A 64,201-nucleotide genomic window follows, 5' to 3' on the forward strand; every position below is an offset into this window, starting at 1 on the left:
GATAGACGAAAGGTGATGGATGAAAGTGATGACAACAAGAACCACAAACAACTTCCGAATCAACAAAATCCTTCACTTCGGAGCACAAGTACAAAGAGTAGGGAACTCGAAGAGCCCAAGACAAAGCATCAAATGCAGGTGATGACAGCTAAAGCATTGTGCAGCCTTGTCAAGGGCAACCTCTCTATTTGTCGTGGTGTTACAGAGTCGAGAGCTTTGATGTGGTTCGTGGTGCTCTTGGATATTGGAACAGAGGATCTTCAATATCATTCAGCTATGGCACTGATGGAGATCACAGCTGTAGCAGAGGAAGATACGGAATTGAGAAGATCCACATTCAAGCGTAGTTCTCCTGTTTTTAAGGCTTTCATAGACCGACTTATGAAGATTATTGAAAACCCAAAATCCAACATTCTCATCCCATCCATCAAAGCTATTGGAAATTTGGCAAAGACATTAAGAATGACGGAGGCTAGAGTACTCGGTTTGTTGGTTCGACTTCTAAACGCAACAGAACCCGAAGAAGTTCGAAACGCGACGATAAGTTCTCTCACAAAGCTAACTTGCCCGGAAAACTTTCTTCACGTTGACTACTCCAAGGAAATCATTAGGGCCGGTGGAGTTAAGCTATTGGTTGAGCTTGTGCGTCATGATATGCAACTCTCAGCTTTACATCTCCTATGCTATCTTGCGTTAGATGTACCGAAAGATAATGCATTACGGGTGGCTAATGTGCTTGCAGTTCTAGAATGGGCTGCGAAGCAAGCTTCCATGAGTCAAGATAGATCATCAGACTCTCTATTGAAAAAGGCTAAAAATAGATTAGAGCTTTTGAGGTGATCTGATGGATGCAACCATTAATCAATCGGTATATGCAACTTCTTTGCAATTGATTTAACTGGCTTTGGTTTCATTGGATTTAAAACATGTCAAATCTTATTAAATTCAGTTCCAAGTTCATCGAAGAAAAAAAGTCAGTTCAATTTGATTTGTGCTGAATGCAAACCCAACCTGTTAGGTCCATTTGTTACAGAATTGCATGAACAAGCTGCATTCTATATCAATTATAAAAGCACAAAGCAATGCCACAACAGCACTCCAGCTGCAACTTGTAAGTAGGGGTAAGCAGACCGTCTGTTTAATTAAGAACCAACTAATTTAACCAAAACAAAATAGATTTGTTAAATTAGTATCGCCCCTATTCATAAGCTATTGATTCTTACATTGAAGAAAGGCTCTAAATGCAACTAAGGAAACTAACGACTGGCGGTAAAGCAGAATACAGCATCTTAAGCATTAAAAAACAGAGAGAAACAAAAATGAACATCTTTTACCATGAGAATCTGCACATATGACAATACACCCACCAGTCAGTGCTGAAATCTGATTTTGGAAGGTAAATGCAACTACCTTTGAGTTGCTCAAACCCAAATTCACATTTAGATTACCATCTTAAAACTATGTACACAGGGACAAATCATAAGAACTAAGGGGAAAAAACGGTAACTCAGACTAAAATGAGAAAAAATTATGAATTCGGGCCTTTCGTACACCACACAGTATCAGCCTCCATGCAGGACTTCTGAAGACATCACGCAACCAACCAGTGATTAAGCATAAAGCACACTCACAAGTCATATCTCCAAGTTAAAAGATTCCTAGCTGGAAATCTTCAGGTTCAACTAGTTTCCCTGTGAAATTTGGAAAATACCAGAATAAGCAAACAGAAAACATAAATCGACACAAGAGCCAAGAAGTTTGAAGTGCTTAGCAGCAATTGCTTACTACTGATTTGCAGTGGCGGAGCCAAGGGGCGAATTTGTTTTTTCAGTTTTTTTAAAACAAACAACAATATTCTTTGCCCAAAAGAATTGAAAAGAATAGTCAAACGACATGTTTAAAAAAAAATAACAGATGCAGGGGGCAGCATGCAATTGAGCTACCCGTAGACCTCTGGCCGCCGTAGGTGGGAAGGCTGCCCACCCCAGCACCCCATCCCTCAGCTTCTGCTGCTGTGGTGAGTGATTTCAACTGATATTCAGAGCCAATGTATGTTTGCTCAATAAATCAGATAATCAGGACATATATCAGAAATTTAAAACAATGAAACATTTCTTCATTGAATGTGCATTAAAGAACTATTTCTAGCTAAAAATATGAAACTACAATGCATTCGCTTTTGCTCTCAATATAATAATCTTTTTCTTTAAATTTGTCAATAATGCCCATGAAAAATAACACTAATAGAAATTGTAGCCAGACTTTCTTTTAGATCCATATGAGATGTCATGTATAACAAATTAACAATTGTTACTAGGCACAATCACTTTTAAAATTCAAACCATTGCATCTTTCATCAATTACGACCAAACCTTTAAATTTTTACAATTATGTCCAATTTGAAAGATTATTTTTGCAATAGTGTTCAAAGTTTTGAAAATTTACCTTTTAAATCAAAACCTTTGTATCTTTTATCAATTACGACCAAATTTTAAAAATGTTGTCTAACTTCTAAAAGATATATGCATTAGTCGAAGTTCAAATTATCTTTCAGTTAGATTTTAGAAGCTCGCATCATGACATGCAATGCAAACACACAGTAGAAAGAATCATCAACCTGGCTATGATGATGATTCTAACAAACAGTGGAGAGTCTATGATAACTGTTCAATCTTTTTATCATTATCACTGAACAAAAAATAATCAGTGACATGTTTGAAAGCACATAATGATGTGGGTTAACACACACAAAGACACCAAAAAAAAACTATTTTCGAAACTTTATTAAAACAAACAGGAAATGAGGATTGCCAGCATATGGGTTCATGAACTTGAAATGAAGGAAGAAATATCAAATAGCTGGTGAACGAATGAATCCAAATTGAGAAACAAAGGGTGTCCAAACACCAAGTGAAGATATCAAAAGTAATACAATAATCATTGCACGTGACACAACACATTACTGAATCCGAGCATACTAGTCGCAAACTCTTTGCCCCACAGCAAAATTAAGTAAGCTGTTAAGATTAGATGAGATAAATACTTCCAAGCGAACAGCCTAAAACTAAGTGCCTCGAACTTAAAACTTCCATTTTTCTACCTCTAAAGGCATACCGTTTTCAATCAAATAGATACTCTACTAAAACCGCTAGACTGGATTAATTGTCTTCAAGTGGAAAGGTATTAGAAAGCTAAATGTTTCTCATGATAATTAAAGGATCGGAAATGTTACTGTCTCAACGCAAACCCATAAAGCATTTACAGGCATGTGTATACATATTTTTTCATTAAGATGGTAACTGTGATACTTTGAACTGAATACTTTTAGAAAAACATGGAAGTTAACAATAATTTATTAGAAGCATCAACAAGCCTTAAAAAGAATAACAGAGCTTTAGAGGCACATAAGCATCGTCATATTTATTAAAGGAAAATTATTTGCTGACCTGGTTAAAGACTAGGAATCATTCACGCTGCAGCCATCAAATTTTGTTTGGCATCAAGAACTTAGTTTTCTTTTCTGCAGGCTTTAAAATTTGAAAGGAGCACATCAGATTTTCATCTACACTCATCAAAGCACCAGCATTATCAAATTCACCACAATAATTGGGAGCTGAAAAAATAGTTACAAGTTGCCTCTCAGCAAAGAATTCGTATCCATCCTCCACAACCTAGATGAAATGACAAATAATTTAAGAGCTTAAGAATTTCCAAAAAGAGTATGATGGTGATAAAACATGATATATGAAGCTGAGCTAAGCTAACGAACCTGATGTGCACGGCAGACAAGATCCAAATCATGCTTTGTCAAGAACTCTGACACTTTATCAGGACCAAAAGTATATGAAACTCCTCGGTCATTCATTCCCCATCCCTTAACATCTCTACCAGGATCAGACCACAGTAAATCACACAATAAACCGGTGTCTGGAATGGCAGTTGGACGAGGTAAACTCCTAATTTCATCCAAATTTGTCAAATCAGGGGAAAGACCTCCATGCATGCATAATATTTTGTCATCAATGAGAGCAGCAACCGGAAGGCAGTTAAAACAGTCGGTAAAGGATTTCCACAGCCTGACATTAAACCGCCGTTTACATTCATCATAAAATCCATATATCCGATTTATCGAAGCGCACTCATGGTTTCCTCTCAAAAGAAAAAAGTTCTCTGGATATTTGATTTTATAAGCTAGCAAAAGGCAAATAGTTTCCAAACTTTGCTTTCCACGATCAACATAATCCCCTAAAAATAAGTAATTTGCTTCAGGGGGAAAACCTCCATATTCAAAAAGCCTTAATAAATCACTGTACTGTCCATGAATATCACCTGAAATACAACAAAAAATCTTTAACACCTATAAGATCAAAGTTACCAAGTCTATGCAATAGTTACCAAACTGGTTTAGGCAGATCAAAATTGGAGCAAAAACTAAATTACATAATCCTAATGTGCTCACTTTCATGTTGTAAAAATATAATAGAAGAACTAAAAAATCGCCTAGGCTATGCGACAGACGATTACCGTATTGAAATAAGCTCCAATGTCACTTACAATTACGGTATTCAAATAAGCTCCAATTTCACTTACTTCACCTAGTTTACCAACAATGGAACAGTAAAAAAAACATACTAGTCAATCAAGTTCCACAGAACAACCCAACTGAAAACACCAAATTCCAAACCCATCCCCTATTTCAATACACCAACATAAGATTCTACACAAATGCACCATAATAAAGTTAACAACTTTACAACAAAGAAACGAGACCCATAACACAAAAACAATAAGGGTATACGTATTTTTTCAATTTAATCATGAACTCCAAAACATGTTAAATTTATACAAAAACTTCCATTTTTTACCGAAATTGATACACAACGTCATAAAAAATGCTAACAAGTCACTCATTCATTGGTGTGATTTTACTGAGGTGGAAGTCATTTTTGGCTGTCACCTCAGCATATTCTGACCTCGTAAATCAATTTGGAAAAAATAGAAGTTATTAAATTGAAAAGACACGTATAGTTCATGAATTTATACAATATTACCCCAAACAACAATAATTACAAAAGCTTCCACCTTTATACAATGATAACCCCAATTCAACAAAATCATACAAAACCCTAAAAAACCCAGAAACAAAAATCAATTTATTTTACCACAAATCTTAATGGGAGCTTCAAGCTCCAACAAATTAGGTTGTTGCATGAAGATTTCTCTAGAAGAGACACATAATTGCTTGATCTCCGCCTCCGACAGCTGCACTTGCTTACCGGGCCGGGCTGATCGGACCTCCGTTAACCGTTTAATTATGTCATCTAGTATGGCAGGGTCCATTGAAGCCTGCCCTTGTGTTGCCATATGATGAAAAAATTCGACAAACCCTATGGTGTGGGGGTTGAGGAATTTGTTTAATGTGGGGATTTTCTCGGGAAAATTATGGGAAATGAGAAGGAAAATTTGTGTCTAATAATAATAAATATTTTATATAAATATATAAACAGTAGTAATGAAGTGTTATTCCGAATTTGGAAAGGAGATAGGCTGCAATATCTATGCGGCGGAGGTGTCTATAATCATGTAAAATTTTGGTTTTTGTTGAAAACGGTGTCGTATTTCCTAATTACTTAATTTTTTATTTTATTTTTATTTTTTGGATTTGGGACTTTTGGGTAAATTTTACATGTATAGTCCTTCATATTTTATCTATTTTTTTTATTAAAGTCATCTAATTTATTTTGTATTGAAAAAGACTTTGACATTCAAATATGTCAATTTAACGTATTTTCCGTCGAAAAATATTAATTCGTACGCTATGAATACAGAAAAGGACATATCTTGATGCTGGTTCAATATGACAACATCGAGCTATTATTTGATATCTTCTCATAACATTGTATATAGTAGGGCGAGACTTTTTTGTAATTTTTTTGTTTTATTTCTTTATAAACTGTTCGCAATATGACAAGATTTTTTATAAATTTTGTTTCAGTATTTATAGATACATAATATGTTACAGTAGTTTATATATATGTCGCATATTACACTCATTTTAATATCAAGAGTTTTGAGTTACAAAATAAAATAAACGCATTTTAGTGGGAAATCGATAAAATGGCAGAAAATGTGTGTAAAAATTACTCATCTTTTGAGTCGAAATATTAAAAAAGAATAATATATTTCTAATATATTTTACTTTGGGGAATATATAGGTCTCTTGTCATTTTTTTATATTGAAAACGCACCTAATATTTTAAAAATAATTCAATAACACCCTTAAAGAAAACCTTGTTAACATTTAATTTTGTCAATTAAAACATATTTATTTGCTTTTGTGAGATGGAATACTTTTTGCTTACATAGATTAATGGGTGACTCATCACATGCTAGGGTGGGACTCTAAACATTACCTTGTAAACCATGCATCTATTGTAAAAAAAATGTTCTACTTAAAAAATGGACAAATTAAAATGATATAAAAATAAAATAATTTACAAAGTCATCCCTGATTTTAGTCAAGGGGATTAGTTTAGTCCGATTTGGAAGTATTTGAAACTTCAGCGAAATAGCTAGGAAATTTCATTTGGACCAAAAGATTGTTGGCGTTTCTATTTTAATTTTAGTGTGTGTTTTGTCTATGATTTAATTGTAAATTAATGATAAATTATAAATTATTTTGTAATTTTAAAATAAAATTTTTTACGTTGATAATTTAAAGTACAAATATAAACTTTCTATAATTCATAATACAAAACAACTTTTTTGATAAAAAATACTGATGTAAGCGTTGAAATATATAATACCATGCCACAACAACAACAATTTATATTAAAAAATAATGAACAGTATTCTAAATCATTGAAAATTTATAGTTCATATTTAAATTGCAAAACCGGATTTTTTGTTAAAATTATCAAATACGCTAATGTTTATATTATATGTTGCAATAACGATTAATTTGACAATTTTGCACAAAAGGTCAATTAAGATTGTGACTCTAATTGTTTTAGAGATCCAAATCGCTTGCATCGCCAAAAACAATTTTATCTCCAACGATGAAAAAAACTATTCTTAATTTCGATTAGAATAGATCTAATAAAATTAAGATAGTAAGGTAGAAAATAACTTATAAATCTAGACTAAAATTGGCCAAGAAAAAAAATTTATTCAAAATTAAAGACAAAAACTATGGAAAAAGGCTAAAAAAAATGAATTTGAGAGATTGGGGAGGTAATTTTTGGCCAAAAATGGCCAAAAACCACCTCCCAAATGAACAAAAAGGTAAAACTTATTAGAGTTTGAGAGGTTTCTCAAAAGAGAGTGACGGCTAGGGTTACTTGTTTTACCCTTTTAGCATTCAGAAAAAAGCTTGACGTTCTCATAATTGAAATCAAGATTACGAAGCAGCTTATATAGTAGATCAACATAACTAACTCAAGGTAATAACAGAACAGATGCAGCTTGATTGAATTAGTTACCAGAATTAGTCACAAAATTAGTTTCATCATTTTCAGATGGAGCAACGGAGCGATCTTGTGCAACAAATTGAATTAGTTGAGCAACCGATTGAGCTCGATTAGTAGATTGACTCGCAGTCGAGGCGCAACTTGTTATTTTATTCGGCTTTAAATTGTCTAATAATTCGTTAGTTGCATTAGCTTCAATTTGTATATAATGCTTCAATTATTTTATGTCATTTCATTTGAAGGGATAAAAGAAGCCAAACTGTCTAAGTTTAAAGTGTTCATTTTAAAGCTATAAATTTAGATTTAATTGAACTTTTTTGTTAAGTTTATAGGGCAAAATTGTTGAATAATTTTGCTATTACAATATTTTGTTTAACTAGTCAATTAAGTTAAACGCTGGATAATAACTTGTCAAGCGTGAGTTCAATTACTCACACAAATACTCTCCCTCTTTAATTATATATATAAAAAAAAGTAGAAAAGTTATTAATGATTTTTTTAGGCTAGTTTTGCATTACGTACTATGCACGTGACTCGACAATTTATATATAACTATATCAATTTACTTTATTTATAATAAATATTAAATTAATTAGAGTTTTAGTTAGGAATAAATATAATATCTTAATTTATTAATAATTAATAATTAGTAATTTATTATAATAATTAAATTTATTATAATTATACAAATATATTTTATGTATAATTAATGTTATATCAGTTAGAATTTTTGTTGAATTAGAAAATATTATTATGAGTTGAATTAAGACTATTAATTATGCTATTAATTATAACAATGTGTTTTATACTATATAATTAATGTTAAAAAATAAAGAACAGTTCTTCATTCCTTATAATACTACTCCGTTAAAGAGTTGCGTCCGACTGTCTCAGAACTCAACAATCATCAAAGCTCACTGAGAAACCAATGTGTTTTATATGAGAAATTCTTAGGTAGACTCAGTTCACCACGTCATCCGTGGACTAAGCCAATCATATCATAACACTTCATCAAAATGAGGGTATTCTTGTAATATCATTATTTAAAAGTGTATGCAAATAACAAACGAAATTATAAGAATGCCCTCATTTTAATGAGGTGTTATGATATAATTAGTTTGGTCCACGAATGACGTGGTAGACTGAGTCTACATAAGAATTTCTCATTTTATATATGAGACTAATTAATTAATTATACCAATGTGTTTTATATATAATTAATGTTAAAAAAATACTATGAATTAGTGTTATCCAATTCATATTTGGAAGTGTTATTACAATCTCGTTAGTTTTATTGTTGCTTTCTTTAATACTATCTTTTTTTTTTCGGGAAATAGTAGATAGATTGATGAGTAAAGTTATACAAGAAGGCTTACAAAGTATTCAAAGTCTTATACAAACCGCCATTTAACTTTCAAAACTCTAAGCAACAAACAAGTAAGAAAAAGAAACAATAAGAATTCAAGCAACAAATAATCGAAAATGAAAGGAAAAACTAGTATTTGATCCGCTAAAACGTTGCCTCTATTTCTTGATTTGAGGCCCTCACTAGGGAGGAGCGGGACTTGATTTTTCTTCTTTCCGATTGAACCATGAAACCGCTCGATTCTTTATGTTCCTAGTTTACAAGCTTGCACTTCAACAAGAATCAACAAGATAGATCTAATATTTTCTTCTTTATCCACATCAAAACTTTTTGGATCATAAAAAGTTTGAATATAAGCACCAATAAACACCATAGATCTTTAAGATGACTCAAAAAATCCGACATGCAACAAGAAACATCATCCTAAAAATATTATTCAATCCTAAAAAACTCCAAAAAGAAAGATTTATGAACAAAATAGGTAGATAAGTAAGAAAATAAAGAAAAAAGAAATGGAGGAAGAAAGGCCGGAAAACCACCTCCTCAAATTTTATTTTATTCATCCAATAGTTGTCCATACACCAATTTTTTTCAACTAAACGATCTTTGTTCAAACTAGTTCTCCAACATCTATCATGCTTAAATATGGAATTTGATAAACAAAGCACATTTTTCAGTTATATGTAAAACCTGTCAACAAAACGAAACAAGTTAAAAGAATTAACTATAGCCTTTTGGGCTAGGTGGTCGGGTTCCGCCGGAAATTCTCTCGTCACCAAAAATAATAAAAAACTAGCAACATATATAGTGACAATTTTTTTGTCACTAAATTTAATCAATTAAGAACATATTTTGTTCGTAAATGTTTTTATTAACAACAAATTTAGAAACAAATAATACTATGTCACTACATCAAATAAACTAAGGAACCTGTATTCTTGTTGCTAAATATATTCTTTATTGGTAATAAATTCAGAGATGGAACATATATGTATGTTTTAATTCTTTATCCTTGTTGGTAGACGAATTAATTGTGACAGGCAACTCCGTCGCTAAGATAATCAAACCCGTCCTCCATTTTATAATATTAGCGCGCGACATACTAAATATTTTTAGACATGGAAAATGTTCGTCTCTAACAATTTAAACAATCCGTCCTTATAATAATCAGTGATAAACATCTTAGGGACAATATGATATCCGTCACTAAAACGACGTTTTCTAGTAATGAAATCATGTAAATTCTATTAAGTTCCTTTTACATGAATGTTGACACTGTTGTGTAAATGTGGCATCTCAATTAGGTCATAGAAGTTTGGCATCAATATTATGAGTGCCTTTTCCAAATTCTTGGTGAGAAAGGGACATGGCAATACCAATATTACAATAAATTAAGGATAAAATTACAAATTTGGTGTCTCAACTTTTTGAAAATATGTCTTTCAGTGTTTATTAAATTTTTTTTATCAATTAAGTGTCTTAATTACTAAATCCGGTATCGTTTAAGTTGTTTGCTCCGATTTACTGTGTCTAAAATCTGACGTGGACATTTTTAATGATGTCATCCTTCCACTTAATGTCCATGTAGGTTCCATGTAGGAACGACTTGAAATAAAAAACTCTAGGTTAAAAGAAACTAAATTGGGAAAAGAAACAAAACCTAATGTAAGAAAGATTACCGATTAAAGCTTTGTCACTTTGAAAGTGTTTTTCAAATCTTAATACTGAAATTGGTTTACTGCTATTGAAGGTATGCTTTTTATTTTTCTTACTCTTTCTCTCTCTCTTTTTATATTCTTTTATTTATATTGATGGACATGTGCTTGAATGTGTTGGATAAGTAAAAATATTTTATACAGTTTTGTCTTTGTTCTTCTTTTTTCTGAAAAATTCACACTTTAATGTAATATGTTAGGTATTTTAATCAATATTATGCATTATATATAAAGTGTTGACTGTTTTTTTTTTACCAGCATGAATGACCACATGGTTTATGTTTTTTATGGTGGATTTTTTGTGAAAGAGACGGGATTGGAAGCAAGACAGCTATATGTTGGTGGGGAAATACTAGATATAAAGGTAACAGATGTGGGCAAAATTACCTTAAATTACATAGAGGCAACTGCCAAAAAGCTTTTGTTACATAGAGAATTAGTAAAAATACACTATAAGTTACCTGAATCGAGTCTATCACATGGCTTAAGATTTTTATATGAGGGTTCATTTGGTGATTTTATTCATTCATTAAAGAGCAACAAGAGAATGGAAATTTTTATTGAGCATAAGATACCTACGGCTATGAATGATGATTCAACAAAAAGTGGAGCAACGAAAAGTCAAAGAAAAGATGATAATGATATATTTGATATTACATTAGATGATTGTGGTCCTATACTGACATGTCTAGTAAATGCAAACACAGAGAAAGAAATAAAGGATAGTGATAAGAATGAGAAAGAAAATGTTGGATTGGTGTTTGGGGTAACAAACACTCAGTCCTCTTTAATTGAAGAAATAAATGCCATTCTCGGTAGTTTGGGTAAGGGCAACTGTGAGGAAATTGAAGATGAGGTATTAGGAACAATTCCTGAAGAACTTCTTAGTGGAAAAAATATTTTTATTGAACAAGAGGAAGGAGAAAGAGTACCATATCATGTAGAAAATAATTGGGATGGTCAAAAAGCAACAGATCATGAAGTTGGCCAAGAAGAAGATGCAGAAAATATTGAAAACATTATGCTACAACATGTTGAAGATTTAAACGTGGGAAGTGAAGATGTAAATCTGGAAAATGGCGAAGATCCATATTTAATTGATTGTGAATGGCTATCCGATGATGATGAGGAGTTACAGGAAGCGAGGAATGCTGTAAAAGAATCAAATAGAAGAAAGATAAGAATTGGGGATGTTATGGTCAATGAACCTCCGAGACAAGCAAGTGCACTACCACCATTTCAGAGAGACGAAGAAGATGACACTAATGAAAATGAGTTAGATTCTGATGATGAATGGAGTGCAATGAGCACAGATGGTAGCGATTGTGACCATGCAGTAAGGAGAAAAAGTAGATTCCCCGTGTTTGACTCAAAAGCTGAAAAGATAAACATATGTTTAGGCATGATATTTAAAGGACCAGGAGAATTTAAAGAAGTTGTAACAAGATTTTCAATTCAAGAAAAAAGAGATTTGAAGTTAGTTAGGAACACATCTGATCAGGTTAGATTTAAATGTAAGGAAAAATTTTGCCCTTTTGTGTTGTATGCATCTAAAGAGAAGGCTAATAGTGCTTTTATGGTGAAGACATTTATGGAAGGACACACTTGTGGTATTACCTCAACCAATAGAAGAGTAACAGGTACATGGCTTGCTCACAATTATTTGAATAAGTATCATTGTATAGCTGCCATGAAAGTCACCGATCTTATTAAATTAGTGAAGACAGACCTAAAAGTGGATATCTCATTCACACAGATGAGAAGAGCAAAAGTGAAAACAATAAAGATAGTCGAGGGTGATGTGTTTGAAGAATTTGGTTTATTGTGGGATTATTTGGGTGAAATAGGGAGATCAAATTCAGAAAACACTGTAGCAATGGAAGTACATAGACCTATTCCAACCCAACTTCCAATTTTTGAAAGATTATACATATCTTTTGATTGTTTAAAGAAAGGTTTTCTAGGTGGATGTCGAAAAATATTTGGCTTAGATGGATGCTATTTAAGAGGACTTGTAAAGGGAGAAATTTTAGCTGCTGTTGGTAGAGACGGGAACAATCAAATGTTTCCTATCGCCTGGTCTGTTGTCACTAAAGAGAATTATGCTAATTGGGAGTGGTTCATCAAAATGCTGATAAAAGATTTAGATTTGAAAGATGGAGATGGCTGGACACTGGTAACTGATCAACAAAAGGTAATCTTGAGTAATTTTTAAAGTTAACTATATTTACCTCTATATAATGTTATTTATTGAATATTTTTCTCTTGATTTGGCAGGGTTTATTGGATGCAGTAGGCACTTTATTGCCAAAAGCAGAACACAGATGTTGTGCAAGGCATTTACATGCGAATTGGCGAAAGGAACATAAAGGAAAGCCACTACAAAAGCAATTTTGGATTTGTGCAAAGTCCAACAACATGCCTGATTTTGAACAAAACATGAAAGAGCTGAAAAAGTTAACTCCAAAAGGGTTCGAAGCCATTCTACGTACCCATCCAAGGCACTGGTGTAGAGCCTACTTTAACACTGAGGTAAAGTGTGATATTGTAGACAACAACTTGATTGAGAGCTTTAATGGCCAAATTGTAGATGCTAGGTCAAAAAATGTGTTGTCTATGTTAGAGGACATTAGAAAATTGGTGATGAATAGACTTCGAAAGAACCGAGATACTTGTGATAAATGGATATGTGATTTTGGACCTAGAATTAGAAAGAAACTTTATGAAAGTTGTTTGGGTAGCACTTCATGTCATTTGCTAGATAGTGGTAATAATGCATTTGAGATTGAGTACAAAGGTGATACATATGCTGTGGACCTTAGAAAACGTACATGTCCATGTAGAGGTTGGGATTTAACTGGTATTCCTTGTGTTCATGCTGTTTGTGCAATACAACACCAAGGTAAAAATCCTGAGGATTTTGTTCATAGCTACTTTGGGAAAGAAAGATACATGCAAGCATACTCATCCATGATGAGTCCCATGAATAGTAAGAAATTTTGGAAGAAAACAGGTAATGATCCTCCACAGCCACCGCCTGATCGGAGGATGCCAGGTAGACCAGCAAAGAAGAGGAGAATGGAAGAGCATGAACTAAGAAATGGACATAAGTTGTCAAGAAATGGGAGAATAATGACTTGCCAGCGATGCTATCAGGTTGGACACAATAGGACAACATGTAAGTATGTGAAAGAAAATAATTCATACCAAGCAAATCATCCTAACCTTCCTGAAAAAGTTGTGAATGAGTCACAACCAATTGAGTCTCAACAAGATCATTCACTTGAAAATTCTGTAAGTATTTTACATCTTTATTATAACATTGCATGTTTTGTTATTTCAGTTAATGTAACTGTACAATTGAATGCTTTCCATTTACTCATAACCTTAAGTGAATCTATGCTTGTTTAACTTTCAGGTAAGAAGTCATTCAACAACATTTGTAAATAATTTTGTTGCCTCACCACTTAGTAAGCATTCATATTCAAAAGCTTCGGAATCAGTTATGCAACCGAAGTTGATTCCGTATAGTAAAAAAAGGAAAGTGTGTTATGATGTTGCTGTTAAGGGCCAAAAACCCATATCTAATCTTCAGGTTAGGCATCCATGTGGATATGGTGTGCAAACAGATGAATACAATGTTATAACTGTAAATGTAAGTGGTTTAATTTTCCAATATGTGTAGTTAATTGTATTTGTATTCTTAAGGCTTGACTCAATATTTTTAAATAAATTTCAGCCAAGAACAACAGCAGAAAATGTGATAATTACAGGAAAAAGAAGGTCTGGAAAGGAGCCGGAACCAAGCTTCATGACAAGTAAGACAGGTGGATTTAAGAAATGGGGAAAGAAGTTTATAACTTCCAATCAGTTACAGGTATAATTAGATCTTTATTTTTTTTGCTTTATAGTGCTATTGCAAAGGGCTTATTCATACTGTTTACGTCTTATAGGGTGCGAAGGAAAGAGCAATAGGAAAGAAAAAAGATAAAGGTAAAGATAAATACATTTCAGAGGAGAGTACGGCACAACAAAAACAATCAAAAGAGAAGAATTGAGTCATCACAACCAGAAATGAATTGAAGATGCTATTTATCTCATATATTATTTTGAATTTGATGTAATTTTGATTTTATTAGCAATTAAGGTTAATGAACCTGGTTTTTCTATATTATGACAAAAGTGACAATATGTATTTGGATGCTTTGTTTCAATATCAGGTGACTATTGCTCCAATTTCAAGTTGCCATCTAAAAATTTGATTCAATCATACTATGTCCATATTTTGTTTCTTATGTTTATTACGAGTTAATGGCTAAAAATGGATCAACATGTAAAAAAACGTTCTCTCTTAGTTTGACATTTTTTTTTATGATTTTGCTTGGACATTTTATCATACAGTTCTTTATTTGTCTTTCATCCTCTCATTTTGGCATTTCAACGAACAGATAAACTGCAAGATTCATATCATTGATAATAAAAACAGAATACAACTTCAAAGTAACTCTCTGATTTCATACAAACTCCGTAATTCAATACGAATTTGGCAAAAACGAAATGATATTTTTAGATCACCATAACACTACAACCTCTAATCTTAATTTTTCATTTGAAGTACAACATCAAGATTAACACTCCAACAATTGTTCAAAAGAATTTCTTCTTTCTGCTGCACGTCCGACCGTAATTGTTCGCCTTCCTCACCCTTCACAACAACCCACATATAAGTTGTCTTGCTCTTGCACATATTGAAGAATCAACCCATGGAAAACCGTATATCCTCTCTGTAATCAATTGATAACCAAGGCAAATCTCACTTTTTCTCAGTTCACAAAGCAACAACATAATTTATTGTTTAGTTTTAATCTCTTAACTATTGTTTTGCACATATAAGGAATCATCTCCCTGAATTTGCAGATGTCCATGACGTTAATGATCACAATTTTGCTCTTCCATTACTCTTTTAATTTACTTCTTTTTCTCTACTTCTTTGGTTAACAATTCTACATGTTTCTTTTTGCTTTCTAATTTCTGTCCCTTGCAATCCCTAATTTGTTTTATTTAATAACAATATATAATCATTGCAATAAAGATGAGATTTTCACTTTAAGTTTAATGTTATTCCAACGTGGCGTCAACGTGTACAATATTAAAGGTGATGATGTCATTGAATTTGTCCAAATCAGCTTCATATCGGAGCAAAACACTCAAATGATAACGGACTTAGTGTTAAGACACTTAATTGATAAAAAAAATTGAATAAACACTGAACGACTTATTTTCAAATAGTTGAGACACCAAATTTGTAATTTTGTCATAAATTAAGTGTATTTGAGAATGTTTCATATTGCTGAAAGTGACGATTCATAATGGCTGCTGCAAAATTATAAGAATATAGGAGTGTGCATTCTGTTCAGACTCAATCAAACTATAGCTTTTACGGGTCAATCCGTTTATGACTCAGTAAAATAACATATTAAACACGTTACATCTGTCTAGACTTACTTATTGTATTAATTATTTAACTTATTACACGTGATTCATATATTTATAATTTAGCATTTTTGTTCTTAACCTTTAATTTTATTTGTTGTTAATTTGTTGTATGAAAATCTATGTATGTCTATGAGGTTTGTTGTTTATTTATATTTATTTTGTTTAAAAATGTGTTAAACATGTTATTAATAAGCGTCCTAAATAAAATTTTGTGTATATTTATCAGTAAGAGCGTTAAATAATTTTGTTATGTATATATAGCGGTTTATTGGTCCTTTTTCTTTTGATGAGTTATAAAAAAAAGCCAGAAAAAATGACAAACTCAATTATTCAGTAATTTATGCACACTTAATACTACGACTATGAGAAATGTGATACAAACAAATCACGGAAACAAAACACAACCCGGGCTTTTTAGAAAATCAAAACTAAAATGCGGAGAAATGCATTAAACAGTTCGATACGTTAGATAAACATGTCATGATTTGACATTTTTATACAACTAATTAAACATATCGGGTCGAGTTGGAAAATACGTCTAAATTCTATTTTTTTTGAGAAGAATATGTCTAAATCTAAAAGAGTATACGTTTATAACACAATGAGAAGAATTGACAGCCATAGTGTTGACCTTGTTGTTGAAGCTTATATATGCTGTTTTATTTAGATGCCCTATTTTTTTATATTGCTGCAGCCGAAATTCTCTGTTTTTCTTTCTCTCTTAGGAATAAGGTTAATGATCATTGTCTGCTAAGTATATATCTAAATCTTGCTTTGAAGATTTTATACCTTCTGACTCAAAAATTCAAAAATTGCAAATTAAGGCATCAGAATTACTTAATTGTAAAGAATTTTGACATTAATATATATTTGGTTATTTAATTCCACAGAAAGGAAAAGATTGAGCTTTGTTTATTGTGATATATCTAGCCACAATATAAGGAGTACATAATACTATTTTTGAAGTCTCATCTAATGATTTAAATTTTTATCGAAAATTGATCATTTGACATGATATTCGCATGAATAATAGAATTTCCATGATCAAAAGGTCTAAAGTTCAATCTTTGATAATTTTTATTTATTTAATTAAATCTATAAATAATGTACTTTGTTAATGTTTCATGCTCTGTATATATAGACATTTGTGTTTGAGCGTGTTAGAGATAATATTCTGATCAAAAATTCAAGTAACAATTTGAGTTTTTCGGTTAAATTATTGAAAAAGTACATTGTATATGTTGTTTTTATAAAAAAAAATCTTTATAAAAAAATTAAAAAATTAAAATCTCAGCAGCTGAACTTGGACTTAGTTATTTTTGAAAGTTGAATGTATAAAAGGTCTTCCACTAGCTCATCATCTTGTCATTTTCATGTTCAACTTACAAAGAGCAACATTATATATTCCCCATTTTGTTTTGTCAAATTCTTAACTTAATGAAAAGTTTTTTTAAGTTTAAAAGTAACAATTTTGTGCCCAATAATATCATTGTCAAAGGAAAACTTTTGCTTTAATTTTGGCAAAGTAAATAATATACACATCAATGACATCATCAATATGATTTGGTATGTACAAGTTGATTTTTTTGTCATATATTAAACAAAAGGCAAAAAAACATATTTAATATTTAAACTTTTGTATTATAATATACTTTTCAATTGTATAATAAAAAGCGTTGTTAATACGATTAAAATAATTATTTTATTTTCTTTTAAATTTATTATGTTCGATTTGATTTGATAAAGAAAAACTCAATGTCTTAAAAGTTAAAAATATAAAGAGTCCATGCATACAAGCCATAGTAAAGAGACTCCGATTTTGAAAGATATAATAATACTTAGATCCAAATATGCATTTTACTTTCGAAAAATAAAATTTATTTGAACTAAACAAATTGCATATGATATCATCAAAAGACAATTGATACCAATTATCTATTTCAACAATTAATCAATTTTTTTTGGGTTAATTTCATAAAAATCACGATTTTTGCACGAAGTTTCATTTTAATCACGATTTTTAAATATTATCATATAAAACATGACCTTTTATTTTTTTTCAAATCTATCACTAAATTATTTTTCGGTGTATTTTTGTTGACTTGGCAACCGGAATCCGACCAATTTGAAAAAAATAAAAAATAAAAATACACCGGAAAAATATGGACGTGATACATTTGAAAACAAATGAAATGTCAGAATTTTATATGGTAACTTTTGAAAGTCGTGATTAAAATAAAACTTCGTGTAAAGATCGTAATTTTTTTTATGGACTTAATCTTTTTTTTTTTTTACTTTCGAAGCTTAAGAAACAAATTTGGTTTAAATATTTGAATCAAATTTATGCTCTTTCTCTTTCCTTTATATTGTTTTATCATCTTTCAATTCAGCATGGCAAAAAAACATCTTTCTAAGCTTTTTAAGAACATGTATTGTGATATATCAATTGTCATCACTCATTAACTGAAAAAGCTTCTTCATGTTTTTATCCTAAATAACATCTTTATTTGTTCCATTCTAATTAAATTAAATAAAAAGTTAAAGACTAACTAGACAGAAAAATCTAACTTATTTTATGATTCTTTTTAATAAATTTCATTTATCCGACTATCTCTAAATTAAATGAGTCTAATCAGCTTTGATTCATTTATGTAGGGGTGTGAACGAAACAAATCAGACCGATAAGTAAACTAGACTAATCAATTTGGTTTATTTGTTGTATATATTTTTTAGAAAAATAATCTGGTTTAGTTTTTATTTTTAGAAATGTTAATACGTATATATAATATGTTTTAATAGGTTTAAATGGTTAAAATAATATTATTTATTCTAATTTAGTTAGGTTTAATTACTAAATTTAATCTGTCTTATTTTTTTCATATTTGATCAAATTTAAAATGAAATCAAACCAAATTAAATTTTTTCTTTTGTTTTAATTTTTTTTATTTTCTTCAAAAATTAATTGATTTTAATATTTTTTTTCCATCAAACTGAACTGGACCGGTGCATAATGATACATAAATAGCTACGATCTTTGGCTCATACAAATCAAGATCCACCAAAAACACAAAAACAAAAAACTTTTAGAATAGATCGATGTGCTATAGCTCAAATAATATAAACACTGAACACCAATCTACTAAATACGTGAGTTCAATTCCTCTAATTAGTGTTCTCCCTCCTCAATTATATATATAAAACCGACTTTTAGAATGACAATGGTTAATAATTAAAAGAAGGGTCTCATGCCTTAAAAATCCCGATCATTTAGCCCATTTTCAATCCTATTCTGACGTTAAAATTTGGTCAATTTTACTTTATTTCGCATTTTTTCGTTTCAATTATAACTTAAGTTTTCAATTTTTGACAGTTTCTTTAATCGAAGGATGAAATCATTCAATTAACCAAGTCTAAAGATAAAATTTTATTTTTTCTATTCAAAAAAATACAAATAGATCCTTCATCTCTAAAAACTAATAAAAACCAATAATCTAATTAAAACTAACTTAAATTTTTAATTAATTTAATTAAATCTAAATTAATTTAATACATATATAATTTATTTTTTAAATAAAAAAAGTCAAATCACCCGATCACCCCGAAACCGTCCAACTTTGATCCTAAACTCAAAACGAAACCCAATCCGTCTTCTCCATGGAATACAAATCAGTGGGTTCGAGGAAGACGAACTATGGAAGACGAACCTCTTCCTCAGGGAAGATGAACATGGTTCGTCTTTTTTTTGGAAGACGAACCCAGATCTGAGTTCGTCTTCTGTGGAGAAGGTGGGTCAGTTTTGAGTCGGATTTGGGGTCGGTTAGAAGCGTTTAAATGTCGAGAGAGTTTGATGTTATTTTTATTTAAAAAATTAAGGGTTAATGTCAAAAAAAATCATGAACTTTATATGTTTTTTCATTTTAACCACGCAGTTTAAATTTTCTCATTTTCATGCACGAACTACCACTTTTTCTCAAATCATACACGGTGCTGAGGTGGCACTCATTCATTGGTGTAAAATGACCTCCACCTCAGCGAATTACAATAATGGAGCCGTGACATCTCAGCACCGTGCATGAATTTGAGAAAAAGTGATAGTTCGTGCATGAAAATGAGAAAATTTAAACTACGTGATTAAAATGAGAAAACGTGTAAAGTTCGTGAATTTTTATGACATTAACCCAAAAATTAATTGTGACCTTACTATATTATATAAAATTAAAAATTTATTATTATTTGAATTTGAATTTGTGGAAAAGAATATTTTTTTGTGTTATTTATAACATTAAATGCTATTTTAAATATAAAAAGCTTTTTTAATTTTTTTTCTAAGCTTAAATGCACAAAAAATCACCAACTTTCGCATGTTTTTGGTATTTGACACGAACTTTTATTTTTGGCATATAAATACACGAACTATCAATTTTTTTACATATATGACTAAGTTTCCGTTTTTGGTGAAAAACGGCGCCGTTTTATGTCAAAAATGGTGTCCGTGTTATATATGCAAAAAATTGATAGTTTGTGCATATATATGTCAAAATTAAAAGTTCGTGTCAAATACCAAAAATACATAAAATTGGTAATTTTTGGAGCAATTAAGCCTTTTTTTGAAATAAAAAAAATCAATTTAATGTTTAAAGGTTCTATTAAAATGTGTAAATACAAAGTAGAGTAACATTTACCAGTTTTTTTGAATTTTTTCTAGGCTTAAATGCACAAAAAATCACCAAATTTCACGTGTCTTTGGTATTTGACACAAACTTTTATTTTTGGCATAATAAATACACGAACTATCATTTTTTTTCATATATAACCAAGTTTCCGTTTTAGGTGAAAAATGGTGCCGTTTTATGTCAAAAATTGTGTCCGTGTTATATATGTAAAAAATTGATAGTTGTGTATATATATGCCAAAATTAAAAGTTCGTGTCAAATACCAAAAGTACGCAAAAGTTGGTGATTTATGAAGCAATTAAACTTTTTTGTCGAAATAAAAAAAGATCAATTTAATGTTAAGGGTTCCATTAAAACATGAAAATACAAAGTAGAGGGCTAATAATCACCCACGGACCCTGACTTTAGGGGTACCTTACGATAAACCCCCTGATAAAAAAAAACGATCAGTAAACCCCCTATTCTTTGTGACGGCTGCACGTAAACCCCCTGAGCCCATTTCTCGCCGATATTTTGGCAAAATGATGACGTGGCACGATATATTCACTGACGGCTCTGCAAGTCACTCTGCATGCATGTCAGACATGTGTAAGAATGTGTAAGGCTGTGTAAGGTTGTGTCGGTTGACTTTTTTCAAAAAAAAAAAAAAAAAATCATTTTTACCGCTCGGTTAAAAATCACTTTCTCTCTCTAACATTTTTAACTTTTCCCTCTGTTCCCCCTCATTCTCTTTAATTGTCATATTTTCAAATATTTCATCCTGTCTTCGTCTTGTTCCTTTTTTTTCGTTCCTTACCCTAGGTCTACTACTCCTGCACTCTTATCGCCGTCCATCGTCTTCATCTTCTTCTCTTCCATCTTGTGTGTTATTTCGCCCCTATTCAGTTCTTCGTTTTTCTTCGTTTGCTTGTGGCCCTTTCTTGTCTAAATATTTTTCGAGGTCTCTGTTCTTTAACAGAAAATGGGATCCACAGAAATGAAAAAAATGGGAAAAGAAGACAGAAAAGGGAAGAAACGAAAAGGTATGTGTGTTTTTTTTCGCCGGAAGAAATTTTTTTTGAGTTGTGTTTGGTTCGTTGGTGATTGTTTTTGAATTTTATTGGTATTTTATTTCTTGTTCGTCATTGCCTGTTGTTTTGGTTTGGTTTTCACTGGTTCATTAATTAAAAATTGGTCTTTGTTTATTTGTTGGTTTGAGCAGCTTGTACTGAAGATTGTCTTTTTGAGGTCTTTGAAATTATTCTGAACTACAATGGACAGTTTGAAGACTTTGGTTATTTTAATGAGGATTTGGCTGTTAGAAAATTTCATATTGAGGATATAGGATTAAATAGTCTAGATAAGTGGTTACTTGAATTGAAGGTTGAGGGATTGTTAATGTATTATTGGAGGCGGGCTGGCATGTATACTGAAGAATTAATTCCCATGGAAAATGATGACCATGTCATGGACATGGCACTGGCTGGGACACAAGATGGTAGTGTTGATGTGTATGTTAGGAAGTTAAGTTGTGTTGACGTGTGCAACCTAAGGCCTGTATTTGGACACACATTATTTGAGTTGAAAGAACTTGAAGATGGGGATGATGCATTGGAGCAACAGGGTGTTGGTGAGGCTGAACCGGTGGGGGTGCTGCAGATTGAAGGTCCTGTGGAAGCAGTGGAGGTGCCGCAGATTGAAGGTCCCGGTGAACCAGTGGAGGTCCTGCATATTGAAGGTCAAGAAGAAGGTGAACCACTGGATTTGCTGCAAATTGAAGCAGTTGAAGAACCCTCGGAGGAGCAGCAGCAGATTGGTGGGTCAGACTGAAGGCCGAGACACTAGATTGACCTATTTTTGGGCCATATGAAACAACATTTGTAACCTTTTAGGTTAATATGTATGTTGCATTTTATATTATTAGTGACAATTTGGATTTTAGATCAAAATGAATGTTGATTACAAACTTGGAATGTATTGTTTGCTTATGTTATTGCTGTTTTGTTTTTAATATTGGTTGTTATTGTTATTGAAATTGAGTAAAGTTTGTAGTTATCGTCGTTCGGTTCGTTTGAAACGACCTACATGTTCCATGAAACTGATAATTACATATGGACCCTATACTTTTATTTTATAATCCGCCATGGACCCTCATGTATTCTTACTGATCATCTGTGGACCCTTCAATAAATACGCACTTTTGAAATTTATTAAAACAACATTAACCCCTATCAATAATGAAAATTAGTCAACCATAAAGATACAACATATATCAATCAACCATTATATAAACAAATTTCCAAAATAAAACAACTACGAATTACAACTATAATATTCATCAACGATACTACAATATTCATCAAGCAAAAAAATAAAACCTATACTAGAATATTCCAAATTACAACAGAAAACCAGAAAACATGTTGACTAAGGGCAGCGTTAAACATCATCTGCAGAACCAAGCTCCAACGATCGATATACCGAAATTTCCATCTTGATCAACCCGTCAGCAAAAAACTCTTGGTCGCTACTATCAAGAAGGAATCCTGTCAATGAACGGTAATACTTGTTGGTGTCTTGAAAATTCTTGGTAGAAGAATGAAACCTGTGCACTGACGATTCATCAAACTTCACTTCGATGTCATAAGGGCAGCTTCCGTTTGACAATGGGCCGAGACAAAACACTGTTATAATATTCCCATAAGAGCACTTCGTGTTGTTCAGAACAAACACAACGTCTGATTGTTCTTCTTGGAGAAGCAAACCCCTATCATGCATGTCCACAGAAACTGCAAATTTACGTCCAAAGTTAAATAGTGTGAGAATATCTTTATGCAACTCTTTGCAGTGAGCATAAATGGTTTCGGACGAGCCCTTCACATTGCACTCTGGAATCGGGCATGAACACTCTATAAAAGAGCAGTATTTCTCGTGATCTGTCTTCTCGTCGTAATTGAAGCTTTCTTGGCAACCATATACTCTGTTCTGGCAGTAAACCGTTAAAGACTCCACGACTGCTTCCATTATCCGACAGCGCATCGGTCCGATTGGCAAAGTGCAAGCATGACATTTACCCATCTTTACAGAGCAGGAGTTGCATGTTGCATGTCCATTCTGACACTGAAGAAAAGGAAAAGTTAGAAAATTAAGAATAACCTAAAGTGAATAAATATATAAATGATGTGGGGTCAAACCTGAATAATGGGAGGGCGTAGAGGTTCACAGCATACGGCACAGTCCATGAGTTCAAGATCAAACGAACGGACTCTATTTTCAGGCATTGCTGCGTTGTTTTGAAGATGAAGGCGAAAGTGGATCACTTTAAGTATGAATGATAAGTGTCTTTGTGTGTGTTAGTAAGTAAGCATGATTACATATTTAAAGAAGTTGGATAGATGTCTTTTCATATTCTTCACTTAAGCGGTGTGTTGTTTCCCAAGTGAGTGGATGTCATTAATGACGATTTTGGTTAATGAAAGGGTATATTGGTTTCTTAAACAACATTAATGCTGATAAGACAAGTCAGTATGTATAATTAGCGATATTGGGCTGTAAAACATCATTAATAATTACTCTAGCATATTTAATTAATTGCTCTATCATAATTAAAAAAACACTGTCTGAAATTAAAAATTATTTAATTAATATATGTAGCATTACAACCCATAATAATAATGAAGCAACATCATTTAATAATTATTCAATTTTTCCTCATGCAATGCAAGCCTACACTGCATCCTGCAACTGCACAAGCAGCACAAAAACCAAACTTCATGTTCCTGGTTGACCTCTCCAAGTCTGCACACTTGACCTCCATGTCCTTGATCTGGCCCTTCAGTATGTCTATCTCCATAAAAAGTAGACCGCTTTCCTCAAACAAGATTCCATTTTCATCGCGATACATCTCAATGGACTCCTTCAATCCCTGATTTTCGTCTATGTACATTTCATGGGACTCCTTCAATCCCTGGAACTCGTCCTTTTTAGCAGCAAGCAAACTTTTGGCCTCCTCCAGTTCAACAGTCATGACATGGAGGTCAAGTTTCAAGTTTCGGACCACCGACATTTGGTAAGTCATGTCATTCTCTAGCCAGGCAAAAAAATTACACTGATTCTGGACAAATTTAGTTCGAAAAAATAAAAGGCGAAGTAAGGTCAAAAAATTAATGTAAATTACTTACAGTTTGAATTTTTTTTGTAAAGCACATGAATTACTTACAGTTCGCTTTGAACAAGCGTAAAATCTTCGAGTGGGGTTCCTATCCGTTGAAGAAATCTGTAGGCGACATGGGATTCCGCAATCGCAAACCACTTGTGCAGCTACTCCTTCCATTTTTGGTTGTAATTTTTGAGTTGAGTTGCAAGCGTTAAACACTGGATGAGTGGGGCTGGATGAGTTGTAGGCGGATATTTATGGGCCACACTGTGGGCCAAGGATGATTGGGTTGTTTTTCATAGGGGCTAGGTCTGTTATAATAATGAAATATTAGGGTCCATGCTTGATCATATAAGAAAACAAAAGGGTCCATGATTGATTATTTCTAATACATGGAGGGCCGTAGGATATTATACTTTCACTCAAGCGTATGACAATAAAAGACAACCATAATCTGGCACAATTAAAGACAATCATAAACGAACTTCATTTACACAAATAAAAACCATTCAGAATAACATTTCCAACCATTTACATTTGCACATACACCACCGTACGCTTCTAAACACAACAAAGTTGGGGCATCTAGTAAAATATATCCATGTGTTGCCCAAAACAAAAAACGTTCCTTAACAAAAAGCACATGGTACAAAATATACATCCATCTGTTTTGTTGCACTACTTGTTCGTTGTTCGTTTCCTCAAACAGTCCCTGTATCGCGAAGGGACTTCTCGACCAGCAGGCCTCTTTCCTTTTCTCTTAGCAGCTCGAGCAGCTTGTGTAGAAGTGTCATGACTGGGTTCCCCTGCACCTTGCTGTTCAACCGAGGCTTGTTCTGTTGCAGAATAGGCTCCACTTAGGTGTACGCCAGACTCTCCTGTTGGGGCCTGCTCTCCAGTTCCAAACTCCCCACCTGGAACCTCCCCTGCATCTGGTGCTTCTCCCCCTGTTTCATCCCCTGCAGCTCTTGCTTCTGGCTGAGTGTCACCCCCACATGCAGCTTGGTCATTGTCCTTTTTGCACGTCCGTTTGTTGTGGCCAAATCGGTTACATTCACTGCATTTAACCTTCTGAAGCCCCTTACGTCCTAACTTTGCCCTCTTTGCATGGGCCTCCTGTACAGTCTGTTCATGTTGCTGCTCTAGCTCTTCCGCTTCCTTTCGTCTTACCGTCGATTTTCTACCCCGCTTCTTTGTTTGCACAGGCGAGGGAGGAACTATGATATGGAATGGATTTGGATCGGTTTCCCACATATCAGCCCCATTCAAAGGGTTGATAACATAGCTGTACACTTTTTGGTAGGTGGCTTTTGTGTAGCAGTCGTCCACATAGTTCTCTGGGACCTCATTGTTCTCATAAATACAGGGGCATGCGTGAACGCATGGAATCCCAGTGAGGTCCCAACGCCTACATGTGCAAGTCCTTTCATCCAAATTTACCACGAACTGACCTCCGGGACCTATAACTTGCACTTGAGGACTGCCGGCAGGGTGTGCGGTGTAATTCCAACCCTCTTCAATTATCTTGTCCAGTTTTTTCCTAATTTTAGGGCACAACCGCGAATTAATCTTGCTCCCAAAAATCTGTTTGTCATGGATCCGCTTCATCAGCTGAGTCCTAATCATTTCAAACATCGTCAAGATAGGTCTCGTCCTCGAAGTCAGTACATATTTATTGAAGGCCTCCGCTAAATTGTTCAGCAATATGTCACACTTGACTTGCGGCCTGAAATGTGCCCTGGACCAATGCTCCCTAGATCTCTCCTCAATCCAGTTGTAGCCCGCCGTATGAGTATTCTCCAAAACTTTCATGGCAGCATTCAATTTGGATGTGTAGGTTGCAATCCCAATGTTCCATATAAGCGGCTTTAAATGTTGCAAGTGGAAGGTGGTTCTGAAATTTGCCCACAGATGCCTCCAGCAATACCTGTGCTCTGAATGTGGAAAAAGCGCGTCCAGTGCATGTATGAGGCCCTGTAGAAGCACAAGTTAAAGACATTAACAAATGATCAACTGTGGACCCTAACGTTTAACAGATGATCAACTGTGGACCCTAACGTTTACTAAATGATCAACTATGGACCTTACTGATAAAAATGCACAACTATGGAAAGCAATTACCAGCTTATATAATGAATGTTCTGTTATGGAAAGCAATTACCTTCTGTTTGTCTGACATGAAGGTTGTCCTGTTGCCCAGATGCAAATCAGCCTTCAATAGCTCCAAAAACCACGTCCAGTTTTCAGTATTCTCAACCTTCACCCATGCCATAGCCAGAGGATACATGCAATCATTGGGGTCAATCCCAGTTGCAGATAGCAACTGACCCCCATACTTCCCCTTCAACCAGCAACCGTCCAGACAAACGATCTGCCTCAGCCCATTCCGGAAGGCATTCTTCATTCCAGCCAAGCACATGTACATACCCGCAAACTTTCCTCGAGGCTCTTTAAAATCCACTGTGCTCCCCGGATTGGTTCGAAGGACCTCCCTTCGGTAGTCATACAACTTAGCATACTGCCCATCCTCATCCCCCTCCAATTTTCTTACAGCCCTGAGTCGTGCTCTTCGTGCCGTCTGCACACTGATCTTCTGCTTCAGCTCCTGTGCAATCTTAGCAACAAACTGCTCAGGGTTGTAATCTGGATTGGCCCTAAACTCCTCCAAGAAACTCTCAGCCAGATAGGCACTGGTCATGTGGAAATTCGATCTTCTCTTCGGGCAAGTGTGTACCAAGTTCAGGGTCTTCACTAGGAATGTTTCATCATCCGGATCTGACATGTTTTGCTTGGATGCAAATATTTCAAACCGACACTTAGGTACATTGTCACTCTTGTCAAAGCACTTAGCCCTGACACGGGTCTTCTCGTTGACAGGAAAATGCAGTTGATACCTGTGTTTGATGCCCCACTGCCTACATGTTTTCTTGAATTGCTCTCTGTTCACAAATTGCAATCCATTCTTGAAGGTTGGATTTTCCATCTCTTTCTCCTCGTTGAACATCCTGAACTTCACCCGACCGTCACCGTCAGACTCGGAAGCCGTGTTGTTATCATCTGAAGCAATGTAGTCCGAGTCTATCTCCTCCTCCTGCTCGTCAGCTTCTGGATGTATAGTTCTATCAACGCCCCCCGGGCGAAATTCTGCCTGACTCTCTCCCCTTGGTCTCCCACCAGATCTCTGTGAAGATCCAACATCTACATCATCCTCATGTTGGGCATCTGGTCCCTCTTCAAAATATTGGCCCGTCGATCTAAGCTCCGTTATCAAATCGTCATCGTCGTCCCATATGTCGTAGTCTGGGTCGACGATGTAATCTTCGACATTTAGCTCGACGTCGTCAAGAGTTGGCTTCTCACCCTCATTCTTCCCCCTTTGACCGGATTGTTCCTCTGCTTGAACCTCATTTTGGTCATCGTCATCAAACAGCCCCTCCATGCCCTCTAGCTCCTCAGCCATATGATCAAATAGACCCTGTGCCATCCTCTCTAGAGTTGAAGGGGGACAATCTGGCCCCCCTTCTGGCACCTCCCCCTCTTCAGTAACCTCTGCCAATCTGGCCTCAGACTCTTTCTCTGTCCCAACCACTTCTTCATGTTCATTTAAATTTAAACCCTCTGCCAGCCCCTCCTGCGCCTCATCCAGCCCCTCCTGAACCTCATCCAGCCCCTCCTGAACCTCATCCAGCCCCTCTTGCACCACATCAACAAACGGGTCAGGCTCCCAAGCATCTACAACTGCAGCCTGCACACCCTCTTCCAGCCCCGCTACTGCATCCTCCGGCTCCAATGCATCTATAACTGGTGCCTGCACATTGTTGTCGTGCCACTCAATCAACAAAACCCCCTCAATTTCTGGTAAAATCACAGGTGGCCCCTGATCTTGAACTGGTATATTCACCTCTACCCCTGGCCCAGCCTCCGGGTCCACAAGCTCCTCAATAACAACAGTACTAGGGGGAAGAGGAGGAGGCTCCAAGTCAAGCTTAATCTTTTCATGTAACTCTTTAATGTCCTTGACAGAATACTCCCTTACGTATACCTCAACAGACCCTGCCTTTAATCCTGTCACAGCCATTTCCCTGAAATCTTGTTCATGGTTTATCGCCTTTATCCCATCCCGGTATTCGATTCCCTTCGGACACCAATGGTAATCAACAATGGCTTTTCCGCCGTATAGCCTCCTACACCATGTGTCAAGGTTGGACATTTCAATCTCACCAATATGGTATATCCTACTTTGAACTTCCCCACCATAATAGGCCAAGTCACCAAGATCCCCATGGTGATGTAAATTAATCTGGAATAATTTGCCCCCTCCTGGTGAAACTGCAAAAAGAGAAAATAACCAATGCATTCATTTCTAAAGCAAACCAACAAACCGCACAATTGGATACACCCACCAACATAACAACGACAATAAATTCTCTATATCCTAAACAACCAACACAGCAACAATATTTAATTTTAAACAGGAACAGACCAACAATAAACTATTCATAAAACCAACACACCACAATAAAGTATTCACAAAGCCAACACAAAATCCAAATTTTCACCAAAAGCAAGCATATAAAGAAATATTATCACAAATGGACCCACAAAAATCATACTTCATTTTCAGCACACCAGTTCAACATAAGTGGTCCTAGAGGTTATGAGGTCAACATTTACACAAGTTTCGTACCTTCGACTACTTCTTGACTGCTTTCACTATCAGTATCATGGAGTTGTAAAGGGTTATCTCGACTATTTGACCCTTTTTCCCATCTCTTGTCTCTTTCACTTTGCCTTTCCCGCTCCCTTCGCTCTCGTTTTCTTTTCCCCATTTTTTCCCTTTACACCTGCCAACCACAAGCCTGTTAAAGTTATACATTACACGAACCAAATAACATAAACACAAACCCATTTTCAAAAATTCAAAAAAATTTCCATTTTCAAGAAATTATAAAATGTTACATACCCAGTTGCTAAGAAACGAAGAAAACCCAAGAAGACGATCAAGAAACCAAACCCTAACAGGAAACTAAGAAGGCGACGAAGAAACGATCAAGGCGAAGAAGAAACGAAGTAGGTACACGAAAAGAACAGAAAGGACGTTTTTTTGGGACAGAAATAAAATCAAATAAACTAAGGGAGAAGAAGAGGGAAAAGTTAAAAATGTTAGAGAGAGAAAGTGATTTTTAACCGAGCGGTAAAAATGATTTTTTTTTTTTTTTTTTTGAAAAAAGTCAACCGACACAACCTTACACAGCCTTACACATTCTTACACATGTCTGACATGCATGCAGAGTGACTTGCAGAGCCGTCAGTGAATATATCGTGCCACGTCATCATTTTGCCAAAATATCGGCGAGAAATGGGCTCAGGGGGTTTACGTGCAGCCGTCACAAAGAATAGGGGGTTTACTGATCGTTTTTTTTTATCAGGGGGTTTATCGTAAGGTATCCCTAAAGTCAGGGTCCGTGGGTGATTATTAGCCAAAGTAGAGTAACATTTACCAGTTTTCAACGTTAAAATTGAAAAGAGGCTAGAAGGGGGGTATTTTTTAAGATATTGGCCTTAAAAAAGAAGTATCATGTGCATTTCAAACACCCAATCAATTTACCCGGCAAAAGTTCTCATTCAAAAAACAGATGGTTAAAGAAAATTGTTCTCCAGCTCCGATCCAACACATAACTACTCAAAAGAAACCCGAAAATCGCTTTCTCTTTCGGTTCTACTAATAAATTTTGATTGATTCCGTTCTGCAACATCCCCACCGTCACTTCAAATATTCTCCGCCTCACCAAAAAAAGATTCCCCACATTTTCTCATATCTTAAAGCTTTCTTTTTTTCGTGCTTTTCTCAAGCCAAGAATCTCTCTTTTCTTCCTTTACTTTCAGATTCCTTCGTTCATTAATTAATGAACTCTCCCCTTTTTAATCACACAATGTTCCTCTTACGTTCCTCCCTTCTCTCCACATTTTCTCTCCTCGTCTCTCGCTGTTATTTTCGATTTCTTGAGCTCGTTTCGCTTGCGTTTTTACGTAAAAGATTCGTGTTTTCATGGCGCCTCCCGCTTCTTTTTCGCCGTCTTCAGGTGTCAGTTATATTTCTAATCCTTGTATTTATGGTAATCATCTTCCGGGTTTGGTTTTTTTTTAAAAGTTTAAAGGATGGGTTCTTGAATTTTTCAGTTTTTTTTTTTCTGTATGGGCAATGTTTTGATGTTAAGCAGGGGATTTTGTTTCTTCATACGCAGAGAGGAAATCTCGGCTTATGAAATGGCTTAGTAAGTTTTTTAAAAGTGGGCCGAGTGGCGGCGGCCGCGGTGGCGGGAGTAGCCGGCATCCACAGCTTCTTGGAGAGGAAAATATGGTTAGCTTGCGTGCTCCGGCGAGATCTTTGGTAAGCTGTGTCATTTCATATTAGTTTATGAAATTGTCAATAGTTGATAATTAATAGGATTATGATGTTTCTGTTCATAATCAAGCAGAGATACTTCATTCAATCAACCGTTTACCGTTTTAAAAACGTGTCGAAAACTTAGCGTTTCAACATAAAACTTCATTTTTAAATAAAACAAAACCTTAAAATTCAACCATTTCGTTGTGTCTGTGTTCAAGTGTTTTATTTTTTAGTGTCCGTGCAACTTATAGCAATCAATAGTGGTCATTTTAGTTAGAATTGATGTCTATTAATAGGTGATTTTTGTCCAATTATGCCACTGCATGGTGAAATAAGTTTGTTCACTTAGAATTTCTATTACTTGTATAAACATGATAAAAAAATTATTCCTTCTGATAATTATGATGAGCTAATTTGGTGGTAAATTTTGTTAATTAGCATTTAAATAGTTAAAAGAATTTCAAAAGCTAAATTTCAGATTCTTCTGCAACTTGTATAATTGAACGGCTAATCTGTGTCCAAACATTTGCTTTTGTAAGTACTTTTTTCAGCAATTTTTATTTTAAATTGTCAATTTTACCCTCTCTTTTGAAAGGGCGTGTTACTGTTGCATTATCAGGATAAAGCTTTTGCATATTAATTTAGTATATTTAGTGATTCTTTGCCAATAGTGATGCCTATTTACTCATGCCATACCTTAACTTTAATTCATGTGCAAGCCACTTGGCTTAATTTAGTCCCTCCTTTTTTTTCAGAATTTATGCACTTTAGATCAACCATTTATAAAGTTAGATCATGGTTGTCATCTCCACATGTTTTGAGGCTAAAATATTTGGTTTATAGCATCTTTTGATTGATTAGTGAAAGATTATTCCCTTTTTGTTTAAAAACTTGAAATTTAATTGGATTTTTGTATTAAATTTATGATATGCTTTGGATGAATGGATACTATTACTTATATGACAAGCAAACTCTTTTATGGCCATGTTATCAACTATTATCAGCTTTTGGATGTTTCATTGATATAGTACATGTTATTGGTATCTGCAGTAGCTGTTAAGTCAGTTCATTGTGCTTAAACAGTAAAAATTTAATTTACAGTACAAAATTGGATTATTAATGTTCCATAAATTAATTTAATCTTGTTTTAGTACATCGTTTTGTGGGTAATTTGGAATATTGGACACGGATACGGCGAAACAGTGTTGTGTTTTAAGGTTTTCTATATTAAAAATGAAATTTTGTGTCCCACACGCCAAGTTTTCTACACGTTTTTGAAAAAGAAACGTCGATTGAATGAAGTGTCTGTATGCAAATAAAGAGGAACAATCCTAGAAAGGATGAAGTCTAATTCATACAATTTCGTTATGTAACTTGTACAAATTGGTGATCTAGAGATGAAAAAAAAGAAAAAAAAAACATTAATTAGCTGAATTGTTTTTGTCAGGATGAGCATTCTAGACATGGTAAGGAGAAAGATGAATCTGATCATGCCATGGCACTTTCTCTGTCTGAAGATTGGAAAAGACCAGGTATTTCATCCTTGTCAAATTATTTATTTCTCATTGGATTTTGTAATTTTGTATTAAAACATTGATTCTTTTTCAGGATATAGATGGAGAACAAATCACGACGAAGAACTCGCTAAGGCGCTTCAGGATAACCTCAATTCATCAGGATATCCTCCTTATGCCCCTAATCAATCTACATATCCTCCTTATGCCCCTTCACAATATCACCACAGAGGTTACAGGTTAGATCTTGAATCGAAATCTTCGCCTTGTGGCGGATTTTAAATCTCATATGTTAAATTTGGCTTAAGTAAGTATTATGTTCATGAAAATTACTGTCTGCAATTCTAGAATTTGTGGTGGCTGCCATAGTGACATTGGTTATGGCAATTATTTGGGATGCATGGGACAGTTTTTTCATCCAGATTGCTTTCGTTGTTCGTCTTGTCGCTATCCGATTACTGAGAATGAGGTAGTTTTATATAAAAGTAAGCAAATGCAATTGATGATTCTGAAATTTTGGTTTGATTCTTAACAGGATGTTCTTGTTTCTGTTGATCTAAGTTTTCTTTGTCAGGTAAAGATCCATATCATAAGTCATGTTTCAAAGAGTTGACTCATCCCAAATGTGAAGTCTGCCATCAATATGTAAGAAAAAGAGAACCCGTTACATCATTTTGTTGCGTTTTCTAGTTTACACGCTTTCTGTTGTCAATTACGAAAAATGTTAGTTTCCAATTTGTATTGACAATTAAGTCATGTTGCATAAGAACTTCTCGAGTCAAAATTGTATTTTCATTTCCGGGAAAACTTTGAAACTCGAAAACTCTATAGTTAGACATTTCCTGTTTCAGCATTTCTGTTTTCGTGCTACATACTACAAGCAATCAGAAAAAGGATATTGGTTCATATCAGGATTCTGACATCTTCATTTCAGATCCCAACAAATGATGCCGGTTTGATAGAGTATAGATGCCATCCATTCTGGTCTCAGAAATACTGTCCATCACACGAACATGATCATACAGCTCGATGCTGCAGTTGTGAACGCTTGGAGGTACATATATTTACCTTAATTTTAGCACAATGGAATATCTAATTTTCTTTGGTACTGGTCATATTTACATTTTCTTCTTCTTTATTACCTTCCTGAAGTCCCGGAATACGAGATACTATTGTTTGGAAGACGGACGGAGCTTATGCTTAGAATGCATGGAATCTGCTATTACAGACACCGGTGACTGCCAACCACTTTACCATTCCATCAGAGATTATTATGAAGGGATGAATATGAAGCTGGATCAGCAAATTCCTATGCTTCTTGTCGAAAGACAAGCGCTTAACGAAGCTATTGTTGGGGAGAAAAATGTATTACATTCTCTCTTGCTAGATTTTTCCTTTTAGGCATTTGTGTGCTAAAACTGCTCTTATTGAGTTATGGTTCTTGTTCAGGGGTATCATCACATGCCTGAGACGCGGGGTTTATGCCTATCGGAAGAACAAACTGTTACTAGTGTATGATATCGGACAATTATACGAACTTAATAGTATTTCAAGTGAAGAACCAAATGATAACATACTCTGTGTTCTCTGTTTGATTATATGCAGATACAAAGGAGACCAAGGATTGGTGGAAATAGACTAGTTGGAATTAGAACCCAACCGCAAAAGCTGACTCGAAAAAGCTGTGAGGTTACTGCTATTCTCGTACTTTACGGTCTTCCAAGGTAACTACATTTACTCACAAATGTAACTTGTAAGTTAAAGATTCTGAAATATCATTTACTAATGAAATTAAGTAGTAATCATAATTTCATAAAGACAACAGGAAAAGGAAACAATCTTTAACAGTCTCAAAATATGTGTCTTAATTATGAAATTTAGGATCGAAAACTGGCTGGTTATGAGTAAACACAGTAGCTCATGTAGATATCTGAATCAGTTTCCAGTTGATATTCTATGGATTCCGTAATTTTAATTCAGTCAAACGCCATGGTACACTATTACTGAGGCCGAAAATTTATGTGCCTATAGCAACTTGTTGAACTTACGCCCCGTTTATGCAGACTACTAACCGGTGCTATTCTTGCTCATGAGTTGATGCACGGTTGGTTGCGTCTAAAAGGTAAAACATAAAAACATATACTCATTTGAGTGTTTCTCTGCAATGATATTCGATCAAACTACATTATCTTTGTCGTAAATTCAGGTTACCGAAATCTGAGTCCTGAAGTAGAAGAAGGTATATGCCAAGTACTCTCGTACATGTGGCTCGAATCAGAAGTAGTATTGCCATCGAAAAGCATGCCATCTACATCCGCAGCAGCAGCAGCATCCTCTTCCTCCTCTTCTTCATTGTCTTCAAAGAAAGGCGGAAAATCCAACGTGGAAAATAAATTGGGAGAGTTTTTCATGCATCAAATAGCCAATGATGCATCCCCTGCTTATGGAGGAGGCTTCAGGTCTGCAAATGCTGCTGTCAATAAGTACGGTTTACGTCGAACTTTGGATCATATCCGGCTTACAGGACACTTCCCTTTGTAATACTAACAAAGACTATTATTATTCGGATTTAAGTATCAATTTGCTCTTTGAACACTTATACGCAATGAGCAATTAATACAAATTTTAATTTTTTTTCATTACTTAGTTCTTTGGACTTGCTAATTTTTAAAAATTAGACAAAATGTATCAATTATGAGAGTAACTATCAGACTCTAAATGATTTTAGAGAAAATCACTCTAACACTCTAACACTCTTGACATTTACTATAGTTTATAGTTTTGTTCTTCAGTTTTTAGTTTTCGTTTATATTTTTGTCCTTTATCTTAGTATAAAAATAGCTTTGCATAAATAAAAACAAAAATACATCTTAAAATCTTAATATTTAAATATCAAATAAGAACAAAACAAACAAAAATTAAACTACAATCTTAACCTCCAATTCTAATAAAAAAAACAAAACAAAAAAACTCAACCAAAAAAAATCTAAACTCTTCCAAGTTTTTTCAATTTCTTCAAAACATATTTTAAAGCTTTTCTTTTATTTCCCTCAGCTTCTTCCTCAGCTTTCTTCTGCTTGGCAACTTCATCTCCCTTCTTCTCCACAGCTTCTACCAAACTCTTCAGAATACAATCCACGTCACTTCCCGGTACAATAACCGGCATCAAAAGCTCCGCCACCTCCGCCGGAGTTACATCAACTCGGTCAAGCAACTCACCAATCTTTCCAAACAACACATGCGAATCAATATTCAAATACTTCTGCGCCAGAATCTTGAAACCCTCGAGTTTACAATACGACATCTCTATATGATAATCCATTCTCCCCTGTCGGATCAGCGCCGGATCAAGTTTCTCTTTATGATTCGTCGTAAATATCACAATCCTTTCGCTTCCACTCGCCGACCAAAGTCCGTCAATGAAATTTAATAAACCTGACAGAGTCACCTTACTACCTTTCTTCTTCTCGTCAGAGTCAGACTCATCACCGCCGCCGCCTCCGCCGCTACTGCCAATCAAATCCTTCAACGGATCATTATTATTCTTATCTTTTACTCCGCTACTTCTTTGTCCCGTCAGATTAAGCGAACAGTCAATATCTTCAATAACAATGACAGACTTACTATTAATATCAATCAAAAGCTTCCTTAACTCAGTGTTATCTTTAACCGCCGTCAACTCAATATCATAAATATTATAATCCAAGTAATTAGCAATGGCAGCGATCAAACTCGATTTGCCGGTTCCCGGCGGTCCATACAGAAGATAACCACGCTTCCACGGCCGGCCAACTTTCGAAAAAAAATCTTTTTCTTTCGAAAAGGCTACGAGATCGTTCATGATCGTCGTCTTCTTTGTCGGATCCATCGCGATCGTCTCAAACGTCGCCGGATGTTCAAAAATCACGTGACTCCATAGATTATGCCTATAACCCCACCAATTATCACTCGGATTATTAGTGTAGAGCTTACGTTTCCGATTCTTGACCGTCGCCGCCTTTCCAACGGCGACCACATGGTTTAAGTACTGATCAAGAACTTGAACTCTATGCTTCGGGTGAAATTTGAGAAGATATTGCCGTTTAGAAGTAACGGAATTGTATAAAGATATGGATTTAGGGTTGGGTTTTATAGTAACGGACTTCCATTTAAGTTTAACGCCGTTAAAATAATCAAGAACAACTTCGTCATCATCCATGGAAAATAAAAAGGATTTACTCTTTTTAGTTAATTCACCTTTGAGTTGCTGAACTTGGTCGGTGGATCTCGAGCCTAGATACGATTGAATTGCGGCGAACGCATCGTTACGCATGAATCGAGCTTCATCGGGATACTCCTCGAATTTTACGCACATTGTCGGATTGAAGTAATTCTTCAATTTGTACCATATTGAATCAATGTAGTACTGAAAAATCGATGGAAATAATTGTTGGTACGTAGACCATAAACACATGAATAAAACACTTGATTTTAAATTCTCCATCGTCACTTTTGTGTGAAGAGTAGACAACTTTTGTTAATGAGACATAAGACTTTGCCCGTAGCTCTATATATATAGGAATTTGACGACCAAAACTGTTCAAGTAAAACATTAGGATTGTCCTAAAACTCATAGGATTAGGCTATAACTACTTGTTTTCTGTAGTTCTGATTTAATTTCTAAATCTTAATTGGAAATTGAATCCCTTCAAAATTTGGATTAGGCGGATTTTTTCCATACATAATATAGTATCGTGACTGTGGAATGAATTCATGTGAGTATGGGTTCATTAAGATCCGATCTAAGCAAGGAATTCTCAAATATATAAAAAATGGTTAATTTCATAAAAATCACGATTTTTACACGAAATTTTATTTTAATCACGACCTTTAAAAGTTGCCATATAAAATCACAATTTTTATTTTTTTAAAATCTATCATTTCAATACTAAATTCTTTACTAAATCATTAATAAAAGACCCAAATTATAAATTGACACCAAATATTATTATCTTTCAGTTAGAGTATGTAAAATTAGTAATTTTTAATTAGAAAAAATACACCAAATTTTACTTAAGTGATAGATTTGAAATAAAATGAAAGATCGTGCCTTTAAATGCTATCTTCTAAAGATCGTGATTAAAATAAAATTTCGTGTAAAATTTATGATTTTTACGGGATTAATCCTAAAAACACATTCTATCAAGATTTAGTATGTTGATTATTATCTATGGACTCGATTAGATATGCTTATTTGCTCGGGTTTAAGCAGGATGGGATCGGATCTAGCCGGATTTGATTCTTTTTAATTCAAGTTTAAGATGTCCGAGCTCGGTTCGAATCTCTTGTAAATTAATTATTCAAATCGATCAAGTCCGTGTATTATAATTAAACGGATTCAGACTGCACATTTTTAGACTGAAATATGAAAAATCAAACAATTATGAAAGTATATAACCGTTCATAAAATCAAATTTATGAGCTCGCTTTCTCAGCGGATCGTGAGATAAAATTAAAAGTTTGAATCTGACTCAAGTCGGACGAGCCTGGCTTGAAGGATGCTCAGTCCCATGATCAGGCTTAGACTCGAGATATAATGTTATTTTTACTGGATTACTAAACACCGTTCCTTTTTACTATGCACTGCCCCCACACATTATTTTTTTGCCCTTTTCTTTATAAAAAAATAAATCCTCTGAATTCATTCAAACCTATCAAACGAAAACCATATTATACAGTGTAAATGTTGGGTTCCGAGCGAGATAGATGTCGGGAACCGTCGGTAAGCATTCGATTTAAAGTTTTTTTATCGTATAAATTTTTTTTATTTTTTTAAAAAAAAAAAATCTGGGCTGACGTCCCCGGATCCCATCAGCCTGGAGGACGTCGACCTGGGACATCAGCCCGAAAATGGGACGTCAAAATGGGAAGACGTCCTTCTGGGACGTCTCTCTTCGGGGGAGACGTCCCATAAGGACGTCTCTCCATCTGGGCCAACGCCACCTGGGGGCGTCGGCCCAGATGATAGATGTCTTCACAGGGCATCTGTCATCTGGGCCGATGGCACCTGGGGGCGTAGGGCCCACTGGGAGAGTTTAATATCCCGTAAAATTTTAAAAATTTAAATTGCGAATTCCGATAACATTTTAGTAGTTTACGTAATTTAAAGTCGTTTTGTGATTATATTCGAAAACGTGTTAATTAAAGTCCGGATTTCGAAAAGGGTTAATTAAAGTCCGGTTTTCGAAAATATATATAAAAAGAAAAGAAAAAAAGAAAAACACATATTCATTGTCATACATGAAAAGAGAAATGAACGAAGGATCATTTTGCCCCCTGAAGTTGGAACAAAGTATCAAAAACGTCCAAATTAGCGAAACAGGATCACTTTTACCCTGAACTTGTCAATTTTGGTACAAAACCCCCCCTCCCCAATCTCAGTTTTGCGCGTGTAACTCAAACAATGGTTTTGACAAAACCACCAATCAAAAAGCTGATTTTTCCTAATTAATTGAGGGGGTAATCTGATCCATGTTTCCTAATTAAAATTCTCAAATTAAAAGAAAACCTAATTTCCCTAATTTCTCCAATCTTCAAATTGAATTCGTCAAACTCAGGAACCCTAATTTCCCTTCTTCTTCATGATGTCGAGTGGATCGAATTCCCAGGGTTCTTCAGCTAGATCTAGGAGACAATATCGCCCTCGACAGAGGCGTGCTAGCAGACCTGATTACAACTATCAGGGAAGAGCTCGTTACTGTAGATGTGGGTTTTCTGTTAAAGCTCCGGTTTGGGTTTCATGGACAAGAGAAAATCCTGGAAGAAGATTTTATGGCTGTAAAAAGGGTGCGTTTGGATGTGGTTTATTTGAGTGGTTTGATGAAGAACCGTTTACCAGTCGATCCAAGGATGTAATTAACGAATTGTTAGATGAGCTTGATGAAATGGGGATGGGTGAAGGGAATTTCAGCTACATTGAAGATCGGGAAGGTCAGAGGTATGCTGCTGAATTGGTTAAATTGGTTAGAGAAGAAGGGATGAAATACAAGAAAAGATTCTGGTGTGTTGCTGCCGGATTTGGTTTAGTGATCTGTGTGTTGATGCTTGTAATTTTTTTTGTTATTGCAGCTGTTATATGAATATGATGAAAATTGGCTTGTAACTTGTATCGATCTGAATGAAATTTCTTTTGCTTCTGGTCTGAATTTTTCTTTGTTCTGAAAATATGAGAGTCTGTGTGTATATGAACTTGAACATGAACATGAACATGAATTTGGAAGGATCAAAAACCCCCCCTGAACTTTGTTAATTAGGATCAAATACACCCTTCATAAAATTTTGTGATTTTGAACCATAAAAACAGAAGATAATAACTTAAAATAACCTATTTGTAATGGATCTAAACACCACATTGTCACAAACACTTGATTTTAACAAACAGTTGAATTTGACAAAATGGCACAAAACACTTGTATTTAACAAAATAACCAACTGAGGTTACAAAATATGTCCTTCATTCACACCACATTGTCATATAATGGCAGAATCTGCATACAAACTTTACAAAAAACACATAAAAACAGTTCTGAGACACTAAATTATAATATAAAATAAAGAATAATAGTTCATGGCTTCCAATTTGGTTTAGGAGCTGGCTGCTTGAAAGGGGTATTCACTCTCTTCTTTGGTTTTTGCTTCTGTGCTTGTTGTTGAGGTCCCATGTTGGGCATCCTTTGCATTGGAGGCACTTGTGAGCTACTTTGTACCCCTGAGTGGCCATCCTGTGACAGTTGAGATCCCATGAAAGTAGACTGCTGCAAATTGGAGAAAGGATTTGGTGCATTGACTGAGTTTGAATCAGTTTGGGAAAGTGACTGGCCAGATACTGTCCTTGAAAAAGCCTGGGGACCCACACTGCAAAATGTAGGAGGAGTAGGCCTTGAGAAGGCTGGGGTAGGGGCTGACTCAGCAGCTTGCCTTTTCTGCTGCATCTGTCCAATCCTCTTTTGAACCTCAGCTTCCAACTGGTTAGTTGAGACACTTTCATTTCCATTCCACTGAGGTCCAGTTGCTCTAAATCTCCCATAGAATGGTCTCCCCTCATTCTGGATTGTGGTTGGTTTATGGTGTATTTTCCTTTGTGCCTCACTTGGTACTGGATTCTGTGAGTTTGCCATCCTCTTCCCAAGCTCACCAGGCTGCATGCAAAGAACACCATATTTTTAAAAATGGAGCAACATAATGAAATACAACAACTATTTGCAGTTTTTAAAAACCTTACATTAAATGAGACTTGTCCAGTACTTGTATCGCGACATAGTCCTGCTCCGACAGAATTAGTCGGGTGTTTTTTTGCTTTTCCTTTCTTATTTGCCACAGGTGGTGCTTGCTGCTCAGGGTTTGGTGTAGGAGTTCCAATCTTAATGCCAGCAGCAGACTGCACTTGTTCCTGATAAAAAACATATTTGGATCAAAAACACCTCTGAACTTACTTAATTAGGATCAAACCCCCCCCTGAAGTAGTCATTTAAGTATCAAAAAACCCCTTGAACTTAGTTTTATAAGAAAAACAATTAGCAATAACATAAGAAGTAGAACTAACCATGTTAACTGAATCTTGTTCATCTTCATCCTCATCTTCAACAGGGACTTTACCCTTTCCCTTATCCATTGCAGGAACTGGAATGCCATTTTTCTTCTTACTACACCCTCTAGCATTGTGCCCTTTGCTATGGAAGTAGCTGCAAGACATAGCATACCCTGCCTTTGACATTTTGCCTGAGGGTTTGGGTTCCTCTCTGTCCTTTCTTCTAGCTCTTTTGGGTCTGCCAGCTGACTTGTATGCCACAGGTGGAATGAGAGGCTCTTTTCCAGTTCTGGGCCACATTGCCTTACCTTTCACTGGCTGCATCACATATGCATAACTAGCCAAGTATTTTTCCTTAGAGTACCAGGGGTCTATCCCAACCAACAAATCACCATATGGATCACTATGGTATAAGGCACATATGGCATGTGGACATGGGATTCCAGTCAAATCCCATGCCCTACAAGTACAACTCCTAGTTCTCATGTGGACAGTATGCCTATTCTCATTTTCTGACACTTCATAAGCATCATCCCCATTAAACTCTACATGACAGCCACATGCCCTATTCATGTTCTTTTCTAGCAACATCACACTACTAGGACTGACTCCAGTGAACCATTTCACACACTCCATTCTTTTCCTGTGAATCCTACTCATTGCATCTTTTTTAATCCACTCCAAAAGAGACAATACATGCATTTTCCTAGCATCTAACAAATCCCCATTGAATGACTCACACATATTGTTATCCACAGCATCACACTTAGAATGGAATGCAAAATATGCTTTGCACCATGTGTGTGGTGGATATATAAGGAGGTGTTCTACAGAGCCATTACCTAAAGCATCCATTTTCTCTAGCTGGTCATGGAAGTATTCTTCAAAGCTGCTCCTGGCACACATCCAAAACTGTTTTCTGAAGTCACCTCCTCTCCATCTTTTCTGCCACCTCATGAATATGTGTTGTGCACACCATCTGTGTTATGCCTCAGGTAAAGTATCCTTGATAGCTGGAAGCAGACCCTGAAACAAAGGAAAATAAAATGCAAATAAGGATCAAAAGCCCCCTCAAACTTTGCAAATAAGGATCAAAAGCCCCCTCAAACTTTGCAAAAAAGGATCAAAAGCCCCCCTAAACTTTACCAATACTTATAAAAAGACCCCTTAAGTACAAGACAGTAATAAAAAGCATAACAACAGGACACTAACCTTTTGCATATCAGTTATCAGTGTTAGATTGCTTCCATCTCCAAGATCAAGATCACTAACCAGGTGTTTCAAAAACCACACCCAAGTAGCTTTGCTTTCTGATTTCACCACTGCCCAAGCAATAGGGAATCTTTGATTGTTGCCATCCCTTCCAACTGCAGTAAGCAACTCCCCTTTGCAAACTGTCTTCAAAAAACAGCCATCAAGTCCAATCACAGGCCTGCATCCAGCCTTCCACCCTTTCTTCAAAGCATCAAAGCAAATATAGATAGCTCCAAACTGGTTTGTGTTACCATCAGTCAAGAGGTCAACTGTTGTTCCAGGGTTGGTTGCCAGTAGTTCTTCTCTGTAATCCCACAGCAAACCATACTCCTCCAGATAATCACCTTCTAACTCTTCTAGCAGAATTCTCTTCACCCTCTTGCATTTGATGTCAGTCACATCAATCTTCAACTCCCTCATTGCCCTTGCTTTTAACTCCTTGGACTTCAAGTGGCTGAAACTTGGCTTTGTAGTTTTCCCTAAGCTTGTTTCTTGCTTGGATCAGTTCTTCATCCCCCACATCTGAGAAATAATCCATCTCATTTGTATAGTCAAAATCCTCCTCACCACTGCTCAGCTGTTCCTCATCATCCACATTATGAGTGATTTCTCTTCTTTCACATAGATGTGCCCACTTTGAAACCTTCCTCTTCCCCTTGTCAGTAATTGCAGTCTTGCTCCTAGCTGCAGTCTTCTGCTTTTTCTTCCTCTTATTATTTTTTGGGGCTTCTGCAGGTTTCTGCATACCCTCATTTGGTGCTCCACTGCCTGTTGCAGCTCTCTGCAATCCTTCTTCACTCACCACCTCATTTGTAAAGTTCTCAAGCCACTCCATATCAAACATGTGGGCAGCTTCCCCAGCCATGTTATCTTCCCAAGTAGCCCAATCTTCTACTAAACCTTCAACTTGCTCCTCAGGTACTGGATCATTTAACCCTTCCTCAGCTACTGGGTCATTTAACACCCCCTCATCTACTAGATCATCTAACCCCCCCTCAGCTGCAGGTTCATTTAACCCCTCCTCCTCAAATTGATCATCTACTGGATCATTTAACCCCCCCTCAGCTGCAGGTTCATTTAACCCCTCCTCAAATTGATCATTTAACCCCTCATTTTCCCCCTCTACAATAGGATCATTTAACCCCTCCTTAACTGGATCATTTCCCCCCTCCTTAACTGGATCATTTCCCCCCTCCAAAACAGGATCAGTTCCACCCTCCAAAACAGGATCAGTTGCCCCCTCTATATCCAATCCCTCATCCCCTCTATCTGAACTGCCCTCATCCTTTCTCCATTCTAACAGCAACACCTTAGATTTAGTCTCACATAGAAACTTTGGTTGATCTATACTATGATCTAAAAACACAGCCAATGTTGCAGACCCCATCTCCTCACCCTGTCCTATCAAAGTCTTCACACATCTATCAAAATTTTCATCCAAAAGTGCTTTAACATCCTCATGCATTACACCTCCAGTTGGTAGCCAAAACATTTTAGGGATATGCCCATACCCTAAACTCCTAACTATGCCACACAACACACCATAAGTTATATCTTGAGCATCTTTAAAAGTCTGCCTATAATACTTTCCCCCACTATATCTTAATTCAGGATCACATATAAATATCCCTCCATGCTTAATTTTCAGACAAACCTCTATTTTGCAATCAAACATTTCCATCATTCTGCCATCAAAGAAATCATACCAAAACATTAAACCAAACAAAACTAACATACACACAGACAGCAACAACCCAACATTCAACCTTTTCTTAAAGTGGAAAACACACAGCATTTCAAAACCAGACAGAAAATCAAAAAAAAATTAACCTAAACATACAACAACATAGAAACAGCAAACATGCCAAAATCCAATAATCACATATCAGATAACATATTAAACACCAAAAACAGACAACTGATGAAACAACCCCATTACAACAAAAAATCATGGAAAAAAAAACCACCCATTAATAACAATGCAAGAGGGTATTCAAGTTCAGAAACTACATACCTACGAAATTCATCCGACACCATTTTTGCCGGTTCCACCAGAATGACGTGTGCTCAAAAAAATCCAATGCCTCCATGCTACTGACGATATCAAGACAGGATCAAGCAAATTACACTTCAAAATGGTCGAAGTCAGAAGAGTAAGGCTTTAATTTGAAGGAATTGAAAACCCTAAATTTTTCTCACAACAGTTGAACGTTGGAGAAGACGAAGACGAAGGAAAATCAGAAGAAAAGAAAGAAAAGAAAATAACGGGAAAATAATTAATTGTGTCTTAATTTTGGCGGTTGGAAGATTAATTAGATTTAATCTTGCATGTTTTCAGCCACGTGGCATCACCAGGGGCCCCAGAAATAATTCACTCTCTTTTATCAGCGAGTGAATCACAAACGAGCGAGGAGGGGGTGTTTTGAACCGGTTTGGACAAGTTCAGGGTAAAAGTGATCCTGTTTCGCTAATTTGGACGTTTTGGATACTTTATGCCAACTTCAGGGGGCAAAATGATCCTTCGTTCAAAGAGAAATCCATGCATTCTTTCATCATTTTTTTTTCCACGTACTGTTGCCCATCCTTTATGGTTTTATTAATTGGGCTATTCATTAATTGGGCTAATTCTTATTTAGTCTTGGCCATAATTGTGCGTGATTCAATATTAGAAAATTTATCAACATCTGCTCTTTCATTCAATTTTTCAGCAGCACGCAACTTAGTTATTTCCATATTTTTAGGTCTTTTTAATACCGATTTAAACCCTAATTCATACAACATATTCTTTAAACCCTAGCCGTCATTATACCCTGGAATCTCCTGAAGAAAACGTAGTAAATCCTCTTCAAAAATCTGCCGTTCAGTAAGTTTCCTTAGGCTTGAATATTTCAGTTTTGCTTAATATCGACACCTTAGTTCGTAAGTGATAACTCTCTCGTTTTAGCTCCAAATTTCGTTCCGTTTGATTCCTGAGATTGTAGACTCAGCCATCTACAAGTCCGAGCTTAGTTTTCACACAACGGTACGTTATCTTTCTCGTAATTGCTGTAACCGTTGCCGCGTTTATGAAATTCTGTTTTTGAGTTTTAAATCGACCTCTTGGGATTTCAATTCGTTTGGCAGCCGTTCGGAGGTCGAAATCAATTCCGTTCATTCCCCGTGAAAGTAGACTCACGCCTCTACGTTTCAACAATTTCCTCTTGTCAAACGGTACGTAAACGAACCCGTATCAATCGTCGCCGTTTTACCGCTTTTAATAGTTCTTAACTGTGAGTGTTAATTGGTTGTTGCCGATGGGTTTTTACTCTTTGATCTTGATAATTTGGATACTCTATTGACTATAATTCCTTGGTTACGGGTTGTTAATCATTAAGCCTTAACTTGTGATTGTCGTCGTCGTCTCTTAGTGTTTATGTGTTATTGATTTTCGATGGTTTTAAAGTTATTATCAATCGTTTCTTTTAGTTCGGCTCCTATCTTTTTTGCGATGGCATGATTGAGGTGATGTTCTTCATTGCTTGATTTTGTATTCTTGGTGGTTATTTGTTAACTGGGTTGATTTTGGAAGCTTTGAATTCATGATTGTTTGATATTGAAGTTTCTGGGTTGTGTGTTGAAAATGGCGGGATAGTGTTTGAATTAAAGAAGAAGGAGAAAGTGATAAGTTAGTTCCAGTGGCTTTCTTAGCATTCATAATCATATTTTGTTGGGTTATTAATATTAGAAGATATGATTAAATTTTGAATTGTTGGTTATGAGAGGTTGGTGGGTTTCGTATCTGCTACAATGAAATTGTTTTGTTTCAAATGATTGCAAATGGTGGCTAAAAGGCAAGAATGATCCTTAAGTGATTTTGTTTTAAACCTATTGATTCTTTAAGTTAAATATTATCTATGGGTTATTTGATTTTGATTTTGATTTTAACTTGGGGATTTCATTTTAAATAGAAAGTTTTGATAATATTTTTAAAATCTAAAAATAATATCTGGTTCATTTATAATTAAATTAATAATAATTATTATTAATATAAATGACAAAATGGATATTATTATTTCGAGATTTTGGCTTAGAGTTCCAATTTGATTAAATTTTTAATTTTGCTTTTAATTGTTTATTAAATTATTTTAGTAAAGTAAATTGCCGGTAATATTTAATTACTTGAGTTTCAAGCTATTGAGTTCTATTTTGATATTAATTAATATTTTATTTAATATTAATTATAAACTGTGGTTTATAAACTCTGGAATATTAGTTGGGTCGGTTTGGATTTGGGTCACCGACATGTGGGTTTAGCTTGGTAGTTTTGAAAAACTCGGCTAACCCACTATTTGAGGAATTGATTTTATTTATCAATTAAGTATTATTTTAATAATATTTTCGGATTGGATTTAAGTGCGAACTCAATAGTCTTGAATTAATTTACGGCATTACAATTTATTTGAGAATTGTGTTTCTCTGTGATTTATCTGGTTATTAATTGTGCTAGTCCTATGTGGTGTCTAGTGATCTTAGAGTTAGGGGTCGTACGGATTTTAACCTATTTATTATTTTAGACCCGTCGACTGCTCGAGTTTCGGAGTCTACGAAGGGTTAGCTGTTTGCCAAGATCACGTGGATAAGCAAGCAGTGAGTTTGTAGTGTTATTTACCGCTTTATTAAGTACCGCATCGTATTTTAATATTATAAATGTTTGTGAACTGTTTTTACGGATTATGGAACTGGATTGAAACGGGCTACTCGATAGGCTTGTATCGAGACTGTGTGCACCGGTAAGTACTCTGGGAAACGGCAGACTAAAGTCTTGCTTACGCTGGTATATTTATATGACGAGGATTTGTTCCCGTCCACTCTGGGTCTATCGGTATGCTATGTCATACTTACGCTGGGATCTTTTCAATACTGTTTTCCATAATCATACTATATTAGTATAAACTGTTTTGATTTAAGGGTTTTAAACTTAATAAATGTAAATAGTATTGCGAACTCATCTCAGTAGATCTGACCCCGTTGTTTTCCCAAATTTTTCCCAGGTTTATGATTTGAAAGGTGGTCCACTCCGATTCTTTTGATTCCTCGGAAGTTTTATTGTTATTAAACTAGTTTCTGTTTTCAAACTCTTAGACCGCAGTAGAACTAGTTTATATATTACGTTTGTTATTACATTGAGATTGTCGATTAGACCGATTATTTATTATTAGCATGTTTACACTGGAATATTTTATTATTATATTTAAGGCATGCTGTGGAATATTTCAGATACTTAAATTATTTATATTAGAACTGTAATATAAAGTGCTAGACCTAGGTTGGAGTCTCGATTGCCCCGAGCAGTTTTCTGCAGGTTTAAATGGTTAATTGATTTCCGCAAGGCTTGCTACGGGTTTTGGTACAACCATACCCATACCCTAGCGCCGGTAACGATTCATGAAATTGGGTCGTGACAGAGAGTTAATTAAAAAATATAAAATAACGATTTTACGTCAGAAAAATCGGAAAAATTGTTGCGGAATGTTGATACTCGTTATCCGACGAATTGTAATCGTTATCCGTCATTTTAATCGACGTATTCAAATGTGATTGAGATTTGTTTTTAAAAGAAAGGATAAAAAAGTATTTTTAGGGGCGGTGCAAGTATTTAGGGAAGGCGAATAGTACAACTTTTTTTATCAGAGATATGATGAGTATGATATAGCAAAGGGGGCTAAACAAGCAATTAGAAAATCTAGAATATGTCAATTATTATTTTTTGTTGTTCTTTATAGGCTTAACCCATCTAAAGGCCCTTGTACTTTACACTTTTTTTTTGTAGGTCCTCATACTTCATTTTTATATTATCTGATCCTTCTACTTATCTATTTTTGATTTTCAGGTCCTTTTTGAGTTTTTTCCAGTTCCTCTACTTACAAATGTTTTTTCCTCTAGTCCCTATACTTACAATTTTTTTTTCCTCCAGTCACACAAAATGACTGGAAAAAACTCAAAAAGGACCTGAAAAATATAAATAGGTAAGTAGAGGGATCAGATAATACGAAAATGAAGTATAAGGATCCATGGGAAAAAAAGTGTAATGTATAGGGGCCTCTAGATAGGTTTGGCCTTCTTTATATACAACCTACCAAACCAAAAAATTTCAGTTAAATTTTATATTTTGTGATTACAAACACCGCTATAAAAATTGAAAATTTTAGTTATAATTAATTCAATTCGAACCGAACAATGCAATTTATACCATAAACTAACGAGACAAAATTATGGCTAAAGTTACGATAAAAAGATATCATTATTAGAGTTTAGGTATTTCAAATTTCATATTTTAATGTTTGAATTTTATTTTTCTCTATCAGCAATTTAATTTTTAAAAAATATATCCAATGTTTGTATCAAATTTCCAATTTCCGACGGATGCAATTTAGCTAGCACATCAATCGCCAAAAATGGCTAAGTACACTTATTTAATATTTTTAAAAAACTAAACCACTGATATCTATAAAATTAAAATATATATATCAAAATAGAAGATTTAAAAAAGTTCAGACACTATTAATATAATTTATCTTTTAAAATTTAAATTCAAACAAGATGAGAAAAACTCTAAATTACAAAAAGAATATTCCCAACAGAACTTCTACATATTCCTCCTTCCAAACACTCCCTTTCCTTTCAACTCTAGTAACCTAAAATCAAATCAACCAATTAGATTGCAAAGCTTCTAGTCAAAGTCAATAAGCCAGCCGACTTATTTTTAAAGTACAACAAATCAACGACTAAGATTACTTCAAGAATTGGTAACCCTATGTATGTAATATACACAGCATAATTCCACTAAAACGATGCCGTTTAATCTTTGCTTTCTCCTTAAGCACACAGATTCATAAACAGCTCAAATTTTTTTAAAAAATAGACTAATTTTTGAATAATTCTCCAAAAAGGATAAGGATTTGTAAGTGGGTATTTGTTGGTTCATCAATTAGTCAAATAAAGTTTGTTTCTTTATAAGAATAAAAAAATTTAAATTTGTTTAAATGATTCAATTTTGAAGCAAATTTTTTTGAAGAAAAAATAAAATTTTAGAGAGAGATGCAGACAGAGGCAAGAGTAGGAGTGGTGTTACAGCAAAAACAGCAATTTAAACAGTCACAGATCGGAACTGTTTCTCAGTTACTGGCCGGTGGCATTGCCGGTGCTCTGAGTAAGACTTGTACTGCTCCCCTTGCTCGGCTGACTATTCTTTTTCAGGTTTGTTTTTTTTAAAAGACTTTCCATTTATGCCCTTTTCAGTTATTTAAATGAATGTTTTTGCTAGCTAAGTTAAGTTTTGGGTTGATTGGTGTAGTTTTGGTGGTGTTAGGTTGTTATAGTGTTGGTGTTAATTGGGGTTTGTTTTGATTGTTTGTTTTTTTATGTAGTTTGGTTTGATTTGTGTGAAAGGTTTTGTCTTTGGTTGTGTTTTTTGGTTACCTAATGCTAGGTAGCACGGACATGGATATGGGAAACGGCGAAACAATGTTGTTTTAAGGTTTTCTATGTTAATAATTGAAATTCCGTGTCGGAAACGCCAAATTTCTGACATGTTTCCGAAACGGTGCACGTTGGTTGAATGAAGTGTCCGTGCTACCAGTTAGATTCAGGAGATTATTGATGGTTTTGTGTCTTGTTTATAAGACCATTTGAAACAAGTTCACTCCTTATTTGAGTAGAAGTGGCGATATATTTTGTATTTCTACCTATTTTGTTTCTTTGTTTTGCAGATGGCCATATGCTAATTCCTGAATGCATAGCTTTTGCAGGAGTTGGCTATGGATGAATATGAATGAATCCAAACTCGCACAAGAAATTCTTGCATTTTTATGCTTAACGTTACGTTTTGCTGAGTCACATGCATTTCTATGCTGAAGTTCTTCTATGGATAGAAGAACTCTTCTGATACAATGCATTTGTTTCCATTTATTTTATGTATGAATTTATCCTTATAGGTGCAAGGCATGCACTCTGATGTTGCAACATTAAAGAAAGCTAGCATATGGCATGAGGCTTCTCGAATAATTAGAGAGGAAGGATTTAGAGCGTTCTGGAAGGGGAATCTTGTCACCATTGCTCATAGGCTGCCTTACTCATCTGTCAACTTTTATGCATACGAGCATTATAAAAAGGTCTGTCATCAAATTGCATGGATGAAAATTGACATGCAGTTTACTTGAATTGATTATTAATATAGAATCCATATGTTTTTTAAATGCCTGAATTGTGTTTTTTGATGTGATGAATTCTTTTCAGTTGTTGCATACAATACCTGGCCTGGAAAGTCATAGGGTAAACATGGGTGGGAATGTCGTTGTCCATTTCGTAGGTGGTGGTTTGGCAGGAATAACAGCAGCATCTACTACATATCCGTTGGATCTCGTACGAACACGTCTTGCTGCTCAGGTAAATTCTTTCTAAACAACCATTTTATGAACATCCCTGTATTGATTATCAGGTATATTTAGGTTGCTATCTTGTCCATTGGCATATTTGGGGAAAAGTTACCACTAGTTTTTTTTTCACATTAGAGGAAACTCTTTCGCCCTTACTCCTATACATGAGCAGCTCCTGAGCTTAAATAATGTTCTGTTAAATGGGCAGTTATGATGGGAAAAAAACTTATTGCTGCCACTGCCACTGAGCCTTGGTTTGGAGGTTTTTTGGAGTTTTTGCATGCCCACAATTCAGTGAACTTGATTGTTCACTGCTTAGTAATTTTTAAGGGTCTTTCTATTGGTTTAAAACTAACGATTAAATACACGAGAGCCGAAGTCTAGCAGATTTTGATCACACTAGGTCCTAACGAGGTGTACATCATCTCACAAACCCCTAAAACAAGATTTTTAGAGGTTACTGTTTTTTCACTTTTTTGCCGGCTGGTTTATTCCAAGCACAAACTATGACAGATTTTACTGTGTATTTATTTTATATGATGGATTTTTCGTTAGTGTTGCTTTTTAACAGGGTTGCGCTTACTTCATACTTTGTAACAAATTATCTGCTTCTTTTTTATGATAGAACTACTTTTGTTGTTTTTTACTTTCCCAACGGGATTCTGATGGAAAATGCTATATTACCAAATGGACTTAGTTATGTTCAGGCGCTGCGTATATTTTGTTTCGCCATTCCGAGCTTCCAGTTCTCGCTATCAATCATTTATGGCGTGCTCTTTGCTTCTTTTTAACTGCTTGTTTCCTACTCCACAGACAAATGTGATCTACTACAAAGGTATTTTTCATGCATTACAAACGATAACCACGGAGGAGGGTGTTTTTGGGCTCTACAAGGGTCTTGGAGCCACACTCCTGGTATATTTCTATGGTTAGGTTTAGTATCTATTCTATACTATTCACGCTATGGTGGATTTTTATAAAGTTCAATTTGATATGAATGCAGGGTGTTGGACCCAATATAGCTATCGGCTTTTCAGTGTATGAGACGCTACGATCTTTTTGGCAATCACACAGGTAATTACTACACGAGTTGGTTTGATGTAGTATCGTATTCTTAGACCTTCTCAAAGTGCTGTGCCTACATCCTTGTTTCAGCTGTAATCTTTTAGTTTTCTACTTCATTTCAGGCCACATGATTCTCCTGTCGCGATGAGTTTGGCTTGTGGAAGTTTGTCCGGCATTGCATCGTCAACAGGTGGGTAACCTAAAACATTCTAAGCTGAATAATTATCACAAATTTTGAGCTAGAGATTGCTCTTTAACTGTCACCTTATAAATGCGTAGCTGTCTTTACTTTGTCTTTTTGTCATATCAATTCTGCTTGTATGTTCCCGTGAGACAACAACATGAGATGTTAAGACAGTAGCACACTCGACAAAGAACTTCACTGGCTCTATATAAATTAGCAGATAACAGTGTTTGGTTTGGTGAAAAAATATTCTTCTTAAAAGTTAACGCATAATCAAATAGTTAATTCTTCTAGCTGTTTATTATGCTTTTGATGCAGAGAAGCAGGGTGTCGTCCAAGCTCTGTATTAAGTTTCTAACCAGACAGGACCCTAGAGCAGAGACCAGACAGGAGTTATTTATATCATGCATTTGGCAATTTTAGTAAGAAAATCAAGGAGAAAATTACTTTATTATCTATTTAAGAATCTTTCTTTCACGTTAAATAACCTAATGTCTACAACATATTCTTTAACTCGTCTCCCAAGCATTGCAGTTGTTTCTATAATAGGTGGTACTACTATCAGGTGAACTATTACAATTCTCCCAGTTGTCAGATGTGAGAGGCGTCCTCTTTGGTGAGGTACGCTTCTCAATTGGGTTTCCTTTGGTAGTTGCATCATGGATATTGGAATCCTTCAGACAATGCAGTTGTTGAAGGTGCTATCCATTTGATTCAATCAGATGGGGCCGGTTCACTGCCCCCTTTCTAATTTATCAACGACTTCAGCTGTTTTAAAATGAAAAAACGTGAAAAAACCGTTAATATTGAACTTTCTTTTTCATTTAAACTAGCTTTCAATCCTAGTTGAGTATAATGTTCCGTGTTAAAAATAATACAACTCTAAGAATTACGAGATATATCTCGACTCCTGGCAGCTGCTATAGGTCCTTTTGGTGAGCTAAAGCTTGGTACGTTAGCTTGTTTTAAGTTGTATATAAGTTATAGTTTTGATAATCGTTATTGCCTCTTATTTTTCAATAAGCTGCTAAATGGTAGACTCCGTCATGGTGGCATCTTAGCAACTGATGGTGAACCTGAATTTCATTGTACATTATTGTGTTTTCTGACTTATTGCTAATCAGAAATTGCTGGTGCATTTGTATCAACTAGCTCCACATGTCCACATAAATCCAGTGCACTTAAAAACGCATATCATTACTTCTGCGTGCAGACTGACATTACTTTTTTTTGCATCTGCAGCTACATTTCCTCTTGACCTTGTGAGGCGAAGAAAGCAATTGGAAGGAGTAGGTGGACGAGCTCGTGTATACACAACCAGTCTTTTCGGCACATTTAAGTATATAATGCAGACCGAGGGCTTTCGGGGTCTATATAGAGGCATCTTGCCAGAATACTACAAAGTAGTTCCCGGTGTAGGCATTTGTTTTATGACCTATGAGACTCTGAAAATATGTTTATCAGATGTTACTGCTAAACTGTAATCTGACGTGATGATATAATTGACGTGAGGATCTACTGGAGCCTGGAGGAGGCTGGCCTTCAACCGAAACGATCCCAGGGCTGAACAATTTCCCTTTAGTATTATTGATTGTACTCCATTTGTTTTCTCATGGTGGTTAAATTTGTAATGCTACTATGAGAGTTATATATTTTAGTGTAGATCAAGAAAAAAAAATTAGAATTATACTCTTCACACAAGAAAAAGCAATACCAGTTGTGACCCATGTCTCTTAACACCTGAGTTTTATATATAGAGAGAAGATATTCACTTTCAACTTCAGTGGCAGAGTTAAAATAATTCAGGTTCACTCTATCCTTTTCATTCTCTAACTCTCGTTTCTGTCATGTTTTTGAACTATCGTCTCTTTTTCCAAACTCTCCTTAAACTTTAATTTATATATCAAATGTACTTGAATTCTTATATGATAACTTGGTTATTGTCCCTTGTTTCCGTTAATTTAACGAAAACAGCGCAAGAGGAACATCAAGAACAACCAAGTCATTAAATAAAAGTTAAAAGACAATTGAGGTACGAATAAAAGTTTGGGAATGGTGGGGTAGTTGGTTTAAATTACTCTAAACTTGGCATATATTGCCTCCTAAATTCATTATGCATATCAATTTTAATTGCCCTGCATGTTCATCTACTGTTACTTAAAAGAAAAATGAACAAAAGAAATATACTGAGTATTATAATTCATGAGGAATTAATAATCTATTTTTATGTTTATTGCCCACTATCTTTATGTTTATTGCCCACTACCCTTTCCTTATTGACTATATATTGAGACGGAGATCATCGATCAATGCTGGTGTTGCGTTTGAAAATTTGCAGCTGATGCTAAACCCATCATGCTAATTATTTCCAGATTCATATGCTGAGCTTTGCTGATGGGCGTTGGCCTTACTAAGTCGATCCCATTATTCTGATGAAGTCCTAATGCCAACGAGATGCCAGTGCTTATACCGGTTTGGTAATGCCTAGCCGAGTTGTGAAAAGCTACACCCCCTCTGTTCTTGTATCTGCGTAGATATGTCAGCAGGTTCATTTCTTGAGTCTGAACATTATTATTATCTGCCTTCTGATGAAAACTGGTCTAGGATAGTTTCTCCATAGGGAAACTAACTGCCTACTTGGGATCGCGAGTACGTGCTTCTGGTGGTACTTGTGCTTGCTGTGAAGCAAGCTTATATACTTCTTCCACCTTCGGTTTTCAAATTCTAACTCCCACATTTATAAACCAGTTTGAGACCTACAAAGTTTTTGATCACATGCTATTAAATATTCAAGAAATTGATGTGGTTAAATATAGGAGTATGCAAAGAACCCATAAGATCAGCGATACCGACTAGATAAGTTAAGTTGGAACTTTTTTTACTTATAAAATCCAATTCGGTTCGAAATATAACAATAAACTTCAGTTAGTGAATAAAAATCTTTACGGATGCAAAAAGTGTTTGAATAACCATGTCTTGAGCACGGTGGCGACATGATTAGGCAATCCTGTATGAGATCTCCAAACGGGATGTTGAAGAAAACTGAAATTGAGCGTCGAATTCTGGACTAGGATGCTGCCTTGTTCATCAGCTGCCCGGAACCGAACGTTTTTGCTACCATCGTCGAAATTTATTCCTTTAAAGTAAAGTTGGTCTAGAAGGGCATTTTTCAAACAACTGAAATGTTTTGAAACAGTTTTGATAGGATGGCAAATGTAGGGAGCTGCATTTCCAAGACTAGCGACAGATTCAAATGATTCAACAACTGACTGCATTTGCTGGAAATATAATTTGTATCTTCTGTATTTAAGAGAGATATCATCAGATTTGGGAAGAAAATTTATTATTATCTGTATTATGCGGAAATTTATTGAGTCTTATGAATCAACATTCTGTTTCTGTTGTCAAATTCATAAAATTATATGTATTTTAATTTTTTAAAAATTGATTCGATGATTTTCATTTTAAAAAAATCAAAAAATCTGAACTATATGTGTTTAATACAATTTTCTAAAAATACAATGTCATATTTTTATTTATTCAAGTAATTAAAATGTTAAATATGTAAGAATTTGACCTATATTTACACCCTAATTTTGGAGATAATTTCTTAAAATAGAGGGGGGGGGGCAATATATAAATAAGAGTTTTTATATGATTTAAATAGTAATTTGTCCTCTCAAGTTATAAGTAGACAATTAGTAAATGAATTATCTATTAGTATTTAGATACTCCGATCCATGCCTTACTAACCAACCTCACAGATTTCAGTCCATCTTTTACCGGTAATTTCACCAATTATATATGATTATTTAAATTAAGAAAATAATTACAAAGACCCCCCATATATGTTATAATTCACGCTTTTGTCTTTTCTATTTGTAAACCAAATTATATGGTCCTTTATTTTTATTTGCATCAACAATTTAATCCTTCCATCCATTTTTAGTGTTAGTTAACCGAAATTATTTGGTCTCCCATTTTTATTTATGTCAACAATTTTGTCTCTCGCTTTTATTTCTGTTAATGGTTTCGTTCTTTATATTTGAAAATTAATTTACCTTTAAATCCTTTAACCCAGTTGACTAACACCAAAAACGGACAAAGGAATTAAATTATGACTAAAATAAAAATAAAGGACCACATCGTTCGATTTTTAAATAGAAAAAACTAAAATGTGAATTATGATATATACGAGGGCTTTAGAGTAACTTTCCCTTAAATTAATTAGTGAAATAGTGAAGTGGCGAGGCTGGGTCAATTCACCGGAAACGTCGGTCTACCAAACCTCGAAGTTTTCGCGGCCATAACCACCACCGTCACCATCCACTCACTGTAAAACCACACCAATCTCTCTTCTACCACTACTGAAGAATCATGGACGAAGCAGCACAAACTCCAAAAACGCCGCAAAAGAGAAACCCTAAACCTAAGCGGCAGACGGAAAAACAACCTCCTCCAACTCCGCCGTCGTCGCGGCGCACGCGTTCTCAGGTAGCACCAGACTGGACAACGAAGGAGTCACTAATTCTCGTCAACGAGATCACCGCTGTCGAAAGCGACTGCTTAAAGGCTTTATCGTCCTATCAGAAATGGAAGATCGTCGTTCAAAACTGCTCCGCCATGGAAGTTAAGCGCACTTTGAATCAGTGCCGCTACAAATGGAACCTGTTACTCACCGATTACAATCTCATCAAACAGTGGGACTCTAAATCATCGCCGTCCTACTGGCTTTTAGATGCGCCTCAGCGCACTGGATCCGGTCTTCCTGTCCAGTTTGACTATGATCTTTTTAAAGCTATTAATGATTATGTTAGGGCTCAGAAGGATCTTTCTGATACCGATCCTGATTCCGATCCGGAAGCCGACGCCGAGCTCCTCGATGGCATTGCTAAACTAGGTATATTGCTTTGTATTGCATGTAGAATTAGAAGTGTGCATAAATCGCACCGAAAAACTGAACCGAAATTATTAAATTGGTTTGGTTTTTTTGTTAAAACGATTTCGTTCGGTTTCTATTGAATTTGGTTTTAGCTTTTTAAAAATTGAACAACCGAAAAGATCGAACAACAAATTTTTAGTTCCTTCATTATATGTAATATATAGGTTAATAAATTTCTTATAGATAAATTGTACTAATAACCTTGGTAGCACGAACACGGAAACGGAGAAACGAGACATGGAGACAGACACAGCGAAACAACATCATTTTATTGTTTTCTATGTTGAAAATTAAATTTCGTGTCCGGAACTTTAAGAATCCGACAAGTTTTTGAAATGGAAAACATTGATCAATTGAAGTGGCCGTGCTACATAGCTAAAAACATATATTCGACAATAAATTTTAATTTTTTAAAATAAGAAAATTCAAAAAAATAAATAAAAAAATTCACTTATTAACCAAGCCGAACCAAACAGAACCGAAAATTTTCAGTTCGGTCGGAGGCGGTTGAATCTAACTTTGGTTTTGGTTCGGTTTTGGATTTTTATCAAATTTCAGTTTTCGGTTTTTAGTTTTTTCGGTTTGGTCACCAAACCGACCAAAAACTTTGACATGGCATCAAAAACTTTGACATGGCAATACCTTAGCGTAACTCTGCTAGTTGATTGAACAGACATTTACTAGTTTGTATGTAATTTCACTTTAAATTAAGGGTGAATGTGCTTGAAAGTTGAACATGTCAAGAGTTGAACATTGAAGCTCTTCTCTGTTGCTAATCTTTTCAAACTAATATCACCTATTTAATGAAACTTTTAAATCTCTATTAGAGTCCAAAAAACACTGGCGGCGGTCCATGTCTTTAAAATTCCAGCCAGAAGAGAAGTCTGAGGATTACTGCACAAATGGACAGCCTCAAGTGATCAATTTTGGAGAAGAAACTCAGAAAAGTAACGAGGAAGAATATCCTCAGATATGGTGCGAAAGGGAAATACCCGAGGTAGTCTATAGAGAGGAAGAACCTCACGAAAGTCACGTGGAAGAGAAGTCTCAAGAGTATTGCCCGGTTGAAATTCCTGAAAAGATCGACAATGAATCTCAGAAGAGTCTTGGGGAAGAACAGCCTAAAAGCATTTGCACTAGTGAGAGGAAGATGGCTGACTCTGAAGAAAATGAACAAATGTTGGAAAATAAATTGCAAGGGAATGCAGAATCAATCTTTGCTGAATGTGGGGGAAGTGCTTCAGCTCCTCAGGAAAGTCATGTTGAAGAGAAGTCTCAGGAGTATTGCCCAGTTGAAATTCCTGACAAGATTGACGTCGAAGGGAAATCTCAGAAGAGTCTTGTGGAAGAAAGCCCTAAACGCACTGAAGAGAAGGACCAAATGATGGAAAATAAGTTGCAAGGGAACGCTGAATCAATCTTTGCTGAATGTGAGGGAAGTGCTTCAGCACCTCAAGAAATTCACGTGGAAAAGAAGTCTCAAGAGTGTTGCCCAGTTGAAATTCCTGACAAAATTGATGTCGAAGGGAAATCTCAGAAGAGTCTTGGAGAAGAAAAGCCTAAAAGTATTCGCGCTCGTAAGAGGAAGACGTCTGGCACTGAAGAGAAGGGACAAATGATGGAAAATAAGTTGCAAGGGAACTCGGAATCAGTCTATGCTGAACGTGGGGCCAGTGATTCAGTACCTCAGAAGAGTCTCGTGGAAGAAAAGCCTAAGCGGATTCAAAAACGTAAAAAGAAGGTGACTAGCGTGGAAGAAGGGATGGTGGATAAGCTGCATGGCTATGCAGAAATGATCCATGCTATACTTGGAGGCAATCTTCCTGAGTCAGCAACAGGATGTGGAAGCAGTAATTCAACGAGCAAGGACTTGAAAACTGATTTAATAAGACAACAAGGGGATAAGCTTATTGCATGCTTTGGAGATATTGTAAAGATCCTTGACCAATTTCCTAGTCTTGTCCATGAATCTGTGTAGTTGATGAATTAGTTAACTAAGCTTTGGTGTAGTTTCTTTTGTATAAACAGAATCTCTGGAACCGAGTGTTGATTCTGGGCTATGATCTAGTAGACATCAGCGCTCTCTATCGAAGTTGTAGTCATTTTACTAACGTTTTTAATATTTTAGGGAAATGAAGGAGTATGTTTCTGTGAAATCTGTGCATTAAATTGGACCTGTGTTGCAGTGAGATTGATTTGCTGCAACTAGAAATTTGAAATAGATGCCAAAAGAAATATATGATACATTCTAATTTGTTTTCTGGTTACAGTACTGGACTTGGTGATTATGCATTTCGGTAGTGGTACTCTGAGTCAAGACAGAACTACGAGTATGTGCAGCAATCCGCGATCTACTGGAAATCCGGACAGCGTGATTCCACCATGGTTGTGCTGCATATATGCCACTGCACAGACCGTTGGAGGAGCGGGCTGTTAGATTTATTCTTCACACGCACACTAATAGTTAACTGACTGCAACTTACCAAAAGCCTGCCTGGTTTGGAAGGAAGAAGGATCTTGTGAGATGAAAACGTTGGACGAATCAGCATCGTCGATCTCCCCTTGCATGCCTCACTATCCTCTTTCAGTTCATATTTGAATAGAAATGGCAATATATTTGTATTTCTACTACCTATTTTGTTTCATTATTTTGTAGATGGTCATTTGCTAATTCCTGAATGCATATATTTTGCAGGAATTGGCTATGGATGAATCTAAACCCGCACAAGAAATTCTTGCAATTTTATGCTAAACATCAATTTATGCCGAATGACGAGCATTTTTATGCAGAAGTTCTTCTACAACTGAAGAACTCTTTTAATACATTGTAAGTGAAAGTTTAAAGACAATTGATGTACGAATGAAATTTTGCAATGATGAGGCAGTTAGTGTAATATTACTCCAAACTTGGCATATATTGGCCCCTAAACGCGCTAAATTGCCTGCAAGTTCATCTACTATTACATATAGAAAAAGGAACAAAATAAATATACTGAGCATTATGATTCATGAGGAATTGATGATCAATCTTTTTGATTATTGGCCACTACCCTTTCCTTCTTATCGACTATCTAATGAAGATTGAGATCATCGATCAATGCTGGTGCTGCGTGTGAAAATTTACGGCTGATGCTGAACCCATCATGCTAATCATTTCCAGATTTACATGCTGAGCTAAGTTGATGGGCGTTGGCCGTACTAAGTCTATTCCATTATTCTGATGAAGTCCCAACGCCAATGAAACGCTACCGCTTATACCAGTTTGGTAATGCCTGGCCGAATTGTCAAAAGCTACACTCCTCTGTTCTTGTATCTGCATAGGTATGTTAGCAAGTTCATTTCTTGAGCGCTTTGTCCGAACATTATTGTTATCTGCCTTCTGCTGATAACTGGTCCAGTGTAGTTTCTCCATAGGGAAACTAGCTACCTCATTGGGGTCGCGAGTACGTGCTTCTATTGGTACCGGTGCTTGCTGCGAAGCAAGCTTGTATACTTCTTCCACCATCGGTTTCCAAAGTCTCACTCTCGCATTTATAAACCAGTTCGAAACCTACAAAGTTGTCAATGAAATGCTATAAATACATAAGAATAAGCGAATTGAACAGACAAAATTGGTTCAAACTTTTAGTTAAGTTAGAACTGAATGCACTTCTTGTTATATAAACATGTATATAGTGTCAAAGTTTACCTGAGTTCTTGAAAGACATGTCTGTTGAGCTAGGGTTTGCTTTTCGGAATCAGTGGGATAACTACAATGCACAAAACTCGATCACGTAAGATCAATGTCTTTCCGCATATAGCTAGAAGTGCGAAAATGTAAAAATAAACCTCATTTAGTCAATAAAGATTCTTACGGATGCAAGAAGTGTTCGAATAACCACGTCTTGAGCACAGCGACTGCATGATCAGGCAATCCTCTTTGAGATCTCCAAACGGGATGCTGAAGAAAGCCGAAATTGAGTGTCGGATTCTGGTTTTGGATGCTGCATTGTTCATCAGCTGCCCGAAACCGAACTTTTTTGCTACCATCATCAGAAATTTTTCCTTTGAAGTGAAGTTGGTCTAGAAGGGCATTTTTCAAACAACTAAAATGTTTGGAAACAATTTTGATGGCATAGCAAATATAGGGAGCTGCATTGCCAAGGCCAGCAACAGTTTCAAATGATTCCACAACCGACTGCATTTGCTGGAAATATAATTTGTATCTTCTGTATACCTGAGAGATATCACCAGATTCAGGAACAAATTTATAAGCATCTATACTGAACGGAAACTTTTCGAATTTTACGTATCATCAGTTTGTTTCTATTTTCAAAAACACTACTGAAATTTTACATGTTATATAGTTTTTAAAAGACATAATATCATATTCTTATTTATTCAAGCTGTTAAAATGCATATCTGACCTCAGATTCAAATCCTAATCTTTATGTCTCTAAGTTTACCTTATAAACATTTTAATTATTTTTTCAAATTTTAATAAAATAAAAAATCAAACTGAATTGAGTTAAAATTTAGCCTCTAATGCGGTTTGATTTTTATTCCATAAAAATAGATTGATTATTCTTCCATTACCAACCAAAATTACAGTAATTCCATAGTATATAGTAGAGAAATATATTTTTTACGGTTATTAAACTATAGGTCTTTTACAAGACAATTAATCCTTCAATTCTTTATATTTTGATAATTGAACTTTTATTTTCACATTAACAGAAAATTATTATAGTAATTCAGGTCAATAATTGTTTGTGTGGCAATGTAATATTATTAATTATCCAATTTTTTTTAGCCACCTAAGTAATTACCGGCCTGAATTATTATAATAATCTTCCAATTATATAAAAATGAAGTTCAATTATCAAAATGTATTAAATCTAGCGGCGATAATTATTCCGTAAAAGGTTTTTCATCATATATATATTAATATATATAACCAATGAGCTATAGTTCAAATGGTATAAGCGCTGAGCAGCAAACTGCTAGGTCGTGAGTTCGATTTCTCCCACAAGCGCTCCCCCTCCCCAAATTATCAAAAAAATAAATATTAGCATTGAATTTGTACTAAACAATTAGCATTGAATTTGACAGCTATGAACTCTTATCAATCATCTCTGGCTAGGTACAAATTGGAAAAAGGACAATGCTAGAAGTTAATTCAATAGCTTCAAATTCAATTCACCTAACCTAAATATTTTGACCAACACAGTTTTGAATAAATCTGCACCAGTTTTTCAATTAAAGCAAGCACATGAAATTGTTAAAAAATTAAATAAAGCAAACAGAACAGAACAGATAATGAACAGTACAATGATTCATATTGACAAGACAATTCATCTTTTTTGCTTTCTCACTAAAATAATTAACTAATTAAATCAGCTTTTATTTCCCAACACACATTGCTACTGTTTTCTGACAGTAACTATCAAATCAAATCATCACTTTCATTTCAATAACAAACATTAACATAAAAAATTCAAGAATTAAAAGATATTTATCAATGAACAAATTATCAAATTTGGTCCCTAAATTTGTGAGTCGGGATCAATAACTTACATTCAATTAGAAACAACTTTTTTTTAATCTTAGATAGATTAATCCTATATTGGATCACCGCGTTCCGTAAATGTGTTTATTTTACATAATTTGATAGTTAATTAACTTAAAATAGAGTGTATTATTACTCATTAATTGATTAATTAGTTTATTTTCATAAAAAAAAATTAGTTTATTGAATATGACACTTTTTTTTTGTACAATGTATTAGCCCTAGTGGAAGTACACGCACAGGTTTTTTTTACTGTGCATGTACTAGAATTTACCAGTATGGATAAACCTGCACATGGGTCATGATCTCATGCAAATTATAGAGAAAAATTACAGTTCATGGGTATTCTTGAATCTTGATTATTGTGCTTTAGATCTAATTATTGTAATTTTAGTATAATTAAACTGTCTTAAGAACATTCTTGATTCAAAGAAAAAGTGTCTAAGAACATTCCAAGGGCATTGTTACCACTACTAAACACTAGACATAATATCCATATCTAAATTAATGAAGAAAACTTATTACATCTCCTAAAATTATACACATTTTTTTATTCAAGATACTACAATTTTCCAAATTTACAGATAGTATTAAACAACAATCTTTTTCCCAAAAGTTTTAATTAAATTAAAACTAAAACATCAAAAGTTAATAGTAAATTAACTCTTTTAGATGATGATTATTTTCACTAATATAATTAAGATAATAATTCTTTTTCCATTAATCTTGTTTAATCAAACATGCATCAAATTCTACAGCCTAAATACTCAACCAAAGCATTTTCCCTCCTCTCTTTATAATTTTCTCAGCAACCAAACAAAAGTTATAAACATAAACAAATCATGCATGCATGAATAATATTTACATACCTCATCAAGCATCAACATAAGCTTAGAATTCCTCCATTGATGTTCTAAAACATCACTTAAACCAACGTTTTCTTGCAACCCTTCATCTTCACCAAAACAATCCGAAGAAAACTTCAAATCTTGACAATTCACAGAGCCAAAAACATCATCAAAAACCAACTGTGTAGGTTTCAAGAATCTCGAATTTTTCAAAATCGACGCGTAACCCGTAAACGGACCTAACGGGACAAAATTTCTAACTCCATTACCATCAAAACCACCATTGTTGCACTGTTTCAAAGATAAAGATAAGCCTTGATACGGATTTTCTTGAAAAGAATTCATAATTGTGAATTCCTGATCTTGTTCTTGAGTGTTCCTGAGCTTGTTTCTTCTGTTTTGCTGTGGGATATGGTAGGGTTCAAAGTTTTCTGCCATTAACAGAGACTGAGAGATAAACAGAGTTTTTTTAGTGTGAAATCAAGAATGAGTGAGAGATTTGAAAGTGGTGATGATGATTGATGGAGAGTAGATAGAGAAGGGGTTTGAATTTGATGATAATGATTAATATTTTCTTGTGAAGTAGCAGTAGTGTGTTAGCAGAGAAGACAGAGGTTTTGA

At 35.0% G+C, this 64,201-nt stretch overlaps 10 protein-coding genes and 1 pseudogene across 21 annotated transcripts in view; 5 read left to right on the forward strand and 6 right to left on the reverse strand.

Moving 5' to 3' along the window:
- Nucleotides 1-1,270: 1,270 nt before the first annotated feature.
- On the reverse strand, nucleotides 1,271-5,539 carry LOC126660400 (serine/threonine-protein phosphatase PP1 isozyme 4). The gene is made up of 4 exons (XM_050353877.2): nucleotides 5,163-5,539; nucleotides 3,770-4,329; nucleotides 3,447-3,671; nucleotides 1,271-1,691 (listed from the first exon to the last, which is right to left on the reverse strand). The coding sequence occupies exons 1-3, from the start codon at nucleotides 5,362-5,364 to the stop codon at nucleotides 3,483-3,485; spliced, it is 951 nt and encodes a 316-aa protein (XP_050209834.1). The 5' UTR covers nucleotides 5,365-5,539; the 3' UTR covers nucleotides 1,271-1,691; nucleotides 3,447-3,482.
- Nucleotides 5,540-10,791: 5,252 nt separating this feature from the next.
- LOC126659951 (uncharacterized) lies at nucleotides 10,792-14,786 on the forward strand. The gene is made up of 5 exons (XM_050353280.2): nucleotides 10,792-12,744; nucleotides 12,828-13,844; nucleotides 13,969-14,205; nucleotides 14,290-14,427; nucleotides 14,504-14,786. The coding sequence occupies exons 1-5, from the start codon at nucleotides 10,810-10,812 to the stop codon at nucleotides 14,606-14,608; spliced, it is 3,432 nt and encodes a 1,143-aa protein (XP_050209237.2). The 5' UTR covers nucleotides 10,792-10,809; the 3' UTR covers nucleotides 14,609-14,786.
- A 6,315-nt stretch (nucleotides 14,787-21,101) lies between these two features.
- Nucleotides 21,102-22,691, forward strand: LOC126661062 (uncharacterized). The gene is made up of 2 exons (XM_050354822.1): nucleotides 21,102-21,741; nucleotides 21,921-22,691. Exons 1-2 carry the CDS (start codon nucleotides 21,681-21,683, stop codon nucleotides 22,526-22,528), a joined length of 669 nt encoding a protein of 222 aa, XP_050210779.1. The 5' UTR covers nucleotides 21,102-21,680; the 3' UTR covers nucleotides 22,529-22,691.
- Nucleotides 22,692-23,137: 446 nt separating this feature from the next.
- LOC126662084 (E3 ubiquitin-protein ligase SINA-like 10) lies at nucleotides 23,138-23,979 on the reverse strand. The gene is made up of 2 exons (XM_050355971.2): nucleotides 23,893-23,979; nucleotides 23,138-23,818 (listed from the first exon to the last, which is right to left on the reverse strand). The coding sequence occupies exons 1-2, from the start codon at nucleotides 23,977-23,979 to the stop codon at nucleotides 23,138-23,140; spliced, it is 768 nt and encodes a 255-aa protein (XP_050211928.1).
- Nucleotides 23,980-25,440: 1,461 nt separating this feature from the next.
- On the reverse strand, nucleotides 25,441-30,065 carry LOC126662085 (uncharacterized). The gene is made up of 4 exons (XM_050355973.2): nucleotides 29,818-30,065; nucleotides 29,542-29,698; nucleotides 27,016-29,183; nucleotides 25,441-26,828 (listed from the first exon to the last, which is right to left on the reverse strand). The coding sequence occupies exons 2-4, from the start codon at nucleotides 29,681-29,683 to the stop codon at nucleotides 25,533-25,535; spliced, it is 3,606 nt and encodes a 1,201-aa protein (XP_050211930.1). The 5' UTR covers nucleotides 29,684-29,698; nucleotides 29,818-30,065; the 3' UTR covers nucleotides 25,441-25,532.
- Nucleotides 30,066-30,524: 459 nt separating this feature from the next.
- Nucleotides 30,525-35,401, forward strand: LOC126662317 (protein DA1-related 2). 6 transcript variants are annotated; one of them, XM_050356254.2, is made up of 12 exons: nucleotides 30,525-30,970; nucleotides 31,076-31,245; nucleotides 32,693-32,777; nucleotides 32,854-32,998; nucleotides 33,108-33,244; nucleotides 33,334-33,404; nucleotides 33,694-33,813; nucleotides 33,912-34,124; nucleotides 34,209-34,271; nucleotides 34,365-34,483; nucleotides 34,823-34,881; nucleotides 34,966-35,401. In XM_050356254.2, exons 1-12 carry the CDS (start codon nucleotides 30,904-30,906, stop codon nucleotides 35,298-35,300), a joined length of 1,584 nt encoding a protein of 527 aa, XP_050212211.1. In that variant the 5' UTR covers nucleotides 30,525-30,903; the 3' UTR covers nucleotides 35,301-35,401. The 6 variants fall into 6 exon arrangements, with proteins under 6 accessions (XP_050212211.1, XP_050212213.1, XP_050212215.1 ...); XM_050356256.2 differs by having other exon boundaries at nucleotides 30,526-30,970; nucleotides 31,100-31,245; XM_050356258.2 differs by having other exon boundaries at nucleotides 30,526-30,937.
- A 287-nt stretch (nucleotides 35,402-35,688) lies between these two features.
- LOC126661041 (AAA-ATPase At3g28510-like) lies at nucleotides 35,689-37,268 on the reverse strand. Its single transcript, XM_050354793.2, has one exon. The coding sequence runs from the start codon at nucleotides 37,240-37,242 to the stop codon at nucleotides 35,746-35,748; it is 1,497 nt and encodes a 498-aa protein (XP_050210750.1). The 5' UTR covers nucleotides 37,243-37,268; the 3' UTR covers nucleotides 35,689-35,745.
- Nucleotides 37,269-49,472: 12,204 nt separating this feature from the next.
- On the forward strand, nucleotides 49,473-53,979 carry LOC126660662 (uncharacterized). Of its 7 annotated transcripts, none has more exons than XR_007635404.2 (9): nucleotides 49,473-49,815; nucleotides 50,553-50,729; nucleotides 50,854-51,003; nucleotides 51,807-51,908; nucleotides 51,997-52,067; nucleotides 52,181-52,248; nucleotides 52,569-52,863; nucleotides 53,160-53,192; nucleotides 53,485-53,620. XR_007635404.2 is itself a non-coding variant. In XM_056103966.1 (8 exons), the coding sequence occupies exons 2-8, from the start codon at nucleotides 50,427-50,429 to the stop codon at nucleotides 53,724-53,726; spliced, it is 819 nt and encodes a 272-aa protein (XP_055959941.1). In that variant the 5' UTR covers nucleotides 49,704-49,815; nucleotides 50,367-50,426; the 3' UTR covers nucleotides 53,727-53,979. The 7 variants fall into 7 exon arrangements, 2 of the variants coding, with proteins under 2 accessions (XP_050210216.1, XP_055959941.1); XR_007635400.2 differs by having other exon boundaries at nucleotides 49,474-49,815; nucleotides 52,561-52,863; XR_007635406.2 differs by lacking the exon at nucleotides 53,160-53,192 and having other exon boundaries at nucleotides 52,569-52,664; nucleotides 53,485-53,619.
- Nucleotides 53,980-54,803: 824 nt separating this feature from the next.
- LOC126662086 (BEL1-like homeodomain protein 9) lies at nucleotides 54,804-56,568 on the reverse strand (annotated as a pseudogene).
- LOC126660560 (uncharacterized) lies at nucleotides 56,473-59,340 on the forward strand. The gene is made up of 2 exons (XM_050354126.2): nucleotides 56,473-57,142; nucleotides 58,012-59,340. The coding sequence occupies exons 1-2, from the start codon at nucleotides 56,620-56,622 to the stop codon at nucleotides 59,160-59,162; spliced, it is 1,674 nt and encodes a 557-aa protein (XP_050210083.1). The 5' UTR covers nucleotides 56,473-56,619; the 3' UTR covers nucleotides 59,163-59,340.
- A 675-nt stretch (nucleotides 59,341-60,015) lies between these two features.
- Nucleotides 60,016-64,201, reverse strand: part of LOC126660561 (BEL1-like homeodomain protein 9) — a 4,202-nt gene continuing 16 nt past the window's right edge. The window contains exons 1-4 of the mRNA XM_050354127.2: nucleotides 63,602-64,201; nucleotides 61,039-61,400; nucleotides 60,873-60,933; nucleotides 60,016-60,734 (exon numbers count right to left, since the gene is read on the reverse strand). The exon at nucleotides 63,602-64,201 is cut by the window's right edge and continues 16 nt beyond it. Coding sequence (XP_050210084.1) covers nucleotides 60,279-60,734; nucleotides 60,873-60,933; nucleotides 61,039-61,400; nucleotides 63,602-64,018 — 1,296 coding nt within the window. The 5' untranslated portion in view covers nucleotides 64,019-64,201 and the 3' untranslated portion in view covers nucleotides 60,016-60,278. The remainder of the gene's footprint in view (nucleotides 60,735-60,872; nucleotides 60,934-61,038; nucleotides 61,401-63,601) is intronic.

The sequence above is a fragment of the Mercurialis annua genome, linkage group LG8, assembly GCF_937616625.2.
Source record: "Mercurialis annua linkage group LG8, ddMerAnnu1.2, whole genome shotgun sequence".
NCBI classification, from domain to species: Eukaryota; Viridiplantae; Streptophyta; class Magnoliopsida; order Malpighiales; family Euphorbiaceae; genus Mercurialis; species Mercurialis annua.

Bases quoted from the DNA above. Each gene is read 5' to 3' on its own strand.
- LOC126660400 (XM_050353877.2), bottom strand. From the start codon at position 5,364: ATGGCAACACAAGGGCAGGCTTCAATGGACCCTGCCATACTAGATGAC. The intron at 4,330-5,162 runs GTAAAATAAATT...GTTGTATTTCAG, and splicing joins AGCTCCCATTAAGATTTGTG to GTGATATTCATGGACAGTAC. The intron at 3,672-3,769 runs GTTCGTTAGCTT...CATTTCATCTAG, and splicing joins TTGTCTGCCGTGCACATCAG to GTTGTGGAGGATGGATACGA.
- LOC126659951 (XM_050353280.2), top strand. From the start codon at position 10,810: ATGAATGACCACATGGTTTATGTTTTTTATGGTGGATTTTTTGTGAAA. The intron at 13,845-13,968 runs GTAAGTATTTTA...TTTAACTTTCAG, and splicing joins ATCATTCACTTGAAAATTCT to GTAAGAAGTCATTCAACAAC. The intron at 14,206-14,289 runs GTAAGTGGTTTA...AATAAATTTCAG, and splicing joins ACAATGTTATAACTGTAAAT to CCAAGAACAACAGCAGAAAA.
- LOC126661062 (XM_050354822.1), top strand. From the start codon at position 21,681: ATGGGATCCACAGAAATGAAAAAAATGGGAAAAGAAGACAGAAAAGGG. The intron at 21,742-21,920 runs GTATGTGTGTTT...TGGTTTGAGCAG, and splicing joins AAAAGGGAAGAAACGAAAAG to CTTGTACTGAAGATTGTCTT.
- LOC126662084 (XM_050355971.2), bottom strand. From the start codon at position 23,979: ATGCCTGAAAATAGAGTCCGTTCGTTTGATCTTGAACTCATGGACTGT. The intron at 23,819-23,892 runs GTTTGACCCCAC...CCTTTTCTTCAG, and splicing joins TACGCCCTCCCATTATTCAG to TGTCAGAATGGACATGCAAC.
- LOC126662085 (XM_050355973.2), bottom strand. From the start codon at position 29,683: ATGGGGAAAAGAAAACGAGAGCGAAGGGAGCGGGAAAGGCAAAGTGAA. The intron at 29,184-29,541 runs GTACGAAACTTG...CTCTTTTTGCAG, and splicing joins CAGTCAAGAAGTAGTCGAAG to TTTCACCAGGAGGGGGCAAA. The intron at 26,829-27,015 runs GTAATTGCTTTC...GTGCTTCTACAG, and splicing joins TCATGTCAGACAAACAGAAG to GGCCTCATACATGCACTGGA.
- LOC126662317 (XM_050356254.2), top strand. From the start codon at position 30,904: ATGGCGCCTCCCGCTTCTTTTTCGCCGTCTTCAGGTGTCAGTTATATT. The intron at 34,272-34,364 runs GTATGATATCGG...GATTATATGCAG, and splicing joins AAGAACAAACTGTTACTAGT to ATACAAAGGAGACCAAGGAT. The intron at 34,484-34,822 runs GTAACTACATTT...CCGTTTATGCAG, and splicing joins GTACTTTACGGTCTTCCAAG to ACTACTAACCGGTGCTATTC.
- LOC126661041 (XM_050354793.2), bottom strand. From the start codon at position 37,242: ATGGAGAATTTAAAATCAAGTGTTTTATTCATGTGTTTATGGTCTACG.
- LOC126660662 (XM_050354259.2), top strand. From the start codon at position 49,657: ATGCAGACAGAGGCAAGAGTAGGAGTGGTGTTACAGCAAAAACAGCAA. The intron at 50,730-50,853 runs GTCTGTCATCAA...AATTCTTTTCAG, and splicing joins CATACGAGCATTATAAAAAG to TTGTTGCATACAATACCTGG. The intron at 51,909-51,996 runs GTATATTTCTAT...ATATGAATGCAG, and splicing joins GTCTTGGAGCCACACTCCTG to GGTGTTGGACCCAATATAGC.
- LOC126660560 (XM_050354126.2), top strand. From the start codon at position 56,620: ATGGACGAAGCAGCACAAACTCCAAAAACGCCGCAAAAGAGAAACCCT. The intron at 57,143-58,011 runs GTATATTGCTTT...AATCTCTATTAG, and splicing joins CGATGGCATTGCTAAACTAG to AGTCCAAAAAACACTGGCGG.